This window comes from Brachionichthys hirsutus, chromosome 23, assembly GCF_040956055.1.
Source record: "Brachionichthys hirsutus isolate HB-005 chromosome 23, CSIRO-AGI_Bhir_v1, whole genome shotgun sequence".
Taxonomy (NCBI): domain Eukaryota; kingdom Metazoa; phylum Chordata; class Actinopteri; order Lophiiformes; family Brachionichthyidae; genus Brachionichthys; species Brachionichthys hirsutus.
The window spans coordinates 6,071,791-6,140,801 of record NC_090919.1 but is presented as its reverse complement, the minus strand read 5'-3'; the positions used below and the strand labels follow the sequence as shown (position 1 = coordinate 6,140,801).

The following is a 69,011-nucleotide window of genomic DNA, read 5'->3' as shown; positions in this document are numbered from 1 at the left end:
CAGACGGCGACGAACACGAGCTTGTGAAAGAGTGAAGATTAAAAAGGCTTCATCGCCTTCAGCTCTGGGATGAAATTCATGGAAACATCAGGATGACCAGTCAGTCAGTGCTGCACGCTTTGAGTCTCCAAGCAGGCCCCCTTAAAGTGCGTCACTGTGTGAAGGCTAGCCGTTTAGCTCACAGGAAACGGCAGGAAATGACAAGCAAGCCAGAGGAAGCGGTGCAAAGGTCAAGAAAAGGGGATCAGGTCAAAATGAAGGCAAGAATTCAGCAGCGACAGAGCAGAAGGACAAATCTGAGGAAGAGGAAACAAACAGCAAACAATAGAAAGTCCCTGCATGAAGCGTACGAAGCGGGCGAAGCGGGCGAAGCGTACGAAGCGGGCGAAGCGGGCGAAGCGTACGAAGCGGGCGAAGCGGGCGAAGCGGGCGAAGCGGGCGAAGCGGGCGAAGCGGGCGAAGCGGGCGAAGCGTGCGAAGCGGGCGAAGCGGGCGCTTCTCCATGCTAGCGTGTGCAGATCCAGCCCATCAATGCTCTTTCAAGGGTTCCTTGTCCAGTTCGCGTCTCTCGCTGCCGTACATGCAGTTGGCGTGCCAGGAGAAGCGAACGATGATGGAGATGATGGTTGTCTGGAGGAGGAGCATCACGCCGAAGGTGGACGCTGCGGTCGGCCCGGGCGGGGAAGGCGTGGCAGGGGGCAGCTGCAGAGCTGGGCTGAGCAGGATTGCCCTGATCTCCGACTTGATCATCTCCAGTTCGTCCAGGATGGACAGGAAGGTGCAGCAGTGGAACCACTGGTGGCTGTGGCCCATGATGTCGAACCGGCCCGGCGCCAGCCGCTCGGGAACCTTGCTGATGTTGAGGACGGCCGACAGCAGCAGCCAGAAGCAGTGGCGGTAGAAGAAGCCCTCGCCAGAGGCTGAAGCGGCCAAGGAGGCGGCGGCGGCGTTGGAATAAGGCGACCTGGTGAGGAGGCGGTAGAAGATGGGCGTGGTGGAGATGAAGAATGGGAGGAGGAAGACGAAGGTTCGGATGAGGTATCGATGCTTCCTCCAACCCTGGCGGGTGTTGCAGCAAGACAAGGCGCAAATAACGGCGACGAGGGCTGCGGATGGGAGGTAGAGCGTCTCGAAGAACACACGGGGGCCGCCGCGCTCCTCCGCTGCCTCGCCCAGCCCCGCCCGGGGGTGGATGTAGTAGTAGTAGGCCAGCGAGGAGCCGAAGGTGTAGGCGCTGATGCTGCCGTAGTCCACGAAGAAGCAGACTTCTCTCACCACCAGAGACATCGAGTTGAGCAGGTGCGCCGCGCAGCTCGCCATGAGCAGGGCAAACACGCCGGCGACGTAGGTCCACAGCGGGTAGAAGAACGGCGAGCCGCCGGGCGGCGCGCCCTCCCAGCCGAAGACCTCCGCGAAGCGGTAGGAGAAGACGAAAACCGGCAGGAAGTGCGTCCAGAAGTTGCCGGTTTCGTTGGTGGGCCTGAACGCCGACAGCAGGCAGTCCCTCAGGCTGTAGTTCGGGAAGCGATAGCCCGTCAGGATGAAGCTCTCCGTGACCCGGGGGGGGACATCCGTGTGCCTCAGGAGGGGCCGGCCGCACTTCAGAAGCATGGCTGCAGCCGGGGGGGGGGGGGGGGGGGGGCGTTTCAGTTATTATTGCTTGGCTGCCGTTTTATCTTTTTATCTTTACTGAGCATAAGAGAATCTCGTGCTTCGGTGGACTTTAATCCCACGAGCGGTGAGCCGTAATCCGAGGAGCCGTAATCCGAGGAGCCGTAATCCGAGGAGCCGTAATCCGAGGAGTCGTAATCCAAGGAGCCGTAATCCGAGGAGCCGTAATACAAGGAGTCGTAATCTAAGGAGCCGTAATCCAAGGAGCCGTAATCCAAGGAGCCGTAATCCAAGGAGCCGTAATACAAGGAGTCGTAATCTAAGGAGCCGTAATCCGAGGAGCCGTAATATAAGGAGCCGTAATATAAGGAGCCGTAATCCAAGGAGCCGAGCCGGCGATCTGCAGCAGGCGGGGAGGAAACGGAAAACCACCGTAGTTAATTACGGCATCTGTGATGCATGGATGACCTCGTGGGCTCCGTCGCCTGCCCTGTTCATAGCAGCAAAGGAAAAGTGAAGGTCACTTAGAGGTTGGACAGGACTGCGTGTTCTGTGTGACGTCACAGGAGACGTCCTGCGGAGCCCTGAGCAAAGTAGGTCATCAGCACGTCACTCCTCCTGCGGCTCATCAGCCTGCATCCCAGAATAACGCCTGGGTTCGGTCCGGTTCTGCACGGGGGTTCGGTCCGGTTCTGCACGGGGGTTCGGTCCGGTTCTGCACGGGGGTTCGGTCCGGTTCTGAACCGGCACTTCCGTTCCTCTTGTGTCGCGATGCCCGGCCGGCAGCTCAGCGACGTGCTGTCACCGGGAGAGTTTGACAGTCGGCGGCGTCAATGACCTGATGTGGAACTTCCGGTTGTACGTTTCAAGATAAAACTCGTTTTAATGATCAAACTTCTTTGACCGTATGTGTCGTTTTATTGCTCCGTTCACTTGTGAGCCACTTCTGTCATTTTCTTCCAGATATTATGACAAATTACAAATAAATAAAAAACGGTGCCAGTTTATTAAATTATTCAGAATGTGAGAAAATATGCTGCGGTGCATTTAATATGCTTTAAGGAAGAAGGGCGCAAACACAATGTAGGAAACTGGATATAGTTTAAAAGTGTAAAACATGTTATAAAACATGCTTATCGTCACCGAGAGGAAAGAGGGACAGAACGACTTTTATTTTGAAGGCAACCCAACAGGATCCTGCTGACTGCCTGGGTCTTTACATCCCTTCATAGTTCTGTCTCTCCTTTGTCAGGTTCTTACTTGTCTCACATTTTTTTGAAGGAAGACAAGACGAGAGGTGAAGCTGCGCTCTGCCATGCTGTGTGTGCAGGGCGCCCCCCCCCCCCCCAGGGTCCCCCGTCCGGAAGCCTCACATAAATGGAAACATTTAAATATTGAATGAAAATGCAACATAAAGACAGAAATATCTAATTAGTTTGCTAATAATCGTTGTCTTTTTTTCTGACTTTCGTACAGAATAATCACCGTACGGACAATTTAACGACGTTTTAGGAGACAAACAGAAAGCAAAAAATAAGATTAAAGCTTTGAGCATCAATCTGAACCGTCCAAGCAACTAATCTACTCACGGACGTACTATTTATAATTAAACTGTATAGATATTATTATTATATTATTATTGTGTGGCTACACTGGTGGAAACAAAGTGCTGTTCCCTCTCCTTGCCCCTCTGTCTCCCTAGGCCGAGGAGGGGGGGCAGCTACTTACCAAATTCCCTTGAGGAATAAGAAAAGGCGGTGCTGCAGCTGCAGCATGCAGAAAAGAGGCGGACATTTGGCTCGTCAGGTTGTGTCGACAGGAAAACACCAGCTTGGATCCCATTTCTTCGGTTTGACAACCTCCACAAAATAAAATAAAATAAAATAAAATAAAAATCAGAAACATTTTGAAAAACCTCCAAATTGGAAAACGAAACTCCTGCATCCAGATTTATTCCACCTTTATTTATGGTTCATTCTATCTTATGCTCCATAAAGAAAAGAATCCAGTCGACAAACAAAGAAATGAATAATCTATCAAATGTATTTAGTGGAATTACGTACCTGCCTTCTAACAAAAACAAACAAACCAACAAATGAAAAACGCGTGAATAAAGTGTAAATGAAATGTTGTTGTGTGTACTGTGTGCTCGATGACATTAATGAAGACGTATTTCTTCTTTGAATACACAACTGTGTGATATTATTATGTTTTAATTACTTTACTTTACATTTTTGTGTTAAACGATGAGAATAATAATAATAAACTGACTATAATCTAACGCCAGAGATGCTGATCTGACCACAGTCCACGTCGTCAGCCTTTATCTCACATCACTTTTCTAGCTTTTCATTCACATTTGACAATAAATATATTTCTCTCTTATGCCTCACGCTGAATGTCCCGCTGTGCAAACTTAGGTTTGGTCATCCTCGTCTCAACACCCCCCCAAACTGACCCAGCTCAGACCACACCCCGATTAAACTGAGCTTTCTAATGTACAATACTGTAATTACACAAATATATTACCGGTAGTGTAACTACACAGGCGTATGAATCGCTTGTCTAGCTTTGGACCCCTTTGACCTGCTGTGTGTCCCGTCAGCCAGGAAAACCGTCAACTGTGGGAAACGTCCATCTGAATATCCCGAAGACCAGCAGATGTCATCAAATGTATTTTGCCACTTTTGCAGGAAGTTCTTTGGCGTCTGGAATTTCTTCGGAGTCTGGAATTATCGCACCAAATTCTATAAATAGAAGGACGCTGAGGATGGAACTGCCAGGGAACAGGGCTAGAGGTCGACCCGGGAGAAGAGACATGGACGTAGTGAGGGAGGACATGAGTGGCTGGTGTCGGGGAGGACGATGCAAAGGACAGGACTAGAGGACGACCCGGGAGAAGAGACATGGACGAATCATTTCAAAGATGTGAAAAAGCAGCTTCTGTTTTTTCTGTCGGGCAGAACTTGGGAGGCGGAGTAGAAAATGAGTCACAGGAGAAGAACGTATATTTATAACTTTAATTATGTCCTGAAGCCACGTAAAACACGAACGTCAAACACTGTTTGCAGTTTAAATACGAGTTCATATAATAAAACACTTTATGCGTTTAAACGTTGCGTGAGGACAGAGGTGGACTTTCTCTGCGTCTGCGTGTCCTTCCTCTTCCTGCCCCCGTGGCCGCTCTGCTGCAGCTGGTATGTTTTTCTAGCTTGGACCCGCTCCCCCTCCAGGACCTCGGTGTCATCCAGAGTCTCCAGGCCTGGGATCTGACTCACGACATACTGCCTGCATACAAGCAGCAGGGAGGCGTGCCGTGAACAGACGGTGGGCACGTGCACTGCGCCTTCACTCTGTGCACGTGTTTGAAGGTGAATTAGATGGAAACGCCTTTCTTGATTGAACTCCCTTAGAAAGAAAGTCTCAAACTGGCAGTCGGTTCATCGTTATTTATAAAGCTTTATTACTGCCGTGGTCCACACACACACACACACACACACACACATACAGGTATGTATGAGGGCCCCGTTGTCAGGGCAGGTGATGGTGTGGACGACAACAAGAACCAATCAGCTTAGCTTATTTCAGGAACCAGATAATCAGTCTGACAGGCAACAGCAAGGAGCAGGCGAAGACACAAACTGGTAAAGGGAAATGTATCATCTTTACATTTCTGTTGGGTTAGTGTTAGCTTTAGCATTAGCATTATAGTTAGTAATAATGCATTTCTGGATACTCGAAGGCGCTTTACATTGTACGTGCATTATTCATTACTCCATACTTGGTAAGGTGACGGGGGCGAGGCTGCCAATTTGCAACATCGGTCCTCCTGACCACCACCGACATTCACTCACTACATTCACACAGGCAATGTGCCCAAGGACACAACGACCGAGCCGGGAATCAAACCGCCGGCCCCCCAGATCTTAGGACGACCCTCTCAACCACCCGAGTCGGGACTGGCTGCAGAAAGACGCCGGCGGCGGTCCGCGTTCTCACCTGTAGTCTGTGTACTGGGTCAGACTCCCTCCATTGAAGTAGCTCGGCGCCGCCTCGTTGTTCATCATACTGAGGATCCTGCATTTAGCAGGAAGACAGAAGCATGACGCAGGTAAACCGTGAATCCAGCTCCCTGCTCCCAGAAGCGTCCGGCTCACCTTAAGTTGGGGAGCTTGCGTCTGATCTCCTCCACGAACACAGGAAGGTTGCTGATCTTGTTCTTGTTGACGCACACGGTGGTGACACTGGGCATGTAGGGGAACTTGATGTGAGACGTGTAGTTGTTGCCATCCAGGATGAGGGTGCTGAGCTTCTGCAGCTGACCCAGTAGAGCCGGGTTCCAATAAGGACTGCGTGAAGGAAGAACACAAACTCAAAGGGCTTCGATTTGTTTTTTTCAGTCTGAGAAATTGATCCTGTAATGAAGGAAAGCGCCATTTTGCTTCTGGCTTAGCTGCGCAACGAACAGCATCAACTGATGACTGATGTTTGTCGGGAGCAATGATTCGACCTGCTTGCGTCGAGTGTTTGACGATGAGGAACCCTCTGATTGGCCTGAACAGTTCCTGCCTCAATCTCATAACGTGTGATTGGTTATATTCCCAGTGAGAGGTGGGGCCTTAGTGACTTGTTCATGTTTGGAGGATTTATAAAAGATTTAATCATTTAAACAGTCTATCGTGCAATTTGTTGGTTAAACTTCAAAGTCTTTAGGACTAACAGGTTAAAAAGGTCTGTCATAGAGTTAAACTCAGTCTGTCGAATTTTAGATTCACTAGAGATTACATGTCTAGAGGGGCGTTGCTGACGTATATGCATTCAATGATTCTTTCTCATATCACTTCCTGCTTAACAACCTGGTCGGAGGCCAGTCCCACTACTCGAATACCTCTACAGTCTCTGTACAAACACACACTTAAAATACTGGACAAAAAAACAGCACATTTTCATCACTGCCCGATATTACATAAATACAAATTGTTAAACTGGGAAAATTTGATTAAATATATAAATTCATGTCTGATGTATAAAATGATTAATGGTTTAACATCTCCTCCGCTCGGACAGTTTGTGGATGTAAGAACTGGCACACATCGAATCTCTAGAGGTGCTGCAAGAGGGGACTGTGTTATCCCACTAAGGAAAAGCACATTTTTGTCAGTCTGCCTTTTCCTTTAAAGCGGCACACGAGTGGAATTCCATCCCAGTGGCGGTCAGAAATCTAAAGACCTTTAATGTGTTTAAATCTCAACTTAAGGAATTGCTCATTAGCACACAGGTTTGTCACCACTGAAAGAAACTGCAGTTTATTTTGTTGTTGTTTACTGTCACCTGTTGTTTTATGGGTTTAGTTGCTTTATAGACATCATGTTTTACTGTTACTTGAAATTGTTTTATTTGATATAGTTTTTAATTATGTGGTTATTTTATATCTGTATTTTTATTAATTTTTATTTCATATGTGTATATATTTGGGGGCCTTGGAATCTATGTCCAGGGACAACAGATGAAAAATAGCCTTTTGGCTAATTCTGGCACATTTACAGAAATGTTTATTAATGTGCGCTGTCCCTGTTAAATAAACGAATAAATAAATAAATAAATAAATAAATAAATAAAACATAAATAATAGTGAAATGCATTTATGATGGGAAATAAATAAAGGATAAAAGGACGTAAAGGTCTCCTTCTTGCTGGCCGTTGCTCTTTGCTACGAGAAAAGGATACTCATCCAGCAGGTTGTAGCTGAGATCCAGCACCTCCAGGGTGTCCGCCTGTGCTAGGATGGTTTTATAGGGTATTTCTGTCAGACTCTGGTATGCAAAAGAGGCACAGCCGGCTGGACCCGTGGTATGATGATCCATGCTAGCAGGGCGTCATCGCTTTCAGTTCCACCGGCTGGGGGGTGGAGGAGAGAGCTCAGATGATCAGGATCTCGTTCAACCCTTGAATAAAGAGCCGAGTGATAAATGACTTAGAGACATGTGATGCAGAACGTCTGCGTCACAACGCCATTTATCCAACCAGCTGTTAGTCACACCTGTCATCAGCGGCTGGACCCGACTGAAGTTATCTCTCGTGCAAGCAAGGCTGATGCACAATTATTTCACCAATGTTCCTGCATTCTGAAAGCAATAGTTCACCAAAACATTAAAGATAGAAAGAAAAGTGCATTGTGCTTTTAAGCCCTGATTACATGACAAGTTTTGCTGAAAATGCAAAAGTTTCTTTGTTTAAAAAAAAATAAAGACCATTAATGTGGTAACAAAATGATCCCTGATAAAATACTGTGTAGTACACATGCCAGGTGCAGTAGATATCTTTACGATTTTAATTATATTATTTATCTATATAGATTGTTAAGGCTTAATCAATCACGTAACCAAGCGAGACTCGAGACCAGAGCAGGGGTGGGCAAACGTTTTGACTCGCGGGCCACAATGGGTTCTAAAATTTGACAGAGGGGCGGGGCCAGGAACAGATGGATGGAGTGTTTGTGTGAACGAATATAAATGACATGCAAAAGCCATTGCATGAATGTATTTAGCCTTTTAAATGCAGCATTACAGGGAAAAGGTCAAATGAATGAGGTTTAATTATAATAAAATGAAATGTAATGATATAATCTGGACAAATTCGGCGGGCCGGATTAAAAAGCCCAAAGGGCCGAATATGGCCCACCGGGCCGTAGTTTGCCCATGCCTGCCCTAGAGTAATAACTGATGGTTGCACAGATATGTGCTTGCTCAATCATGCAGTTATTTAATACACATTATATTTTAATGTGTATTAAATGTACCCTTCCTCCACAGTGGGTGAATCTTTAAAGCAGAGTTACAATCAGTATAACTCTAATTTAAAGGTACATTCACTGTTAAGCTAGTATAATGGCGTCAGAGTGCTCAACCTAATGATGTTTCAACACTGAAACATCATTAGGCTGCTGCACTAAAAGCGTACCGCTTTTAGTGCAGCAGGCTCTTGGTTCTTTGATGATTGGACTTCCTCTTGGTAAGATCTGATGTCGTTGAATAAATCCTCTCTCAGAGCTTATGACTCATTTCGTTCTGTCAGTTTAATAAACCTTGTGCCATTTCTGGAATAACTGAACGCGCTGCCCGGGTAGCCGAGGCGCTTTAATAAGTCTGCAGCACCAACCAAACCAGACCCTTTGGATTCCCCAGTTCCCCAAGTGGTCACATGATGGTATTGTGAAGATGAACTCCATGGAGTCTTGCATGTTTGAGTGAATGTCTGTAAATAAATAAATGTAAATCAATGGTGTAGTGGTTAGTGCTGTTGCCTCACAGCAAGAAGGTTCCGGATTCAATTTCTTTCTGTGTGGGGTTTGTATGTTCTCCCACCAAAAGGTTCTAAATTGTTGTTATTAAGGGCCACACATTGTGAATGACCTCAGTCACAGTGGAATGTACCTGTGAGGCTGTATCCTGTTGGTGCATGCAGTATACAGCCTCACAGGTAAAGTTGGCTTTGATGCTCCTCTTCAAAGCACCTGTAGTTTTGATCTTTCAAATCCTTTAAATAGGGTGGTCTTTGATCTTTTCATTACATGAAAGCCCAAAGATCAAAAGAATATAATCGACAGGTTATTTAAAGCCCAACTGGCCAAGCATCTTCTACTTTCGACATGACAGCGAGCACAGAGGATAGCCTCTTTGCTCTCCTCCAGGCGTTTTTGCAGGAACAAACCAAAGAAGAATGGGAAAATTTCCTATCTGGACAAGATGATGAAATAATGACATACTTGACAGATATGGGTTCAGAAGTTATTAGGACGATAACAGAACACGTTTATCAGGATGGAATCAAATATTTGAAGTCAGTAGGCCAATCAGGAAAAAACAATTTGTTAACTGTACAGCAAGTCAGTGAAACTATTGGTGACAATATTTCAATGGCTTTCAAGGGGAAATTTGGAGAAGAGGGAACTCATGAGACAAGCACAAATCTTTTATCACATCTTGTGGCTGAAGAAGTCACTAAGAATGTGAACAATGCTTTAGCCAGCAGTGGGGAAGGCAGCGGTCTGGCATTTGAGGTACCTCACCCCTGCAGGCTTAAGAAAATAGCAAGGTATCTGAAAAGGATTCTTACATGCAAAAAAACCACCCTGTCTGACGGCAGTACTACCAATGAAATATCAATTGAAGAGGGCTTCTTGTCCGCTCCAATTGATACTGGCGTGAGTCACATAAAGCCTCACAAAAAGATGTCAAACAACAAGATCGTCCCTAAGAGCAGCAGCAGCATCCAAAACGACATCGACTCCATTAAGAGTGTTTTGGACGAAATGTCAAAGGAAGTTATTGAGGCAGACAGAGATGGGTTTTCAGCAGATGATTGCAAACAACTCAATGACATGTCCTCCCAGAAATCACACCAGTTAGCAGCAGAGATTACCACAAGTATACAAGACACAAGTAAAGTGCAAACGGAGACGACGTCAGAACCAAAGGATAAAAATCACAGATGGGAAGAACTCAGGGAGAAAATCAAGATCTTTTTTGTCAAAAATTACGCAAAGGAGTCAATCCTTAACATCGTAAAGACAATCAAGAATAAGTTTAACTTACCCACAACAATGGAGGAAGAGAAGCCATTTGTGCGTCTGATTCATGGCGTGGAACAGGCGGTAAATAATGTGGTCCCAACAGAGGGCGACCAGGAGACTTACTTAAAGATTGCAGACAGCATCTCCGGCACGAAGCACAGGAGCTTTTCGAAGCAACTGTCTGATCTGATGTCCCGCTTTTTAAAATGTTCCGAAAAACACATCGCAGAGATTCGAAGCCAAATATCCATGTTCATAAAACGCATGTGCAAATGGCTCGCCAAGCAGTCTGAAAAACTTCAGTGCAAGAAGGACCTCTCCAGCGATGCTCTGACAAAGATCGGGGTATTGGTGCTCCCCCTGGTTGGGATAACACCAGCTGACACTGAACCCGAGTGTGCAGACGCAGCAGCACCGATCGCTGCATGCGATGAAGCAGATGAAATTGCAACTGTGGCAAATACAGCCAAAGCCTATTACAATGATTTGAAGACACAGTGCTATATGATGGCATCGGGAATCGTTGGAGAAATCTTTGCTAACGAGCTCAGCATTTTGTTGAGTGAAGATGTGAAAAAGACCATCACGTTGCTGGCAGGTATGGCCTTCACTGAGCTCAACCCCACAAGTCTTCAAGACAAGAACAAGACGTTTGTATGCAACGTTCACAAGATCGGCAAGAAGGTTCATAAAGAGTTGTGTGAAACATTTGGCAGCGCGGGGCTAGTACAGATTTACCTGATGTCAAATAATTTGTGGTTCTACGAGTCAGTTACAAACACACTCATTAAGAATCTGGAGAGGAAAAAATACATTGCGTGTTAGTTTTTCGCATACTAATCCATCTATCCATGGATGGATGGCTAGCTAGATGGATGGATGGATGGATGATTGGATGGCTGGGTGGATGGATGGATGGCTAGCTAGATGGATGGATGGATGGATGGCCATGCCCAGAACACCTCACCTGGGTGCACCCAGCCATCCCAGAGGAAACTCATTTTGACCGCTTGTATCCAGGATCTTGTCTTTTCAGTCATGACCAAGAGCTCATGACCATATTGACTCGGTCAATATGGTCAATCTATAGGCCAATCTATAGGTACCTCTATAGGTACCCATAGATTGGACTCGGTGAAGAGCTCATGACCATATTGACCGAGTTACTCTATAGGTACCTCTATAGGTATGTACCTGTGAGGCTGTATCCTGTAGGTACCTCTATAGGTACCTATAGATTGACTCGGTCAATATGGTCATGAGTGGGTGGGTGGGTCTATAGGTACCTCTATAGGTACCTATAGATTGACTCTGTCAATATGGTCAACCTATAGGTCAATCTATAGGTACCTCTCTATAGGTACCCATAGATTGACTCGGTCAATATGGTCAATCTATAGGTCAATCTATAGGCACCTCTATAGGTACCTATAGATTGACTCGGTCAAGAGCTCATGACCATATTGACTCTGTCAATCTATAGGTACACCTATATTGACAGAGTCAATATGGTCATGGGCTCTTGACCAAGTCAATCTATGGGTACCTATAGAGGTACCTATAGATTGACCTATAGATTGACCATATTGACCGAGTTACTCTATAGGTACCTCTATAGGTATGTACCTGTGAGGCTGTATCCTATAGATTGACTCGGTCAATATGGTCATGAGTGGGTGGGTGGGTCTATAGGTACCTATAGATTGACTCTGTCAATATGGTCAACCTATAGGTCAATCTATAGGTACCTCTCTATAGGTACCTATAGATTGTAATCTATAGGTACCTATAGATTGACTGGGGCAATCTATAGGTGTACGATTGACCGAGTAATTGAGCGCTTTGCCTTTTGGCTCAGCTCCTTCTTCCCACGACAGACCAATATGATGACTGCATCATTGCAGCTGCAGGACTTGTTCAAGTTAGATCGAAGACGTTTCACCATCATCCAAGAGGCATCTTCAGTTCTGAGAGACTGGTAGTTTAGATACTTATACGCTTGTTGGAGCAGAAAAAACAGAAACAAAGAAGGGACCGAAACCACCAAGGCAATCAGACTCCCCAGGAGTATTAGCATTTAATACTCCCTCGGCAGTCATGAAACCTGACTAACAAATCCCCTGGAGCCCCGTTGCCTTGGTGGTTTCGGTCGCTTCTTTGTTTCTGTGTTTTCTGCTCCAACAAGAGTATAAGTATCTAAACTACCAGTGTCTCAGAACTGAAGATGCCTCTTGGATGAAGGTGAAACGTCTTCGATCTAACTTGAACAAGTCCTGCAGCTGCAATGATGCAGTCATCATATTGGTGGATCGTGAGACAGACAACCATCTCTGTGTTCAAGACTTTCCTTTTTAACAAAGCTGATAGTTAATCGCTACAGTATCAATATGCTGTAATATACCAGCACTCCCCCTATCTGATTATTCATGTTATAAATTATAAGTATTTACTGAGATATATTTATGTCTGTAATCGCTCTCTTCCTGTAGTCTTGTGCTCTCTCTCTTTCTGTTTGTCCCTCTTTCTGTCTCTGTCTGCAGGTCCTTCTGTCCGTGGTGCTGCAGAACCTGGACCTGTGGCCCTCAACACTGATGTCCATATCGCTAGCATTAGCATTTATAGCTTTATACATTTTGTTTTTGTCTGCTCCTGCTCTGTCTCTCCTCCAACCCCTCTCTCTCTCTCTCTCTCTCTCTCTCTTTCTCTCTCTCTCTCTACCAAGCCGGTCAGACAGAGATGGCTGTAGGTCAGACATGGGCAAACTAAGCCATATACTATTTAATCCGGCCCGCCCAACTTGTCCAAATTATAGAATTAAATTAAATTGTATTCTAATTAAACCTCATTCATTCAAACTTTTCTCTGTCACTTGTACAATGAACCTTGCATATTCATGCTTTGCTACAGGCCAAATCCTTTCATGTAATTGTTTTTACATGTCATTTATATTAGTTCACACAAAAACTCCATCCATCTTTTCCTAACCCCTCTACCAAATTTTAGAACCCGTTGTGGCCCGCGAGTCAAAACGTTTTGACCACCGCTGGCCTAGGTTCTGTCCAAGGTTTCGCCTGTCTTTCCCTGCTAAACCCGTAAAGTTTCGTGAGATAACTTTATGTTGTGATCTGGCGATATGGAAATACAATTGAACTGAATTGATTACTGAACTACGCAAACTATGCAGGATGGACTGGATCAATGTTCCCTCTAATTTTTCGGGCATCTGAGCAAACACACAAACTCCCTGAGCGGTCCCCTTGGACAACTTTGAGCAACATCATAATAATACATTTTATTTTAAATGTACTTTACATTTGAAAGCAAATCTCAAAGTACACAGTAGTATAAAAAGAAATAACGTAAAAGCAAGCAATAAAAATCAACAAATATAACAGATAAAATCAACAAGCAAAGGATGTGTGTACTGTGGGCCCGCGAGAGTCCTGGAACTCCGATCACAATGGCGTCTATTAGATGCGTAAAAAATGTGAATCTCATCATTAGCCGGAGCAGCCAGTCACCGGCCACTCACTGACTCAGTGGAAAATAGCACAGAATAAATTTTTACGTGTTTATGCTATTTTCAATTTAGGTTGGAGTTTTTTTTTTGCGCAACTTAGATTTTCGATGCGCGAAGAGCGTATCAGCTGTGCGTAATTACGCAGAAGCGCACCTTAGAGGGAACGTTGGACTGGATGGTTTAATTTAGCAGTTTTGGGGTTGGTAATGACCCAAAATCACCAAAATATTTGTGCAGAAACATGGGAAACGTGAGTTTTTTTTCATAATATATCCCCTTTTAAAGCAGTGCACAAACGAATGAGCTAATAAGCTCCCAACATGCATCTATAAGAGCAAATGGTGAAGTTAGGACGACTTAAAATCATGTTTGCTCCACATGCCAAAGTGATGATTACTTTAATGATACTTAATTGATAATGCCAAAGTACTTTAAAGTATTCAAGGGAAAGCACTTTTAAGGTTACTAACCAGCAAACAAGGTGAAATCGGTTTCAAAGTGTGACGTCTCCGAACTTCTGAATGGCTGACGCTCCAAAAGCCGCTGCCATTATGTACAATAACCAAAGAACGTATTTGCGTTTTACACACATTGTACACAGTTCAGTATTAGCTGGACTTACCGAGCTGCAGAGCGCCTGTTGTGTCGCTTCGGCGGATGCAACGCTCTGAGAGCTTCTTACAGCTCGTATAAAAGGGCCTCTTTCATACCCCGGCTGGAGATCACATGATGGGGATAATCACATTAAACATGTGGCTCGTAAGATCCTCAGAGCCAAGATCTCAACTTCAATGGAGCTCTAAGGTCTCAAAAGTGGGTCAACAGCATCGGCAAATGTAAATCAGGTTTGCATCCAATGGCAAACTGCCAAAGTATTGGACTGAACAATGAAAGGATCTTCAAGACCCTGGTAAATACAGCCTGGGCAGTTTACGACCTTTCAGCATGTTTCTACTGGATTCTACACAATCTATAAATTGAACTAAATTAATTGTAAAACCATTTTTCTACTGAGACACAGGAGGACTTTGTTTTTTTGCTGCTTGGACAGTTCCTGCTGTTGAAAACAAATGCAGGGTGTCATTCGTGTCATTCCATGGACTGTGAAATGACTCTTTTCTAGCACCACACCCAAACATGTCCATGGCAGAGGACTTATTTGTCCACAGTTGTCTTTATTCTATGACAGCTTTTATGTGTTCAATGAGCACATTTATTTCTCCATTCAAGCACAACAGAAAGAAAGCATCGCACCTTGCGGGACGAATAAAGGGATTAACTTATCACATTTTTTTTATTTGCAGTATATTATGTCATCCAATACAGTAAGGTACTTCCTTTTACTTTTATATCATTCTCTAGGTTCTTTAGTCTCAGAAAACAAATCGCCACCTGTGAAATGTAGTGAATTTGCCTATTAGACACAGGAAACCAGAGAACCCAGAGAAAACCGGGGAGAACATAAAAGCTCAGCGCAGAAAGGAATCCAACACGGAACCTTCTTGCTGTGAGGCGACAGCGCTACCCACTGTGCCACCAGCCGACTCGGAATGATGCGGCATCACAGTTCCTGATTTAGGGTCAGGGAAGGACCTCAGACTGCAGCGTCTCCCGGCCGCGTGGACCTGATCCAACGTAAGACGGCCTGCTGTGAAAGGTCCCGTCTTCACACAAGTAGAGAGACGGTAAACGTCTTGTCAGAAACTATTTAAGTGATGAAAGTTAAGCAAGTTCAGATGGACGAGCTGGGTTGAATCCAGTGAGGTGCAAATGACCTCTGACCCCCTATCAGCCGAAGGCTTTTTTTGTAATCTGGCCTGAGTTCTGTCTGAAATAATCAAACATCTGGAGCTCTTCACATACACAGGAATACTTTCTGTGGTTACGTAGAATAAATGCAGTACTGACCTGTAGTACTGGAACAATTGACTTTTAGACGCAATAACTGTCACAACGTTTGCTATACAGAATATGACAATGCGGGGTTCCCGTCGATCCTCGGTGGCGAGCTGTGTGCTACTGCAGCCTGAGGATCGCTACTTCCCCCCGCAGCCCCTCTGGAGCGGCACAGCGGTTCTCAGCCGTGATGCTGCGTTGGAGTTTAGCTCAAGCTGTCACCGAACACACGAAGCCGTGACCTCGACTCCTCTTACAGTCCCTCATTTGCCACTTTGCTCTTCTCCACACCAGAACACATTTGTCACTTTCCTTCCCTCCGGAGCGAGGAGATGTCTTCTGCCAGTTGGTGTAGGAGACCGGCTCCCTGCCAGCCCACTCCCATCGGCCTCGGCCCTCCCTGTCATTCAGGCCTTTGACAGAGGAAGCAGGTAAGGAAATTATCCTCGAGCCAAGACAACACACGTTTAAGAGTTAATTTCAAACTTTAAAGGAGACATATTATGAAAAAACTCCCGCTTCCCATGCATCTGTTTGCTATTTTGACCAAAGACTGGCACAGATATTTCATATAAGTGTCTGGGACTGCGTTAACTTGTGGAAAAAGGGTAGAATATATCACCTTTAAAGGTCAGTTATGATACGCAGACTTTGACTGCAGTGAGATATAATTGTCTGTCATGGTGGAAGCTGGCATTGGGCCAGAGGTGAGGTAGATCCGGGACAGGTCATTAGTTCATCACAGGGCCATCACAACAAATATTCCGCCTACGGGCCAACGTTCCCGAGACGCTGACTGGTGAAGTTTGGTAAATAACTTTTCTCGTGCCGACCACTCGATGGAAAGAGTTGAAAACACGACCTGCTTGTCAGTGTGAAATGAAGATAAGACACCCACCAATCCAAAATGGTTTTCTCCCACTGAAATCCCACAGCCAGTCCATTTCATCTTTAGAGAGGATGCTGACAAGGGTCCCTTTGTATCTGAAAGCAAAAGAGACAAACGGAAAAGTTCAACATCCTCGGGACAATCCCACATAAAGTTAGCTTATCCTTTAAAGCCAATGCATCAGCAGCATGCTGAAGAGTACTTCTCCCTGCAGGCCCTGTTCGCCGCGCTCCAGGTGACCTTGTGCTCCGTGCTGAGGGCGTAACAGTGGCCGCCATGAAAAGTCCAGCCCCGAGGACACGCCTGATCTCTCACCATCTGCAGGAAATGAGCAGATATGGGGACAGTTCTGTCAAATAAAGGAATGAAAATCTGTCAAGATTTTTTTTTAAATATGCATGGCAATTTTTTTTTGCAACAAATGGTGCATATGGAGTTCCTCTAGGCTCATGTTTAGAGCCACTATTGTTTAATCTTGAGACTTTAATGCAAGCATCATTCCTAGTCTTTATCATGCTGTGTGTGCTTCAGGAGAAAATGCACTATTAAGATGAGTCACAGACGGCGTCACAACACTTCGTCAATAGTCACACTTAATCAATAGTCACTGTAATATAAGCTTGACGTTAGAATTTCAGTAACCAAGTACTGTACAACAATTCAGGGATTATCCAATCGATCCTCAACAACAGAGACGCATTGCTTCATTGCGTCAGTGACCCTGTTATAATGGACTACAAAGCACTTTTCTCTCGCCCAAAGATGCAAGCGCATACTTTTACTGCAAGCTGTGCCGCCAGAGTACCTGATCTGTCGGTGCCCAGGGTCTCCAGGAGACACCGTTGCAGTGAAAGAGCTGATTGGTGGTCGTGTTGAAATGCAGGAGTCCCACTAGCTCTGGGATGCAGGGCTTTGATACGGAGCGATGAGGTGTCGCCTGCGGGCCATGCACAAGACATCTAGTGTTCATGCAGAATAATGACCCATAAATCACTAAATAATGCAAAGACAATTTGGGAACTAGCAAGAATAGCCATATTGCGTAACAGAAGGTCCCGACAAAACAGAAGAACTCTCAGGTCGCCATGAAGCAAAGGCGCGCGTGATGACCGGAGACAGTTGCACTCACACGGCTTCTGTCGAGCTCAGCTCTCTGAGGTTTGGGGAATTTCCTGCGAGGATCGGAGTTGGACTTGGTCAATGCTGCTGATGCCTGTCGCTGCGCTCCCCTGCTAATGACGCGGACGTTTGCCTTTCTGCCCTTCCTGGACGGGAACGTGTCGTCTATTACCCGCATTTGCATGATCCCGTGATACTAGGATGGAAAAGACACCTTTAGTGACTTCTTCAAGAGTCATGGTTTGGTTGGCGCCTGCTTACCGTGTAAACAGTAGCTGTCCCATTGTGAAAAACAGATGACGGTGCAATCTGAAGGATGCCGGGGAGAAATTACTGGGATGACTTTAATCTGAAACCAATAGGAATATGGCAGCTGAATCCAGTGGAGAGATTGATACTCACAGACTTTGGATTGTCGAGAACTTTGAGTTTCCTTTTTGGGATGTCTCCCTCAGACCGGGGGTTGGTGTCACCCCGGGTCCAGATTACTGAATCCGTCCCAAGCGGGAGTTTCTCTAGTTGAATGGATCCATGTTGAGGGTAAGCATCCGACCGGATCTCCTTTCCTCCGAGAACAGGAGCTTCCTGATCATGTTTCAGCCGACATTCTCCTGCGGAGTGACGATGATGAATATATTTATTAGAGAGAATGTTAGAGTACAAGTACAGTCACACAGTAGCATGTATTACAGTACAAGTACAGTCAAACATCCTGTCTAAGAGGAGCATTTCTAAAAAGCCCTTGCGGTCTTGTTTCCGTTGAAAGTCCTTCGTACATAAATCATCGACATTTAACAGTACAAATAAAAATAATATTAAATTACTCAATTGATGCAAAATAACAATAAAATAAAAAGACACATAATATGTACAACGTAGGTGGACAAAAAAAAAGGGGGGGGGGGGGGGGTTGATCAGGAGAGAGTCGTGATGACTATCTCCGTTTCTGCCCTCCTGAAAGTTTAGGTTTTAAATTGTAAAAATGTTGACAACTGTTGCCACATTGTTCTAAAACTTACCGACATACTTTATTGCGGTTATACATTGCCTATAAAGACGTTTGTTAAATCTACTTTTACTGCATGCTTCTCTTTGGTAAAGTGATGATGTGATCTTAAGATGTCTTTAAAACACAAAGCTTCTAAATCGCAAGGGGCTCTGGCACGTGTCACCGTGGCTTCTTTTTGGTGAGTGAATTGAATGCAGATTTTACAGGATATTTAATTTCTCAGCCGCTTATCCGTCCATCCAGGTGACAGGTGTTGCTGGAGTCTGTCCCAGCTGTCTATGGGCGAGAGGTGGGGCACACCCTGGACAAGCCGCCAATTCATCACAGGGCCACACATAGACAGACAATCATTTACACACACACACACTCACACTCACGGACAATTTAGTGTAGCTAATTCAGCTAATTTGCAGAACCCACGCAGACACGAGGAGAACATGAAAAACTCCGCACAGACCAAGTCAGATTTGAACCGGCGACCTTCTTGCTGTGAGGCAACAGCGCCTCCCGCTGCGCCACCGTGCTGCCATAATTTTAAAGGAATTTATTTTAATGTAATTTTTTTAAGGATCCATTATAAGTAAATTGGCTTTTTGTTTGTTTGTTTGTTTTTGTAACCGGTTATCCGGATAACTCTCAAAATTTAATTTAATTTTTTTTTCATCAAGATCCATCCAGTAGTTTTTCCCGTAATCTCGCTACCCGCTAAAAAAACTAAAAACATAACGGAATAAAAAAAATCCAGCTATGACACATTATGGTTTAAAACAACACAAACCAACATAAAGGTTGTCGTTGTTGTTTACCTTCCATCCAGCTGCCTGACCCCCTGATGATGATTTGCGCTCTGCTCATGCTGCCGATCACCGCTCCTTCTGGGGAGGTCAGCATCACTTCAAACATCTCCTCGGCCTCCTCAAGGTGATCCTCAATTATCTCCGCTTGCCAGCTCCTCTTTGACACTCCTACCCAGAAACACGTCATGTTGGAAGCGCCTTCGAAGTGCTCGCTGGATACTTGTATGGCAAATACGTTCTCTCGGGTGTATTTCTAGAGTACAAAATGTGATCAGCATAAAAGTGACTAAGGAGAAATTGTCACCATTTAGCCACCGAGCTAGAATTCTTTTGCATGTAATCCGTCATGAAAGGATGTAGTTCTTGCACATTCGTGAACATTGCTGTAAATGTGCCAGATTTAGCAGAGAGGATAGTCAACATAAGCACAGGATGAAGATTTAAATAGCAAATGCATTCATGATTTATACACACAGAGCAAACAAACATCTGGGCTGAAAGGGGTCGTTTTACATGTATTTAACAAACAACCATCTCTTTCTGTTGTTTAAGAGAATTCTGCAAAGCTGCGCTTTCTCTGAATCTGCTTAGTCAGCGTTTTCTAGGGCAGGGCTGAACAGGCCGTTACTGAAATCGCATTTTTGGGTTATCTGCTCATTCAATGAGGACACACCTGGATCAAACTGGACGAGGGAAGAAGGCCTTACGAGGAAATCTTGTCCAGCTGTTGCAGTCAATCCATTCACCTTTGGAAAAGAGACACGGCACAGAAACATGCTCAAATAAAGTCAGCCATGAGGTGAGATGTGCTTCTAAAGGAACGGCTTTCAGACCTTGAGAGTGACGTACGAAGACTCAGCCAGGTTTCCCTTTCGGATGATGTCCAGCGAGAGCATTCCCTGCTCCTCGCACACAGAGTACTCAGGCTGGTAGAGCTCGACGCTGGACCAGCGGAACTCAAGGCTGGAAAGAGACAGACGTCTAGTTAATCGAGATCTCTTTAAAAAAAATACCAAATCAGTGCTGCTCATGCTTCTCTTACGTGTGAGAGGGCCCGGCGTTTCCTAAACGATCAGACACTCTGAACTCCAGGCTGTCTGAGAGAGACTCGCTGTCTGGGTCGATAACATACACAATAGTTCTCTTGTTCAGGTCCGTCTGGCAGAAGTGCTGCGGCACAAAGCCTCCTGCAATAGCAAAGAGGCAGAACCATTGTTTTCATTCTGCGCTCAGCTGGCGTCTCGATAGAGCTCAAACGTATTCCCCAACCTGTGGTAATGTTTTCTAGGTAGCCGAAGTAAGGCTGGCGTACGATGGAGAAGCTCAGCTCGTCTTCTCTGCCGTCGCCGTCTCGGGCCCTCAGCTCATGAGGTGACAGAAAGATCCCATGCCGTCCATCGCCCAAAGACACAGCTCTCCAAAGAGGAAGCAGCCTCACAAGTTCAGGAGACGATTGTTCCAGAGGCATTATCTGAGAGCAAATGTTGCGTGGGCGCGATGAGTTGTTGCGTTTCTTAGTCAAGATCTGATTGATTTAAATTGAGTCAAATGTAGAGCTGCTGATGGAGGCCACCATTTAAGTTGCACCTGTTTTTATATAAATAAAGTTCATAAGTGATAAATGCATTGCTTAAATGGGATTGTTTCTACGGCTAAGAACCGTTTTTGTCTAATGTTGGTCATCTGCACTTACATATTGAGGTAGATCAGCCTTGATCTCACGCTTCTCTGCACCACCTTTAAGTCATTGTGGTTTACTCTATAGTGCATCTAAAGACACAAAAAGACGTCTTACCTACCTGAATTGTGAAAAACACAGGTGCTGTTTGTGACCGCCCATCCAGCAGGAAGCCTCGATTGGTGCTGTCAGAGGCCGTAAAGGTAAATCGATCGATCTGTGAGGGTCCACCATCATGTTTATACGTCACCTCCAAATACTGCAGGTCCCTCTGGGTGAAGTTTGAGCCGACAGTGAGGCGGTCACCACGTAAAAGCAGCCGGCCATACTGGGGAGGCTGGTGGAGAGCAAAGAACAGGGCGTTGGGTGGGGAGTCGGGGTCAGACAAGGCCAGACGGTCGGGACCCAGGATCACGGAGGAGCCCTGTGGAACTGAGAGGCCTTTGACGGAGGTCAGAGAGGGAAGGATGCGATCCACCGTTTCCACAGCAATTTCAAAGCTTCCATTCCGGCTGGCTTTACCATTACTCACAACAAACCTGCCAAAGCACACAGGAGGCAAAGTGTTAGGCTCTTTTAACCAATGTTAGAAATCAATCCACAGGAAAGCTAACAATCAGGAGTCAGGCATTGTAACTCTGCAGTTAGGGCTGTGCTTTTGCTACATTATGGGTCATGCATCAGGTTTTTCCCAGAATCCCAATTTAGAAGAAGTAAAAGGGCAGCATGACTTTTTCTCTACATCAAACAGTAAAACATCAAATGTATGATTTTTCTGTCCTTCCCCATTTAACAACATTATTCTGACATACCGTCTGATAGCGAATGCTGTAATCTAGCCTCAGATTCAGAATACTTCATTAATCCCAAAGGGAAATTCAGGTGCATGCGCACTAATAGACTGCTATGTGTCTTTAGGAAATAAAAGAAAGCAGTAAGCAGTTACAAAATCATTGAGTACACATTAAACACAATGACAATGCTGCACTGGGAACGTGCAGATATTTTTTTCATGATGCACAAGGATCCAGGCCAGTCCTGGGAAGCTGGGACCATGGGGGGTGGGGGGGAAGGGGAGCAGTCTCAGGACAGAATGACAGAGCAGAGGACAGACGAGCCATTTAGGGAGGGGGTAGTGCATGAATTCAGTTCTTATGTGTAGATCCACAGAAGACTGTGATTTGGGAACTTGGGAAATATGTTATGGTTATAGAGACAGATAAGGCCAGATTCGTGGCGCACTCTCTGATCCACGCCGTTCTTCCACGGATCGGGCGTTTAATACAATTTAATGTAGGAAAGTCGAGTTTGCTTTTTTTATTTGTAAAGTACTCGGAAGATGATCATATTCCAAAACAAATGCAGAATTTCCAAGATTCAATTTACAAGGAAAATAAACAAATTCGTAAAACAGAAACCAAATGATTACTAAATGATCATCTCCAAAAGCCAATCAGAAATGAAGAAGCCTCGACCTGGATGACTGACAAGCTCCACAGACGTTGTCATAGCTGATTGATATTGTGGCTGCTTGTCCTCGCCTCTCTCTCTCTCTCTCTCTAATTCTCTCACCCGCCCGGTCAAAGCAGAGGGTTAAATCCACCTTGAGTCTTGGATCTGCTCAGTTTTTCCTCACTTCTGTCATCATTTTGTATCCACTGTAAATTGGATGCAAATTATTTTCACCCATTATTATTAGTTGAGTCCATAATCACAGAAGGTGACGCTATTTCTTCAGTAAGAGACTATAAGACAATTGCAAAGGAGGAAAAAAACAACAGCCTGATAGTTTACAGGTAACAAGCTGGTTGATTAATTACTGCAGGCATTTTAGAAGCGAGAATAGAGAACACTTAATGTCATCAATTTTTGGAATACTGTAAATATTTGACATTTACATAATTTCTGACCCAATACACAAGAGTACATAAGAGTTTCAGGGCTCAGAGAAGAGTTGGATTATGCAGTCTGTGCTGTATGAGGTAATTTTCTGTCTGTTTTCAGTTACATGTGTTCATCTTCTCGAGAAAGCTGCAAACCTCTTTTATTGTGATGCTCCAGAAATGTTTTGTGGACTAAGAACCTTCAGATGACGTTCTCTCGTTATTACAAGTGAGCACATGCCTTCATTTTTATTTTAGCACTATCGTAATATTCTTCAGCATATCGTCTCATGCATTCTGAACTCACTGGAAGGTCTCTGTGGGTGTGCTTCCATGGTTGTCGTGCATGTATGCCACAAGGTTGGCTGCTATGTCCATCTGGCTGAAGGTGGAGATGGCCAGTCCAGGATGCTTGATGTACTCCATGTGTCCATGTGCAGGAGGGCTGGTGATGACATACAGAAGCTCCTCGGGCTTATCTGTGCCGTCTGTGGCTAAAAGCACGTCTGTTGTGAGAACCACGCGATCCCCACGGCTGACGTTCACCGGCTTCACAAATAGAGCGATGTTTCCTGAAATTCAAAGGCGAGAAGACATTTAAACAATGAGTCTGGAACCAGATCAATAGTGATTGCAGGCACAAGTTTATCACAAGTAGACAATTTCATCCATAATTAATTTGAAATGATGATTTAAGAGAGAATTCCCATACCCTTTTCCAGATGCCTGAGAGAGATGTGGAAACGCTGTGGCGGCGACTGATTCTTTCCATCCAACACGTAGAAGACAAAGAAGTCCTGCGTTTGGGCATCTTGCAGCCCTGTGTGCTTGTAGCGCAAGAGGTTCATGTCCACCCACTCCTGGGTGCAGTTTGTCCCCGGGGTCAGTGTCACCCATTCCTGGCCCTCCTGAGACAGGATCAGTCATAAGATCTCCCAGTATTACTGTTTACAGCTCGGGAACTGGGACCTATTTTGTTCACGCTATATATCCTTCCCCTAGGTAACTAAATTAGGAAATGCTATGCAGATGACACATGATTATACCTCTCAGTTCAGCCAGACAAAACAAAACAGTTAGCTAGACTTCAAACATGCCGCCAGGACATTAACTCCTGGATGACCAAAATCTGATTAAATCTAAGTAAAACTGAGGTTCTGGTTCTTGGTCCAAAACATCTCAGAAATGTTTGTTCTAGTGTTGTAGTTGAACTAGATGGCATCTCATTGTCCACCAGCACCACTGCCAGGAATCTGGGGGTAATCTTTGATCAGGACCTGTCCTTTCAGTCCCAGATAAAGCACATTTCAAGGACTGCGTTCTTTCACCTTCACAATATTTTAAAAATCAATCACCTATTCTTCCAAGAAGATACGGAAAAGGTAGTCCATGTTTTTGTAACTTCCAGACTGGACTACTGCAACTCCTTACTGTCCAGCTGCCTCAAAAGCTCTATTAAACATATTCAGCTGATCCAGAATGCAGCAGCTCGTGTTTTGACAGAAACCAGACTGAGAGAACACATTTCCCCTGTTCTGGCATCTCTGCATTGGCTTCCTGTTAGAGCATGAAGTGAATATAAAATCCTTCTACTCACTTTTAAAGCCCTCAACAGCCAACTCCTTACCTTACAGAGCTGATTGTGCCATATTGCCCCACTAGAACCCTGCGGTGCCAAAATGCTGGCCTACTGTTGGTTCCAATAATTTCCAAAAGCAGACTGGGGGGCGGAGCTTCCAGTTATCAAGCTCCTTTATTGTGGAATCAGCTCCCTGATTCGGTTCGTGAGACAGACACCATCTCTATGTTCAAGAGTAGATTAAAGACTTTGCTTTTTAACAAAGCTTATAGTTTATCAATACAATAATCAATATGCTGTCATAGGCCAGCACTGGTGGCTTAACATCATGACACACTGAGCTCCTCCCTCTCTATCTGATTATTCATGTTATAAATATATGTCAGTAATCTCTCTCTCTACCCCGTAGTCTTGTGCTCTCTCTCCCTCTGTCCCTCTTTCTGTCTCTGTCTGCAGGTCTATCCCTGCTAATCCTGTAAAGTGCCTTGAGATCTGTTATGATCGGACCGTGGGAGCCTTAAGTGTCTCCATCAGTTATAGTCGTATACGTATAGCAAAAGAAGGAGGTGGCTGGACAGGGTTTGGACGAGGAACATAAGATCACAATATAAGGAGCATCGCCGAGATTCTATGGTGCTGCACCAACCTTGATCTGAAGTAGTCCGTGGGTAGGAACCCTTTCAAATATGTACATGATATCTGAAGATGGAGTATCCATGTCCTTTGCAAAGAGTGTGACACTAGATATGAGCCTGGTTTCGCCCGGTTCCACTTCCAGTCCATTGTTCCTGATGAACAGAAGATGACGAGTCTCACTATTTTTATTTTTTGCAATCGTGTATTTCTAAACTTTAAACAGGATGGTGGGATTAGAATGGTCGCCTAACCTGATGACACGAGGCGCTTCGTCGTTAACTGGCAGTACTTGGACCATCACTTGTCGGTGGACTTTGTGGTTCCCATCGCTCAACTGGATGGTAAAACTGTCTTTCAGATTCTCAGAGTCGTCGTGCATGTACATTAGATCCATTCCTGAAAGTCAACCGTCCTGCAGATTTATTTTACATACTCTGAACTTAAACCAGAAGAGTTACAAAGACCCGAACTTTCTTTATTGGCCGAAGACTTAGTGAAAAATGGCTTAAGGCGCACTACCATGTAGGAAGTACCATTTATGAGATCTGTCACTGTGAAGTCCATCACTGGGGACAGAGGACTGGCCTTTTGTCTTTTGCTGTTGTGGTTGATGATGCTGCCATGCTTTGGCGACTTGACCACACTGAAGAGCAGAACGTTCTCAGGGACGTCCAGATCCATCGCATGTAAAACCGAGGAATCCAGCTGCTTCATTTCTCCTTCTCGCACCTCATCACAGAAGGGACATCAACGAGTTTCCTTTGAAATCTGATGCCATCATCGGATTTCTTGGTAAATAACATAACATTTAAAGCTTACTGTGATGTTGCGAGCCATGAACTCTGGAATCTCATCGTTAGTCGGGTTAATGATGATGTAGAAGGGGACGTGGGCAGAGCTGTGCTTGCCATCGTATACGCTGAGCATGAACTGGTCAGCTGTGGGCTCCATCCTCTGGTGTCTGGACTGTACGTAGTTCACATGACCATCGATGATGTCTTTATATAAAAAGGAGGCTGTAGAAAAGGAGTTCAAACAGAGAGGAATATGCTTTTGGTTTCATCTGTCTGATGACATCATTTTTCCTGATGCTCACCTATGCTTATGCCGGTGTTGCTCTTCTCAAAGCCAGGACTAGGCAGGACATTTTCAATGTACCCAAACTGGGGCGGAGAAATCAGACTGACCACCAGCTGGTCCAAGACGGTGTCCACATCAGAGGCCTTGAGATGAGACACAGTAATGGGGCCCGTCCCGCCTTCATCTACTATAAGCATGCCACCTACGAAACAAGACAGGACAAGTCACGCTAAAGCGATCGAGTTCTAAAACGAGCTCGCCTCACTTTTATTCACCAGCATTACTGAGCCGCTTTCAGTCGTACTGAAACAGAAACACAATTTCAGGGATTGGAAGCATGACGAACCTTTACCTGGTGAAGTAACTCCGGCAGTCCTGCGATCATCACTTGATCCATTCATTCATTAAGCTGATAATCAATCAATGGATCTCTACCCATCTCTGTTCAAGAGTAGACTAAAGACTTTCCTTTTTAACAAAGCTTATGGGTAATCAATACAATAATCAATATGCTGTCCCCTGGTGGAGTGTTATTTCCTCTCAAGCGGGCAGCATGTTACTTTCTGTACGCAATGTGTGTCTTTCTGAACGTGTGTGTGTGTGTGCGTGCTGCTGAATGATGAATATATGTATTCGATAGAATGTTAGAGTACAAGTACAGTCACACAGTAGTATATATTACAGTACAAGTACAGTCACACATCCTGTCTAAGAGGAGCATTTCAATAAAGCCCTTGCGGTCTTGTTTCCGTCGAAAGTCCTTTGTACATAAATCATCCACAATTAACAATACAAATAAAATAAAAATGAATTACTCCACAGATGCAAAATAACAATAAATTAAAAAGACACGTAATATGTACAACCTGTTGTTAGTGAAGGTGGCTGGCTGTCGACAGGAAACACCGTGACGTGGAGGTCATACACCGGCAGACTCTCCCGTAGCGCCGCCGTGCCGCCGCTCTTGGAAGAGTTTTCTGTTTCTCCATCAGAAATGACAACGGTGATGGCGTCATGGCGAGGAGCGAGTCCGATCTCCAGCCCTGAAACCACAGTCTCTTATCAAGGCTCAGCTGGACATGCACGGTGCACAGCGTGAGCAGAACGTTACCAAGCAGGTTCGGTTTGTCTCTCTGTACAACTATAATACAAATACAAATGCAAATACAAATACTGCAACTCAATATCCAGCAAGAACAAGTCAGAGATCTGCCACGAAGTTTAGACGATTTGAACGCATTTCCAGAGTTTCCTTTGCTACCTCCTCCAAGGAGATTCTGTTTTTGACACCGTTTGTTTGTTTAGCAGGATTATGAAAAAAACCTGGATCTCAATAATCTAAAAATAAAAAAATTAAATCTGGATTTTTCATTTACTGATAATGGAGGCTTTAAAAAAAAACCATATCTTGCAAAAAAATAAATAAAAAAAGGTATTCAAGTCACTCATGAAAATTCCCGATATGAACCATCATGAAACGTGTCTTCTGGTTCTGATCCAGAATGAGGTCAGGAACAAATATTACATTTTAATATTAAAATTTAAAAATTCACATCAACTCTGATTCACTTTGACTTTTCATGGTTGGTGTATAAAGATACCAGGAACAATCTAGAACCTTTTGGTACTGATCCAGATAACTATGTGGACGGTGTCGATCCAGTTAGGAGGGGAACGAGCTGCTTGGTGGAGGTCTGTCCTCTCCTCGGTATTATCTCTACTTATTGATTAGATTTCATCAGTGCATGAAGCCAGCCTTTATTTCTTTTTGGTTATCATTAGGGTCGTCGTTTTTTATGGGCTGTCCTTCATACTGGGAGGCGGAAGATTGGCTGAACCGCTCTGAATCAGCATCTTCTGTTGCAACAAATGCCGAAAGGCATGCCCACTGTACGGAACCTGGATCTGGATCCGGATCCACACCATATTTAAATCGCTTCACGCACCTGATCCGGCCCTCCTAAGCGCCGCCCACCTGTGTGTTTGTAGCGGATGACGCCTGCAGAGACGTCAGCCTGGATGAAGCCATCGACGATGACACCGTGACGAAGCACCACGCCGTGGTGGGGTTGTCGGGCAATGAGGAAGGACAGGCTGTTGTCGTCGCTGTCTGCATCGGTAGCGCAGAGGAACTCTGCTGTGATGACGACTTCCTGTCCCTCTGCGCAGCTGAGAACTGGTTTCAGACCAGCAACAAGCACTGGGACCTCATCGTTGACGGGATTCACCTGGAGGGAATATGCACCTTTTTACTTAACCAGATAAATACAGAGAGAAGGTCGAGTATTTCCTCCCTCCTCACCATGGCTGCACCAAATCTTTTGTTTTTTTTTATTCTGTCTTTCTGTTTCTCTTTTTATTCTGTTTTGTTGACTCTCAGTTCATGTTTTGCATTTCTGCACCAGGAGGAGGCTTTTTTTTTTATTGCATATCCTCCTATAATAAATTCGAGGATATGCAATAAACACTTTGCAGCGCATTTGTTGCTAAATCATTTTGCTTTTCTAGTGTTTTGTATAATTACCTTCACTCGGAGGACGAAAGTCGCTGAATTTGTGCCATCTGTTGCGTTAAACTCGATGTCGTCCGCTGCAGTTTCTGATCCGTCGTGACTGTACCTGATTGGATGATAGAAACCAACCCTGTTCTAAACATTTGGACCTCCCAATATCGATCATGATCGTAAATCGTTCTCATCTTTATGGGCTGAACTTGATCCACACGAAGTGAAGAAACAAACGAGGCGGGATATCCGACCTAACTTTAAGGCTTTTCAGGTCTTGCACGGTGAACAGCTGGCCTGGTTTGAGCTGAAGGCTGCCGAGCTTCAGGGCTCCGTGCTGGGGCTTCCTCTGAAGCTGAACCTGCAGGGCTTCCTCCAGGGAGTCCACGTCTGACAGCAGCAGGTTCTCCGGGCCGACCGGGGCCTCCCCTCCCTCGTCCACAGTCAGAGGGCTGGTAACGGCCTGGAGCAGGAAACAGCCACGCCCTTTTTATGCATCCAGCCGTGAGCATGGGAGAATCGCGAGGAGGATATCTTCATTTGCACCTGCGGGGGCTGGTTATCCACCGGCGCCACCGTGACGTTGAAGCAGATCCCAGAAACGGTTCTGCCCAGGCGGCTGGTGACCGACAGCACAAAGCGCATGTGCTGGGGGTGAGGGCCGATATCCTCTACCGGAGGCATGTAGGCTACTTTCAGGAAGTTCACCGCATCCTGCAGAGAGAAAGGGAAGACAGATGCTGTGGTGAACGCAGAAGCTGCGTTTTAAGCAAATAAGTAAACCATAGAGACCTGAGTGAAGAGCCTCAGGATTGGTGCGTTGGGGTCTTTGGTGAATTTGGGTATGCTGTCGACTAAGAACAACCTCCCTGCATCCGGACCGCTGCTCACGAGGACAACACAACACAATAAGCCAGTGGGGGGGGGTTCTTCCCGTGCTGAGCGTCTTCTGAACGTGAGTTTTTACCAACCTGTGATCCCCAGTGTGGAAAAGAGGAGTCGTAACTGCATACGTGAGCTCGCTGTCCGGCGACTCCGGGTCCACAAAGTGAAGCTGCTGTCGCGTTATGTGGACCACTTCCGTTTCCTTGACAACGAGACGGCGGCCGGTACCAGGAGCCTCCTTTGGCGGTTGGTCCGGAACAGGCTCTATGTGCACCAGCACCACCTGCGTCATGACAACCGTTAGTGATGCAAGGACCACCCCCGAAGCGACAGCGTCTGAGAGCTGGTCTGCCGTTACCCACTTGAGACTCTGACAGGTTTGGCGGGTCATGAAAATCTGACAGCACCACCTCAAAGGAGTCGTGGAAGACGTCGTGTCCCAGGTGCCGATAGTAGACCGTGGCCTGGGACAGGTCTCGCTGCAGAAAGTGTCTGACAGGATAACCTGGAATGGAACCGACAACAGAACACGATTGGGAATAATAATAATAATAAAAAAGAAGAAGCGTTCTTCCTTATGAAAGTCAAAAACCAGCATCCAGTCCTCGGACCTGTGAGGCCCGGCCCCGGGAGTTTCATGAGCTGCCCTGCCTGCGGGGGGCGGGTGATGTTAAAGAGGATGTAGTCGTCGCTGGAGTCCGTGTCTGAAGCCCGGAGGGTGGAGCCGCTCAGTAGCGCCGTCTGGCCCTCGGAAAGCTCCAGCAGCGTGTTGGTGATGAGCAGCGGGGCGCCGTCGTCCTTGGGCAGAATCCTGATGGGGAACTTGTGTCGGGAGTGATGGCGGCCATCGGTAATGCGGAAGGTAATGAAGTCTTGGGCGGAGTCGCTGTCGTCGTGGTGATAGCGAACCACGCCCGCCTTGATGTCGTTCGGCGTGAAGGTGAAACCCTTTCCTCCTGAGTTCCACATGAAACGGTCAGGAATGCGTGTTATTACATGTTAATAGCAACACCACTGACTGATGCTAAAGGTGGCGTGCGCCGCTAGCGCGGCTAGCGGCATCAGGGGCTAACGCTGGCAGACTTAAAACCACCGTGTTTCTTCTTCTATGAAACTTGAATTGTTCTAGAGCGCAGCAATCAAAGGTTGGATGAGGAGGAAATGTCTCAGCTCTGATTCTTTACCGCCGCCGAGGACGACGTGTTTTCACCCGCGCTGGTTTGTCTGTCTGTTAGCAAGATAAATGAAAAAGTTCTGGACGGATCTTGATGACATTTTCAGGAAATGTTGGGAATGTTTCCAGGAACAGATAAATTTCATTTTTTGTGACGATCCAGAAGAGATCCTGGATTCTGGATCACTTCGACATTTACAGAAACATTGCAGTTAATGGAGCTTCAAAATTTGTTTCTCAATATGTCGGTTGACTATTGACCGATGTTTGACGCAGTCATGTGGGGGGGGGGGGGTGTCTCCATCTCACCATTTCATCCGGATTGTCCGGATGAAATGATTGGCTGAAAATAACGTCAACTTATAACGGAGGCTTTTTATTTCACAGTCATAAAGGGAGAATGAGGGCAGGAAAAAAATATTAAAACCATTTTTAGGTGCCTCGCTGTTTATTATTATCTTTTGTTATAAATTATTCTCATTGTTTGATTTTTATAAAAATAAAAACAAGATTCGTGGGAAAAATTCTCATCAACTCTGATTCACTTTGACTTTTGGTGTTTAAAGATACCAAGAACAATCTAGAACCTTTTGATGATGATCCAGATCACCATGTGGACGGTGTAGATCCAGTTAAGAGGGGAACGAGCTGCTTGGCGGAGGTCTGTGCTCTCTGAGTGCTTTTATAGTTTCATGAGGATTCCACAGATTATTTTCTAGATATTTATGAAAAGGTAAAAATGGAATAACTTCAGGAGGTTGATCCTGAGATACTGAATCCCTTAATGGGTTTCTCCTCTATTGGGCAGCTCCCTGAACGCTGGCTCGGCAGAGGGCTTTAAACGACACGTTGGGTTGCGGCTGCATCGGGACCTTTGACAGTGAGTCGTCCGTGCTGTAGGCCGTCCACGGCGATGAGACGAACGCCATTCAGGTTGTCGTTGTCCACAATCTGGAGCTGCTCCCACGTTATTGGTCGGGACTGCCCCTCTAGAAGACTGAGTCCTGTGGGACAGAAGCAGAGCTTATTCTCAGCCCACTGTGTGTGGGACGGACGTCTCCCAGAGTCTCTGGCAGCCCATTTGGTGGATTTGGGATATTTGCCTGCATCTTTTTTTTTGCTTCACACTAAAACTTTTCTAAAACCACTTCTTTGACTGCTATAAACCATCTAGTGCTCCTAACGGCCTTTAAAGAATCCTGAATTCTGAAAACTCAGAATCTTCTTGCTGCGAGGCAACAGTGCTACCCACTGCGCCACCGTGTCACCTTTTTTTTTTCATACATTCCTAACTTCATCGACAGCTCGGCGTCAGAAAGGCAGCAACGGCGGACAGATGCACAGACGCTGGTACGACTGTAAAAGCTCAGGATTCCAGAAAACTGTCCTGGTTTCATCCCGACGCTGGAATTAAATATCTTGAACATTCATTTGGTGTAAGCCAGGGGTGTCAAACATACGGCCCGCGGGCTGGAACCGGCCCGCAAGGAGGTTCTATCAGGCCCGCAGGATGAATTTTGAAAAAAGAAAAAAAAAAAAAAAAGTTTTTTTTTAATTAAATGCTGTTCAAGAATTATCGGCTAGGGGGCGCACTGTTTTGGTCAGAGTAGAAGAAACGCATCACCGAGACAGACGAAACAAAGAGTTTGAGAGACCTTTTCAGGTATTTGGTGAACTTGAGACAGAACTTTCTGTTTTTTGCTCACCTTTCACAGTTAAAGCTTCTGATGCGTCGACATCCAGCTAGAAATAATTGATTTGCAATGTGACGCAGATTTGAAGGGCAAATTTGCCTCCATAGGTCTGGACACATTTGATCAGTATCTATTGCCAGAGTACTCCAAAGTAACAGCCCTGCTGCAAAGAACTGTGCACGTTTGGGACAACCTACCTTTGTGAACACATTTTGTCAGTAATGAACATCAATAAAACTAAAATGCGTTCACGGCTCACACACAAGCACTTAAATGACATTGTGAGAGTGACAGCTAGTCGGGACATGATACCTGATGTTGATGCACTTGTTTCAGGAACAAAAACAAAGCAGTCTAGACGAGACTAACGCCTTTAAAATGCTGCCTTAGACACTGTTTGCACTGAAAGAATACAGCTCTGTGAAGATGAATCCTTCCTGTGGTTTCTCTAAAGAAATCTGAGGTGTTTCATGAAATGTTTTGTAAAAGAATAGTTCATTAAATATCAAGTTTTTCCTATTGTACTTCTTCATACTAAAACAAAGGAAAGACATGACATTTTTGCTATTTATAGCTGAATATGCTACAACATCGTCCTAGGCCGTATGCGGCCCGCGATGTGAAATGAGTTTGACACCCCTGGTGTAAGCCATGCTTCCCGTGTGACTGGGTTACCCATGTTCCAGGACACTCGGGGGGCGTTGGTGTCTGCACGCCTGACAGATATATGGACTGTCATCGATGGGCTCCTCTCGAAGAAAAAATCATGAGCCTCAAATTGGGCCTGCGTGAGACAAGGACGCAGAGCTTCTAAACAACGTGGAGGTTCACGGTTCACATTACGGAGTAGGAACGGTGCTACCTCATAATCCCGCCGCTGACTTTGGGAAGAATTGGGAGGCTGATAGCCGATGAGCATGTCGTTGAGATCCAGCCAGGTGAAGGAGGAGATGGGCCGGGCGTGATCCGACAGGTGTGTGATGAAGCCGTGCGCCGGGGGCTTGGTGATGTTGAACACCAGAAGCTGCTGAGGCGTTTCCTCGTCTTCAGCATCCAGCGTGGCGGTGGAGAGCGGCGTGAGGATGAACTGGTCCACTTCCAGGAGAAACACGGACATGAAGGAAGGCCTGGGGGGCTGGTTGTGCATCGCACCGGCGATCCTCACTGGGACCCAGGCCCGTTCAGTCTGCGCAATCCACAAGAGATCACTTCCACGTTGGCGTTTTAATTAACATGGGAGTTAGTGGAGCTGAGGGGGGGGGGGGGGGTGTACTTCACCAACGAATGCATTTAAATACTACATTTCAACATTGGAAACCCATTAACGGACTCAAAAATCAGTTAAAAATGCACACCCGTCACTTTACATGGACGGTGTAAGCCCAATCAGGAGGGGAATGAGCTGCTTGGTGGAGGTTTGTGCTCTCAGAGTGCTTCTATACCCCCCCCCCAAACGTAAACTTCAGATTACAGAAGGAATAATCTGGGAAATCAAGCTTATGCTGTTTATTACACCTAAGAGACAGCGACAGTACCTGATAGGTGCTCCCGCTCCTGGTGTCCTTCAGGTCCAGTCTGATGGCGATGTAGTCCACATCAGGCCCTGGGGGGTCTGTGTGTTGATACCTGAGCCCCATCAGCAGGAAGTCGTCACAGGGCACTTCAGTGAACGTCGCCAGCTTCAGACCTTTCAGGCAGGCCTCCGATCTGCACTTGGCTCTGGCTTTATTATCTAGAATCACACGGCCGTGGTGAGCGTTTCACTCCCGGGCGGGATCGGCCGTGGGACCTGACGTTTCATGGATACCTAGCTGCTGGCGCAGGCGGATGAAGCTCTCCGGTTCGTCCCCTCGCTTCGCCGCTTTCTCTGGATCCCCGGTAACCAGCTGGCCGTGAGCAGGCAGGTGGGCGTCGCCGCTGCTCAGATGGATGCTGCACTCCAGGCCAGGTCTCCTCTCGTAGTGGAAGGACAAGACGTTAGCATCCACAACATCAGAGAAGCCGTAGAAGTCAGAAACCAGCAGGGGTTTGGGCCCCAGCCTGATGGCGCTGCATTCCGGCTGGATGATGTCCACGTGGAGGGAAAACGTCTCCACGTGCGTCTGCGTCTCCGTGAACCTGGAAAGAACTCGACACAGTCAAGCAGGCAAAGGTTGAAGGAGTGAAGGAGTCGTTCCTGTGTCCCACCGCGGTACCTGTACAGTCGAAGCTTGACAATGTCCTCCTCCAACAGCGGGCAGCCATCGTGGACGTACTTTACCTCCTCGGTCCGATAGTGGCAGTCAAATACCTGAGAAAGCAACGGGCTGGTCAGACGCCATGAGCGAGTTCGGGCTGCACGCCGCACGGGGCGGCGGCCGCTCAGATCAAAGGAGATGAGCTCGTTTTTTGGCTGAAAATAACGTCAAGAAAATATTTGGAGTGTTGAAGTCCGAAGTGGCAACTTCAAAAATCAGCACTCAGCGGTCTCCAGGTGATTCCTGCTATTCGTGCTATTCCTGGTATTCCTGGTATTCCAGGTATTACTGCTATTACTGCTATTACTGGCAATTCTGCTATTCCAGGTATTCCTGCTATTACTGCTATTCCTGGTATTCCTGCTATTCCAGGTATTTCAGGTATTCCTGCTATTCCAGGTATTCCTGCTATTACTGCTATTCCTGGTATTCCTGCTATTCCAGGTATTCCTGGTATTTCAGGTATTCCTGGTATTCCTGCTATTCCAGGTATTCCAGGTGACCGTGGTCCAAGACACGTCACAGTACAAGAATCGTCTTTGTAATTACAGAAGGTAACACAACGGTTTCCGATCACAACACTTTTTAAACCTTAGTCTTAAACACGTTCAGTATTGAGATATAAGATAATTCGCTATATATATTCGCATTATATTAATACTTTTAATTAAGTGAGATGAGATGCATTAGATTATATCTGAAGGAGCTGGTTGGGGGGCCGCATAGAGATTATCTGAGGGACAATCCCAATCCAGCATGGCCCGTCTCTAGATCGGCTAGGACAGCGTTTCCCATCACCTGAGGCCAGAGTTTTCCCACTCGCTGCGTTATGGGCTCATTCAAAACCACTTCCAGCTTGCATCCATCCGCCTGATGGGGAATATGGAACTGCAGGTCCCCCTCACGCAGGTAGGCCGCCTGCCCCCGCTTCACCTTCAAACCATTATTGACTTTCACGAGCGACCCAGAGGAGAAGCAGGTCAGTCCCAGCAGCAGCGCTGGAACTAAGCTCCAGGCCCGGGTCCCACCGCATGAGTCCATTACTGTGAGTCGAACAGTTCCGTCACGTCTTCAAGGGGCGCCCTGCAAGGTCATTGGCTTCAGGGCACGCCGAAGACTTTAGTCAACCGACGTTTGGCTCCAGAGAGGAAGATGCTCTTTCCTGCTTCCTTTTCGTGGTGTGCATTCATGAGCTTCCAGCGGGTCACATGGTCTGTCAGGACCTGCAAGAGGAAGACAGACCTTTGAGATATTCCTTCAACACAGAGTCGAGCGTTGTCTCAGAAGTGCAAAGCAAAAGACGTAACTCGGGTTTGATCTCTGCGTATAAAACTTAGATAATACTAGGGGTGTAACGGTTCACGGGATGTACTGAACCGTTTCGGTTCGGTCCACTTGCGTACCGTTTCGGTTTTATGCATTTTTTTTTCTCATTTAGTTTACTACTAGCGTGATCTAAGCGCTCCGTGCAGAACTAAAGTCCTGGGTGAGCAAACTAGCTAGCAAAACTAGCAAAGCATTAGCTCTGTGTTCCAGCTAACCGAACTGAAATGACATTTGAGCGCACCCTCACACCCCGACTAAATAGTGTAGACTAGCCACATGCTAACTTTACAGGTAACCGTGCAGAAATGTAGAGCTTTCCTTTCCTGAAACATATTAACGTTTTAAATTTGGAGGCAAATCCAGGAATACGATCCAACCTACTGTAGTGGCCATAATTAAGAGTGATAGGCGACATTTTCCCTAAAAGGGCAAAAACTACTGAATGACATGTCAATAAATTGTGCAGAGTTAAACAAGCTAGTAAACATTTAGCCGCTAAAGTGTTCTTTTTTGTCCATTGCCATGTTCCCCACGTGCACAAAGCGAGGAGCAGCGTCCCATTTGCATGCGACTCATGAAGCCAATGAAACGGCGCCGTAAAGGAAGCGTCTGTTGTTCTGCAAGCTGAAGCACGAACGAGCACCAACATAAATACGACCGCACAGCAAAATAGCGACCCCGGCGTCCACGGCAACGGCTGGAACGTGCACTTCGCTGTGTGTGTAATTATATTCATCCAGCCTCAGGCAGGCAGCTCGGGACTGAAGCTTCCTTCCTTACAAGCCGATGCCGGACTCTCCCTGAGGCACAACGTCCTCACGGACCTTCATTTAATACCAGCGTTGGGTTATTTCGATTCTTCTTCACATTCTCAGCAGTAGATCAGGAGGACGCCGCGATGCTGTTTTACTCTGAAAGCTCCAGAAGGTTTTGCAGACTAATAAATGTCTCTGGGTAGAGCAGATAACAACAGTTTCCTTTTTTAGGTGAACCGTTCCTTTAAATTGGTCCTCTTCTTTTGCACTTATAGCGTATAACTGTTCCATGCTTCATCTTTCCTTTCCTTTGAGGACGTGTGTCGGGGGGGCTTTATAGGTGCCGTGCTGCATTCCTTAAACTCCTCTCCAGGATGCCGACCGAAGGCGTCACACAGAAATCACCTCGGAGAGAGCAGCGCCTTGTAATCAGTGTGTGCACGAGGGAGCGTGTTGCAGCCCGTCTCCATGAACAATGGATCTGACGTGATGACATCACCGTAAGATCGAGCACACGGTCTGATCTGGATCAGAGTTAGATTGTGGCTCTAGAATGTTTACGTTTGTTGGACTCAACTGTCTATTAGCATGGAAAATTAGAACGAGGAGTTCTGTAAATGCGTTTCCAGGAAGGGATTTAGAACAACGTAACTGTCTGCTGACGTAATCCTGGAGATGTTCTTGTTTTTAAACGTCTTTGTGAGACAAGTGGTCGGTTTTAAATAAGCCTTTGCGTCTCTCACTTTGTCCTTTGTTCTTGTTTAGTTGCAAATTGAACCGAAATAAAAACATTCTTTTGTTCAACTTGACGGATCTTCAAGAGTTCCTGATGTCACATCCATTCAGCGGCGCATCAGTTCCGTGCGCCTGAATGAACGTCCTGCAGAACGCACTGCTGTGTGACCCCCCCCCCCCCCCCCCCCCACACCTGATGCCCAACACGCCTGAAACCACCATTGCTGAAATAGGTTTTCATGGACACTTGATATTTTCTTCTTGGGCTTTCTAACCATGTTGAACTATCACGTGTTACAGTTTTACAGGTCGCCGTGGGGAGCCTGCAGATCGGGGGGGGGGGGGGGGCTCTGGGACAGGTCCTCACTCTGGCTCTCTTCCTCTGTTGAGTTCATCCTTTTCCTGTTTTGGCAGAGATTCGTGTTACAGTCAACGCCAGCGGAAGCGGTTCTGCTTCCTGCCACGCCAGATCACCCCCCCGTCAGACAAAGAGCACCATTCTGGTGAAAACACCAGTGGATGCAGAAAGAGGGCCGCTGGGGCGACGGGAGGGGGGGGGGGGGCATTCTGGTAAAAACACCAGTGGATGCAGAAAGAGGGCCGCTGGGGCGACGGGAGGGGGGGGGGGGGCATTCTCTGGTGAAAACACCAGTGGATGCATTTGGCTGCCGTCCAGCAGCAGAGTCTGCAACAGGAAGCTGGAGAACATGAACGGCTAAACACGAGAGCCGAGTGATGGATGGGTGGGTTAGGGTCAGGGTTAGGGTTAGGGTTAGGGTTAGGGTCGGTGCCGTTCACCCTCAAAGCACCAGCTCGTCATCACCAGAGTCCATTCAAGGTTAACGTTTCTAATTAAAAGACATTTGTTTGGACTTACCAAAAAGAAACACCAAAAAGATTCATATTCAAATTGAGAAAATACAGACAGAAAAGCAAACATGGTGTTCCTGAACGCACACCTTTCAGACGTGTCCGTACCTGATCCGCTGACATCGGGGGCTTCTTCTTCTTCCCCCCGACCCGCCCGCTCTCCTCTGCTTTAAACAGCGACTACCTCGTTGGCCCAATCTCGCCTGCTCCTCCGGGACAAACTCCCCCTACAGAAGGGTAGGGAGGGAGGGAGGGAGGGAGGGAGGGGGGGCAGGCAGGCTGGGGGCAGGGAGGCCTGCCTTCCTGCTTGCTGTTGTGGCATCAGTGATTGGGCTCTGAGATCAAAGCGGTCCAAAGAACAGCTGTGTGATTACTGAACCAAAATGAGCAAAATGAACGTCAAAATGCAGTCTTCAGCTTCCACAAAGAATGTAATTACTCCGTTGATTATGTCAGACCTTTAACAGCTACGCCAATCAGAACTTTTCTGTAAAAAAAAAACAGTCCAAAAATTCAAATTCATAATTAATTCAAAGTTTTTCGTTTTTCTTTTGAATTCCTGATGTTTCTTCACATTTACTCACCTTTGTCCTCCAGTCCTGATTGCAACGGGGGGGGGGGGGGGGAGTCTGATTGCCTTGGTGGTTTCGGTCGCTTCTTTGTTTCCTGCGCCAACGATGAAGGTGAAACGTCTTCAATCAAACTTGAACAAGTCCAGTTGACTCTTCTGTTTTTTTTGCTCTTCATGTTTACAAGATGCTTCAAAACGCTCCTCTGAAATCCGTCAGTCAGATTTATTTCAGTTGGATAGCAGATCCTTAAAGGAGCAGTCAGGAGAAAAAGGGAAAGGGAGGGATTAAATGTACAAAAGAAGTATAATTTCATTTGATCAAACACGGCTGATTAAAGGAAACGAGGGCGTTTTGTAACGATCCCCCAAACAGCTGCGTTGCTCTGAGAGGATTTATTTTTGATCATTTTAAAACGGTCCATCATTCCTGATCATTCCTGCACCTTCCATTCCATTAAGAATTTGGTTTTACTCTAATAGTTGAGAGCATGCATGCTGATCTTTTTAAGTATCAGGACTTTCCACTGTGCAGAGTTTTAAATGTTTCTCCTACCATCTTCTAGATTTTCAACTTGAACGTTTTGAGTTTTTTGTGGTTGCAGTAATCCTCCCCAGTCAGTTTTTTGTTGAGCCCGGTGCAGACTGCGCTACAGTCCATGCTGGAGTCTTAGACAAAGGGAATAACATTCCTCGGCTTCAGAGTGGAACCGCTTCGCCGCGTCCTGACAGCCCCTGTGGTTCCCGCATTCCTATTGGTCCGCAGACGGCGGCACTGGCCTGCCAGGTGGAAGCTTCAGCGGCACTTCCACAGAACAAAAGACAGGAATAGACAGACTGAGAATGGTCCGGGTTGTCTTTTCGGGAGTTCTCGACATCACACTGGTCTCCTTCCTGCTTTGCTCCATCACAGGTTTGCTGCTGGGAGGCCGGAGACTTCCAGAGGACGCCCAGGAGCTCAGCGAAGCCATCCTGGAGATGCTGCACATCGACAAAGTGTCTGCGAGGCATCGCGCTAAGCCACATCCGTACATGAAGAAGCTCTACCAGCGTTTGGACTCGCCGGAGGCCCCAGAACTCGGGAGGTCGGACGGAACACTTGTGCAGAGCTACCGGACTGTTGTTGGTGAGGATTTGTCTTTTAGATTTAAGCCTCCGCGTCGGGCATCGTGGAGGGATTTCCCTCAGCAAAGTCAGTTAGCATTCGGGCAAATGCTCCTTAAAAATGTGACCCGGTTGAGAGAAAAATAGCAATCAGATGAAATCAGAATATTAGTTCATAGACCGGACTGATGATTTGAATGATTTTAACATTTAGCCTGTCGTTCTGCACAAGGGGAATGAAATGTTGTCAAGGTAACACAAAGTAATGGATTACTCTGCCTCAGCCAGTCGGACGATTCAGTCTGTCGTTATTTGGAATGTGTGAAAATGATGATTGGGGGGGGGGGTCACCCAGGTCCACGTCACGCCCCTCCGGGGTGGATCTGGTTCAACGTCAGCAGCCTGAAGCCGTTCATGCTGGCTGCAGAGCTGGTGCTGTTCAGGAAGACCCTGCACCCCCACCCCGTCAGCGTGGCCGTCAGCCTGCACAGCATCACAGCTTCCCAGGGAGCTCTGGCGGAAGGCGTGACCCTGGATGAGAGGCCGCTGGCGCTGGACCGGCGACCCTCCTCTGGATACGACGTGTTCGACGTGTCGGGCGTCTTGCCTCTGCGACCTGCAGCGGCCGTGGGCTTTCAGCTGCGATACACAGACGACAGCGGGAGTCTGGTTCTCCACGACGCTCTGACGCAGAGTCTGTACTCGCTGAGCAGAGGCTCTCTGAGCGAACCCCTGATGGTGCTTTACCAGTCGCATCCCCTCCACGTCTAACCCCCCCCCCCCCCGGCCCCCACTAACACTAGTGTGTCGTATTAAAATGTATTTAATTCAGTTCTGCAGTCATCCTGGGTATTATGAAAAGTTCTTCAAGGGGTGTAGATATAATGTATTAATAGTGTTTAATTTGACATTATGCAATAGGACATGTTTAGACACTTTTATTATTATTATTATTTAGGGGCCAGAGAGGATGTCTACAGATCCTTTGATGTTATGTTGCTATGAGGAAGCTGCTAATAAAGTTTCATACACAGTAGATTCACGTTTATTATTATAAAAAGGTTGGGGACAGCGTTTGTTGTCATGCGGACGTCACCCGAGCAGACAGGAAGTGACTCATCCTTCCTCTTCTGTGATTGGTTGGCCTCTCCGTCCTTCGAGGCCTTTCCTAACCAATCACTGACGGCCACTCGCAGCAGCGGCCCCGCCTCCCGTCGAGCCACCGAACACAAGCCGATGCTCTTTCTCCGCTGCCGGATCTCCGCGCGTGACCGGAGCTCGTTAGCATGAATGCGCCGCGGCCGCGCGACCGTCTGAGGCGGGCGGAGTGAAACGCATCCCCGCGGCGCTCGAGCTGCTCCCTCCCGCAGCACAAAGCCCCGTGAGCCGGGCCGCGCTTTCCCTGCGCGTCCCCGCGCCGATGACGCGCAAACATGTCGGGGAAGCACTACGAAGGCCACGAAGTCAGCTGCTGCATCAAATACTTCATTTTCGGCTTCAACATCCTGTTTTGGGTAAGAATGTTCGCGCGTCTTAAATGTTGCAGTTCGTGATGCGCGAGGAAGGCCACGCTCATCATCATCCTCCTCCTCCTCCTCCTCGTCGGACCGTTATTTAGATCCAGGTGCCTGCGGACTCACCGGTCCAGAAATGTCCCAGCAGACATTACTGGACCGGTCATTGAGCTAATCGGCTTTCCGCCGCGCGTTAATGCCGCTTTGGACGCATCACGCACGGACACCTGAATGCACGTCGTGCGCTGATAATGCACGTCATGCTGCACAAAGAGACGGCAGCGAGCTTCTAGACAGGTGAGTGTCTGGAAAAGAAAGAGGTGACATTCAGACTGGAACCGACACAAAGCCGTCCAGCGAAGGGCCCAACATCCCATAATGATCGCGCGCACACTGATGACGTATTACCGCGTGGAAGTGGAACTCGCCTTGCATCAACGTTCACTGTGATGTGTTGCAGCTGCTGGGCATGGCCTTAGTGGGAATCGGACTGTGGGCCTGGAGTGAGAAGGTGAGGAAGTCTGTTATAGTTATTACACTATTATAACACTGATATTATAGCCTGGAATGAGAAGATGAGGAGGTTGTTATAGTTATTACATTATTATAACACTGATATTATAGCCTGGAGTGAGAAGGTGAGGAAGTCTGTTATAGTTATTACATTATTATAACACTGATATTATAGCCTGGAGTGAGAAGGTGAGGAAGTCTGTTATAGTTATTACATTATTATAACACTGATATTATAGCCTGGAGTGAGAAGATGAGGAGGTTGTTATAGTTATTACATTATTATAACACTGATATTATAGCCTGGAGTGAGAAGGTGAGGAAGTCTGTTATAGTTATTACATTATTATAACACTGATATTATAGCCTGGAGCGAGAAGGTGAGGAAGTCTGTCATAGTTATTACATTATTATAACATTGATATTATAGCCTGGAATGAGAAGGTGAGAGTCTGTTATAGTTATTACATTATTATAACACTGATATTATAGCCTGGAGTGAGAAGGTGAGGAAGTCTGTTATAGTTATTACATTATTATAACACTGATATTATAGCCTGGAGTGAGAAGATGAGGAGGTTGTTATAGTTATTACATTATTATAACACTGATATTATAGCCTGGAGTGAGAAGGTGAGGAAGTCTGTCATAGTTATTACATTATTATAACATTGATATTATAGCCTGGAATGAGAAGGTGAGAGTCTGTTATAGTTATTACATTATTATAACAGATATTATAGCCTGGAGTGAGAAGGTGAGGGGGTCTGTTATAGTTATTACACTATTATAACACTGATATTATGGTCTGGAGTTCTAATGTCCGGGACTGGATGAGGATTTTTATAATTGACCTTCCCATTTTTTTCCAGATTTAATACGACATCATGAGGAGGACATATCTCAGTCCTCCAGGGTGTGGACAGTCCTCAGACAGTGTCCACACCCTGGAGGACTGAGATACGTCCTCCCGGGTGTGGACAGTCCTCAGAGATCGTATTTAGTGTCAGTGTGAAACGTGAATTTCATCCTGAAACGGACGTCTCAGATTGTTGTCCTCCGTCTCCCCCCTTCAGGGCGTCCTGTCCAACATCTCTTCCATCACAGACCTGGGGGGTCTGGACCCAGTCTGGCTCTTCATGGTGGTCGGGGGGGTCATGTTCATTCTCGGTTTTGCGGGATGCATCGGAGCACTCCGGGAAAACACCTTCCTGCTCAAGTTTGTACGTCCCGCGATCAGAGCTCCAGTGGTCACGTTCAGTAATGATAATGCTGCTGATCCAAGAACGTTTGGGTTCTGCCGTAGTTCTCCGTGTTCCTGGGAATCATCTTCTTCCTGGAGTTGACTACGGGAGTCCTGGCGTTTGTCTTCAAGGACTGGATTAAGGACCAGCTCAACCTGTTCATCAACAACAACATCCGGGCGTACCGAGACGACATCGATCTGCAGAACCTCATCGATTTCACCCAGGAATATGTAAGTGGGAGGGGCTCTTTGTCTCCTCTCGGGCCGGCGCGGGTGACCCGACGTGTTAAAGTACACACACAGAGGTACACACACAGAGGTACACACACAGGTACACACTCAGAGGTACACAAAGAGGTACACACATATGTATACACTCAGAGGTACACACACAGGTACACACTCAGAGGTACACACACAGGTACACACACAGGTACACACTCAGAGGTAGACAAAGAGGTACACACAGATGTACACACTCAGAGGTACTCAGAGGTACACACAGAGGTACACACAGAGGTACACACTCAGAGGTAGACAAAGAGGTACACACAGAGGTACACACAGATGTACACACTCAGAGGTACACAGAGGTACACACAGAGGTACACACAGATGTACACACTCAGAGGTACACAGAGGTACACAGAGGTACACACAGAGGTACACACAGAGGTACACACGGGTTTGTGATACGGACGAAAGCATCATTTATGTTGCCAAATTGGTTTTGGAGCAGACGATTTGTTGTTGAGTAAACAGGAAGTTATGTTCCTGTCGACGGGTACGATTCGAGTTACGACCACCGGTCCGTGAGGCATTTGTTACCGGTCCGTGAGACGGTACCGGTCCGTGAGACATTTGTTACCGGTCCGTGAGACGGTACCGGTCCGTGAGACATTTGTTCCGGTCCGTGCAGAAAGAATCAATCATTTGTATGACCCTCCATTAGGGGGCCAATCAGGTCCACCTGTGATGCGTCTAGCTGTACTAACGTCTGAATTGACCGCCTCAGGAGCCTGAAACCATCCTTTCCTCCCCCCCCCCCCCCCCTTACAGTGGGACTGCTGCGGGGCCTTTGGAGCAGACGACTGGAACCTCAACATGTACTTTAACTGCACCGATGGGAATCCCAGTCGAGAAAAGTGCGGCGTTCCCTTCTCCTGTTGCACGAAGGACCCGGCGGTACGAGTCCCCCAATGTCCACGTGTGTCCTCCCCCAATGTCCACGCGTGTCCCCTTCGCATAATGAACCGATTTATTATTCACGCTCATCCAGTGCATTTGACTTTATTTATTGTTTTTTATTGTAATGCTAGGGATCAGATGCTAACATTAGCTGCTAACATGGTTAAGCCACATTCTGCTACTAAAATAGAGTTTTCAGACCGATCGATTACAGGAAAACGTCTGTCTCTGTCTCAGGAACGTGTCTTCTTGTGATCTACAGTGAGCCTGACGTGTTTGCAGACAACAAAGAGCGCTATAGCTAATGCGCGGTTTGAAACGTCGCTAACAGCGCGTTCGCCGCCGCCGTTTCTAACGGGTCAAAGTTTGTTCTTTCTGTCCGCAGGAAGACGTAATCAACACCCAGTGCGGCTACGACGTTCGGGCTAAACCGGTGAGTAAACTCCGGCTCCGGTTTTAGCCGCCGAGTTCTGTGCCGTGAATCGGTTTCGTGTTTGAATGTCACGTCTGAACGCGGTACGAGTTCTCGCCGTCAGACTAAAGACGCCCCCCCCCCCCCCCCCGGCAGGACGCCGAGCAGAAGGACTTCATCAACGTGAAAGGCTGCGTGCCGCAGTTTGAGAAGTGGCTGCAGGACAACCTCACCTTGGTGGCCGGGATCTTCATCGGCGTGGCGCTGCTGCAGGTCGCTTTTGCAGACGCTCGAAAACGCTCCGCTACTTCCCGGTTCCAACGGTTTTCCTCTCCACAGATTTTCGGGATCTGTTTGGCACAGAACCTGGTGAGCGACATCGAGGCGGTGCAGGCGAGCTGGTGAGCAAACGAGCGTTGTGGGCGTGGCCGAGCGACTTTCTGTTTTGAGTGTCGTCTCTTCGTCACAAACGTGGATTCACATTTCCTCCGGAGACCCAGCCCGTTAGCATGTCCTCTGTCGTGGACATTTGTCCATTACAGAGGACGCATGTCAACGGGCTGGGTCTCCGGAGGATATTTAAGGAATACAAATGTGCAGTACTCTGAGGTACACGGGTACACTGGTGAACCGCGAGTGCTCACTAGTAGAGACACAGTTTGCACAGAGGACAACGTCCCGTTTGTTCTCGTCCCCGATGATGATGATGATGATGAATGTTGCAGGTTAATAGTTTACTTTAAATACAAGCGGCAGTGAGTGTGTTAACGTGCCGTGCTCTTAATCTCATTAAATTTAGAGAGCGATGCAAAGAAAATAAAACATCTGGATGTTCCCCATTCCCACAAATCACCGTCATGAAGGGGTCCGATATGAACCATCATGAAAAATGTCTTAATGTCTGATCTGGAATGTGGTCAGGAAAAGAAAATAACGTTTTAACATTGAAAAATCCCCTTAATTTATTCAAAACGCAGTAAAAAAAACAAACCAACACGCGCTGATTCATTTTGACTTTTCATGGTTGGTGTATAAAGACACCAGGAACAATCTAGAACCTTCTGGTGCTGATCCAGATCCCCATGTGGACGGTGTAGATCCAGTTAGGAGGGGATCGAGCAGCTTGGGGGAGGTCTGTGCTCATTGAGTTCCTCTGTCAGTCAGACCAGTTTAAAGTTGGGTAAGTTAGCCTGCCTGAAGGCGCCATGGTGCCTCAGTGTGTGTGTGTGTGTGTGTGGGGGGGGGGGGGTTATTATTTTCTGATGCATCATGGCGCCTCAGCGCGTGTCACCCGGTACGTCCATGACGCGTGTCCCGTGTGCCAGCAGTCACGCGTTCTGCTACTCGCAGACGACTTTTGAAATGAAACCGTTTCAAAAGTCGTTTTTCCTTATCTTGTAGCGTGGCGATGACCGTGGGTGTCCACGATTTGAAAGTAGCATTTCCATCTCTCGTAGGAAAACTTCTCTGTAGCCTCGATGCTAAAGGAACGCACTGAAGAAAGGAGGAGGGACATTCCAGATTTAGAAAGGGTGTAAATGACATTTTGAAACCAGTTTGGGATCTGAAAACGTCTGAAAACTTGTGTAATCCGATCCCACGTGAGACGGGAGGACGTCCTTTTTTTTAAACGTCCGGATAAGTGAAACGGCTTCGCTGGTGAAGCTGCAGAAATGTGAGAATCACCACTGGGGGGGTCTGTAGGCGATGACACAGGCTGATTTACACTCTTCTCTTTTACAGTTTCTTTACGTAATCCGGACGCAGCGGTCCAGGTAACGAACCCAAACCGAATTCACTCACGACTTGGATCACTTGGTAAGTTTCAACGTTCTCACTCTTTGTTCTGTCGTTTTTTTTTTTTTTGCAGCTCCAGGTCTTTGAAGCATCCGGACGCATTCGTGTGACGTCACCGCTCCACCTGCACAATCGTGTTCCCTGAACCAGCACCTTTTTTTTCAAGGCACTAATATGTGAAATGCTCTGTGTGTAACGCTGTGTGTGCATCTACTGTAAAACGGATGGTTAGACACTTCATGCATGGTGCTGCGGTCCGGATCGGAGCGTTTTGATACGTCGTTTTGATATTAGATCAGTATTTTTCACAACGGAAACGCTCTTTTATTCACCTCGTCTCCACTTGTCCTGCTCAGAGGTCGTATGAAGTCACTGGAGTTCCCGGAGCTGAGACGAAACGCGGTTTCCTTGATCTTAAACCAACACTCGGGGTTCTGAACCTGAAACTCGACCTGTAAATCCGCAAGACGACCAAGAGGAAGCGTCGATTCACGTCAACATTTAAAAGGAATTACATTTTGTTTAGTCCTGTTCCCTGGCAGTTCCATCCTCAGCATCCTTCTACCGATATAGTCCCCGTCTCTCCTCTGGACATGTCCAAACCAACCGTCTCTGTCCTCTCTGACCTTGTCTTCAAAACGTCTCACCTTCACTGTCCCTCTTATTGTCTCATTTCTAATCCTGTCCAACCTGGTCACTCCCAAGGAGAACCTCAGCATCTTCATCTCCTCCTCTTCTAGCTCCGCCTCCTGTCTTTTCCTCAGAGCCACTGTCTCTAAGCTGTCCATCATGGCTGTCCTCACCACTGTCTTGTAGACCTGTCCCTTCGTCCTATCACAGAGCACACCTGATACTTTCCTCCCCCCGTTCCAGCCTGCCTGCACACGGTTCTTCACCTCCTTTCCACATTCTCTCCATCACTCTGCTCTATTGACCCGAGGTACCTGAAGTCCTCTCCCTTCTTTACGTCTATTCCTTGTAACCTCACTGTCCCCCCTGGGACCTTCTCATGTACACACATGTACTCTGTTTTACTCCTGCTCACCTTCATTCCTCTCTTTTCTAGAGCATACCTCCACTTCTCTAGATTCTGCTCTACCTGCTTCCTGCTCTCACTGCAGATCACAATGTCATCTGCAAACATCATATTCAAAGGAGCTTCCTGTCTCACCTCACCTGTTGGTCTATCCATCACCATGGCAAACAAAAAGGGGCTCAGGTCTGATCCCTGGTGCATCCCACCTCTACACTAAACTCCCCTGTTACCCCTACTGCACACTTCGCTGCTGTCGTACATGTCCTGAACTACTCTGACATACTTCTTTGGCACTCCAGACCTCCTCATGCAGTACCACAGTTCCTCTCTGGACACCCTGTCCTAGGCTTTCTCTAGATCTACAAAGAGAATTCTGCTCCTCCTGACCTTCCCTGTACTTCATTGATTTCCATTTTAATTGAAAGGTTTCGGAATTCGGAGATAAGCCACGAAACGTGTGAACCGATTGTCTCAGACTTCAATGCAGGTCTGATGAATACAAACTGGATGAATTGAAGCCAGTGCAGATGTTACACCCGTAACTTCAAATTGACCCGTTGGTTTTTAATACGTCTTCTTTTGATGGTTTACGGTGGTCATGAGCTGAAAGCATGCGTCACTTGTTGTAGCAAAGTATTTTATTAATGAAGTGTGTTTACTCAGTATGTTCAGACTCATTGTTGGGTACATTTGAAAATGTTTTAAGCTACTTAAAATGGATCAACGCTGCTTTTATACTAAATATTTATTGTACATTTTAATTTGTAACTTCTCTGATTTACTGGTCTGCAGAAAGTCCACTCTTACTAAAGTCTGTTAATCTCTCTAGTGTAGGAGGTAGAGAATCGTTCTCCAGCCCCGATGTACACACTCATCCAGTACTTGCACGGTTCACCAGTAAATCCACAAACGTCAGTGTGTAACTACCTCCTAATGTCTTTGTGTGTTAAAATTCGGCTGATTTTAATATTGAATAAAATTAATACAAGGAGGAGATTTCATTTATACTTGTCTTCATGATCTACTTCTGATTTATTCCGAGCTGTGAGAACACAAAACTGTGACAATTATTTTGTTTTACGCATAGATTATACTCATTAAAAGTTTCTGGATTTTTTTTTTTTTTTAGAAAACAATGGAAGAGCTTCGCTATTTCTAACAGTCACGCTTTCAACTTTTCAATTGCGATAAATTTGTTGCTTTTCATTTTACAACCTAAAATGCAAAGGAGTCGTCAGCGGCGCGTTCGGTTTGAGTAAACGTTAATAAAGACGTCAGCCGTGACCAGCTATAACCGTTTTATTATCTGCCGAGTTACAATCCTCCAAAATGTACAACTCATGACATTAACAACAAACATTTAGGTTTATAGTATTTTTATGCAGTAACTATGGATACATGTCCACCGGTATGCGTCGGTCGACGAGCATGAATCTGAGAAATAGCCATTCGTACGTAAAACAAACCCGAACAGGAAACGCATCGCGGCATGTTGACGAGGAGCGACAGCCGGCACGTCGTCCGGTTCTTTGGGTGGCGGTTGGAGGTTTAAACAAGTCGGAATGTGCTCTGCTTCACGCCACCGAGCATTCACACTGCTTGGTTTCCTTGCGGACTCGAACCAGGACTCGGGGAGAGAGATCTCGTACCGAGTCGTAACAGGATCACGGCGCGTGAACCTTTATTTTGTTCCTGCCGTTTCTTTACCGTTTCATTTCTTACCAATTAAAAATAATAATAAAAATAGCAAACTAAAAATTGCCAGGTGGCTACAAAGTAACAAGACATTACTAAAAGCATATTTTAAACGGAATCAATGGCAAAGACGTGGAAAACAAGCATCCTTATAATCGACGTGGTTTCGTTACTTTGCACCCGCCCGGGCTCAGACGACAGGATGCTAACCGGCCGAGAGACAATCTCCACAGATCATCAAAAAAACGTGCACACGCTACTAGATCAGAAAATAACAAGTCTTCACACACGACAGGATTTCAAGATTCATGTACCACAGTGAACGCGCCATCTCGTGATCGTCCGTGAAGCAGCGACGTAACGTAAACGTTGCTATAGTGATCAGCCCACATCAAGAAAACAGGGGACACGGGTGTCGATGAGGACCCAGCCAGCGGTAGCACGCCAGCTAGCGCTAGCCTCGACGGCTAAAGGGACGGCCCTCGTTTGGCAGATTTACACTCCTGAAAATCAAACATCTGAAGTTGGCGTAACGTTTCCTTCACCTACTTCTTGCACATTTCCCTTTCAGCAATGGGACGAAGAGGAATGTGTCTGATACACGAGACGGGCGGAGCCGCGGGTGAAATGGACACGGTCGCTCCTTCGGCAGGACTAAAACATGCACAGTTTATACTGAAGCTACACGGGACGCCTCCGGGCACATGATGGGTGGCTGCTTTTCTTAAAAGTATAAGGACATTCACAACAGGAAGTGGTTTTTGTTTGTTCTTTTAAGCACACTTTTTACTGGTGGGCTGTTGGTGGATGCAGTCACAGCTACGGTCGTAAAAGAGCGCGGTCTCTTATCAGTTTGTGGCGCCTTAGCGCCCCCTACTTGTAGCAGAAGGTGCATGCACAGGTGGAGGTTGGGACCAGGGCTCGACTGATGAATTTAGAAAAGATGGTAGATAGATGAGCACATCGACGCCGTTTCCACCGGGAGGCAAATCATGCCGACGAGCATTTAGTCAAACCTGGAATCAAACTTGATTCCCGTTCATTTAAGGAAAAAAAAAGTAAAAAACGAAAACTAATTCTGAAGCTTCCCAGCAAAACACATTTGCAGATTTCTCTTGAACAAGTGAAGGTGTTCTTGAACGCCTCCTGAATCCGTGGGAGCCACTGACACACACACAGTAGAGAGAACATACGATACGATGGCTCTCTACTCCAGTAACACGTCAACGTCCAGCTAACACGCTACGGCTAAAACACTCAGCGCTGAGTTGGATGCGTCGGATCCTTGAAATGGCCTCAGACCGTCCGTAACACCGTGAACCGTCTGTAGCAGCACGAGCGTGTCACGTTTACGACGTTCCTTCAACGCGCTTTATTCAGATAACATGCTAGTTAGACGAGAGCTTTTGGTTCGTTATTAAGACGCCGCAGCAATAAGCTCATCACAGGAAACCAGTGCGGTAACCCGGACGTCTCAGCAGACCGAGCGGCCCGTGAGCGGCGGAGGAGGAGAGGACTACATGTTCAGTTCTGGACCCGTTCATGAGTATGGCTTTCAGGAGCGCGCGGCGGCGTTCCGCGCGGTGGCGTTCCGCGCGGTGGCGTTCCACGGCACCCCAAGTGTTTGAATCCAGCCAATTTCTTAACCTTCGAAACAAACATTACGAAACGCTCAGATCTCGTGATTGGTGTGGAATCAGTCGAACCCTGGTGGAGGCGAGCGGGGGCGTGTCTGCTGGCAGTTAACGAGGTGGGGTACCTTGGCACGTGACGATGGGGGCGCTGGAGAGCAGGCGTGAGGTGTCATCAGGCGGTTAGGTGGGTCAGGCAGGCATGGAGGGGGGGAGGCATGGATGTGGGCGGGGTCGGACACAGTCATTTAGCTCTGGGCCGTTAGCCGCTGCTCCGTGAGAGAAGCCTGGTGCGATACCGTTTTGTTTTCGTGCGCCCTTAGCCGAGACACGACGTCGATGAACGCGAGGCTCTGGACCTCTTTGTGGAGGGGCTCTAGAGAAACAGGGGAGGAACGCCACGTTAGTCAAAGAGCAGCTGGGAGCAGGCGGTAACAACAGCCCCGTTATTTAAGCCTGACCTGAGCCCATGACTGCACAGATGAGAATCATGGAGTTGTACTTGATCTCCGGTGCGCTCCTCTCGTCGGACAGGAGCTTGTGAAGCACCGATACCAAGTTGGCTCCAACAAAATCCTTCTCAGCTGCCACTGGAATCCAGAAACGCAACGCGAGCGAGTAAATATTACAGCAATGACAGTAACATCGACAGTAAATAGAGAGCAGGACGGCGGCTTTCTTTCTGTTCAGGATCGACCGTTTGCCTGGTCTGGTCAAGGTTTCTGCCTGTTAAAGGGAATTTTTTCCTCCGTCGCCAAAGTGGGTCGGTCTTATGGGACAAGTTGGGTTCTGTCTTTCCTGCTAATCCTGTAAAGTGCCTTGAGATAACTTCCTGTTGTGACCTGACACTAGAAATAAAAATATATTGAACTTAACTTTGTTCAAAACTCTTTTGTCACAGTTGAGAGTGACTGAACTGAAGTACAACCAACAATTATAAGCTGCTAAGAACGTGTGTGACAGATGCAGCCTTTTACAAAAACAAATGTCTGCACACAGCTCTCGCGGGCCACAAACAATGACTTGGAGGGCCACATCTGGCCCCCGGGCCAAATACAGTGATACACTGTATATCTAGACTTAGATTGATGTTAACTGTCATGAAAGCAACACAATCTGTATATGTGTGTACAAAAAGTTTTCTTTCATGGCATTTTCTTTTCTGGTAATTGAAAATGGTTCCACTCGGGGAGGGTATTAACAATTACTTTGATCGTGAATTCGAACACGGCGAGGAGCTTCTCGAGCGTGATCCGGTAGGCCTGGTTACTGCCACCAAATGGCATGACCGTAACAGATCCACAGAAAACACAACAGGACGCCCCCAAAGGGCTGGGAATGTCCCACAAACGTAGCCACACAAGTTTGCACAACAACCAACTAAGCTGAAATTTGGGTCCGCTGAGAAGCAGATATAAAATGTCATGGTCTGACCTTTGTAGCTTTGAGGTGGATTTAGAGTATTCGGGGATGGTTTGGGCTTTCTGAAGCTACTAATTACACTTTTCTGCAGTAATTTAAGAGCACACAAAAAGCTTTGACACAAAATGGCACAATTAGAAACATTCAATGCCCAAATCCGAATATTATTTCATCTCTTACCCAAATCCAGTCCTGCTATGAGACCCAAAGCAACCAGCGCCTCATTCTGCATAATCATGTGCTCGCTCGTTGCCATGGTAACCAAGTGTTTCATGCCTCCTCCCTGGATGACAGTTCGGACGACTTCCTGAAATCACAAAAGAAAATGAGCCCATCAGATCAGCAGCAGCAGCGAATGTCCGCGCTCGAGCCGCGCGGCAGCGGGAAGCCGTTTCCATCGGTGGCGGCGCCGCACCTTCGACTTGCTGTGTCGAATGAGCGCCGACAGCAGCCGGTTGGACTCGCCCATCACTCCTGCATGGTCTTTGGCTTCGCACCACTCCACGAGCCGCTCCACCAGCTTCCCATTGGTTCCCAGCTGGTCGGCGGCTTCAGCTGAAGCAACACACACACACACACACACACACACACACACACGCGCTTCCTTTAGTTCAGTGCAAAGCCACGCTGGAAGTCGTTTTTGGCCAGGATCAGAGACCTTGTGTATCGATGAGCATCCGTAACGTCCCCAGGAGTTTGAATTGGACTGGAGGCATCTCCGACTGCAAAAACTTCAAAACCACGTCGGCTACTCCGGCTGCCAGCATCTTGGATTTGTTCACCACTGGAAGAAGCGGAAACAAAACAGATTCAAGTACTTTTCGGTCAGAAAGTTTGATATCTTTTTGTCGCCCTCAGACTCTCTGGTAGAGAGCGAGACCGAGAGTTCCTGTCGGCTCACCGGGTATGGCCAGGTTACGCAGGGCGCTCAGCGCTGCATGTTGAACGGTGACGTTTCCCTCGTCAACGTGCCGATCCAGCAGCTCCAGGAGTTTCTCAACTATTCCGGTGTCCACCATGTGGATGCAATTCCCATCTGCACAGAGGAAATTCAAAAGGCGGTCAGTGCTGGCTCATGTGGAACCTCTGGTCTCGAACGAGTCGGTTTAAAATGCCTCGGAAGTGGAACAGGTTTTCGGAGCTCGAACACACGACTGGAACCGAGGCGACCCGAAGACCTGCCAGAGGAGACGGAGAAGTGCGTGTGCTAAAGTTTTCGCTTCGCTCTCTTTAGCTCTTAGTCATGGATCCAAAGAAAGGCAGCAGTAAAACTACTGGAAAAGAAAAGAGGAAAGCAGAGAGAACAACTGTTGAACTAAATAATCTTCAGATATGGAAACGGCGTCCGTGTCTGGGATCTCGCTGCAGTGAGGAATCAATGATTTAGACTTTACTATAGAAAACTGAGCTAAAGAGGACTAAAACCCAGGAGGACAGTTACCCAGTCATTTCATGGAGGACTCCCTTTAAAGGAATAACCCCTCCCCCTTCCTTCTGTCCCTCCCCCCTCCCGACACCGCAGCCAAAACGGTAATTAACTGTTATTCTGCTTTTGTTTTTCATACCATTTACATTTTTATGCGTTTTCTGTTGTTTAGATACACATAGGTACACATTCATGTACCTGTAGGCGTGTAAATAGACATTCATCTGGTGCGCAGGAACGGGTTAATCTAGATTATATATTATAAACGATATTTTCAGTTCTCGATCAGTATTCCGGAACGGATTAGGTTCGACAGCCGAGGTTCCACGGTTTCTTTTACTGCAGCCACTAACATTTGCTAAAGCATTACGCACTCATGTCGTTTTGGTGCTGTAAAACCCACGTTAAAGGGACAGGCCACCATTTACCATTGCGAGCAAAGTTGGCGATGGCCAGAGCTCCGGCGAGCTGCAGCTGATGGTTGTGAGACGGGATCCAGGAAAGGACTCGCTGGAAGACGCTGCCCTTTCCTCCCTCGAACAGCTTCTGCATGGATTCATCTGTGCAGATAATGATTTAGCAATAATCACGATGCTAAAAAACAACAAAGACACACGATGTCCGAAATCTAAGACAATGTCTGGCATAGATCAATTCAATCCCATAACCGATCTTGGTCATTTCATCTCAACAATACATTTCACAATACAGTAGTACCTTGACATACGAGTATAATTCGTTCGTTCGTTGCTAAATAGATACACAATGATATAATAAATGATATATAGTATTACTGTAATATAAAACGTGGCTTTGAGTTTTAGCTTTGAGACAGACGATAGCGCTAACAGCGGTGAGCAGCGCGCGGGGGGGGGGGGGGGGGGGGGTGCGTAGACACTTTATGCAGTAATTGTACTTTACAGGTACTTGTACATAAACTCAGACATTATAGTTCTGCCTCTGGAAGGCTTCGTGTACTTGACAGCATCCTTCTGGTTAAGGATTGTACACGTTGATGTACTCCGCTCGTACTGGCGTGTCCCATCACTTACGGACACCACGCTCACGTTGATGGATCATTTCATCGCCCTCGTCATCATCGTCTTTACTAGTTACTCGCTTCCTCTGGGCCCATCACTGATCAGATCAATACTGGAAACGCACCACGGAGACGTGCAGGAGACGAGGACGGACGGTGGGGAACACCTGAGCTGGACCAGTGAAGCTAGCTAACAGCGCTCGAACATCTAGCGCCACCGTCTGGACGTTGATCGTGTCTCTGGACGCTCACTGATCATTGCATGAATGCAAAACGAGCCCGTTTCTTTATTTCCTCCTCAGAAAAGGTTATTACTAATGTTTGGTGATTCTTCTACATCTATTCATTTTAATTGCTACTTTTCAATTCATCCTATAGAATAATACAAAAGATAAACGAGGTTCTCAGCGCTTCATGGATGCAACAGGCGACTAACAGTTTGAAATCTTCATATTTTCCTTTCCTATTTTGAATGCTAATCGGTTACAACGATCAGGTTATGTCCATATCAGGGATGAACTTTTCTCCCCACGTATGACCCCGAGCCCCGAGGAGTTCACCTCCGAGCAGCAGGAGCACCATGAGGTCAGAGGCCGTCTTCAGCTGGGCGACGTCCTCCTCCCGCTCGCCATCAACAGTTTGAGCCACCACCTCCAGGAGACACTCCACCAGGCCGGCGTCCACCAGCTGCAGCTTGATCACATCTGGCAGGAGGAGGAGACGTTCAGAGACGACAGAAACACACACACACACACACACTCACACACACACGCACACGCACTGCTGCTGCAGTGGAGAATGAATCGTTTATTCCACACACCTCGTGTGGATCCGGTACAGCTACGCTAGTAACTGGAGTAAAATCGATTGATGGAGTACTTGATAGTTGTACTTTAACATTAAACCGCGGCAGGAAAACGAATGATCAGTTCAGCTTCAATTTCTATTCACTATTTGTCCCGATGCCGTTTTCTAAGCCTCAGCGGTTGCAGCGTTTTCGTTCCTCCTTTAATTTCACCGCGAGAAAACTTCACTTCATTCACACGGAAAAAGTGAACAGGCGCCGTTTCAGTTCCTATTTCCCCCTCAGGCGCTTCTGAATTCACAAGTTCTATGTTTTTAAAAATGAAATGTTCTGGCACAGATTTGCATCTAGTTACAAAAGAGCATCAGTAATAGAGTTCAGTGTCATTTTTAAGAGCGCGTCAAAATGACGGTCGACCAGAAAGGCTAAAACCTACTGGGCTCACATTCACTGAAATGACCTGGATGGGCTTGTCTAACAGTCTAAGCAGCTAAATCGGGGACGAACCCACAACAACCCCCCCCCCCCCCCCCCCCCCCCCCGAGTTGTTCCTGAGATATTGAGCTGATAGATGAACAGGAACAGAACACGAAGAGGCCCAATGGGCCGGGACTGCAGGAACCACAGCAGCGTCGAGAACGTACTCTGCTGGTAAGTGTACAACCAGACAATACGCAACATCAAAGATACTAGTACTTGATTTCACAACGTCCTCATATACTATACATGAATATTATACATATTACTGCTTTTTCTTTGTCTCTACAAATGAGGAAGCGCCGTGGCAACGTTTCTCTGGAACAAAGCAGGACGTTGTCGTGGATACTGACAGTGAGACTGCAATGATGATTACAACCCACAGTAAGACGTTCTCTCTGCTGCTGAACGCACACGCACACGCACACACACACGCGCACACGCACACACGACAAAGTGCCGTTCCTAATGTTCCCTTTTAGAGAACAGAAGCTCGAAGCTCCATGAAGACTTACAAACCGACGAGAGGAATTACAGAACGCACCGTTCTCTGCAAGTGGAGCCAGAACCTCAAAGATCATCTCTTTCTTCTCGTGCTCCGTCTGCTGCTGGAAGAGGCGCACCAGCTCCTCGGCGATGTTGGTGGAGGCAAACTGCTCCTTGCTGGACTCTGGAAGCACCAGAGGCATCACACCAAAGAGACTGCGCGGCGTTCTCGCATACTTTTCATGCACACGACCGGGACTGAACCGGTTTCACTGGCAAACTTGTGTTTATTTTAAAGTGTTGTCAAATGTCTGACTATTTAAAATTCTTTTTTTTTTTACTGTCCTTTACAAGCCTAGACTTTAAACATAATTACCCTCACCAAAGCGGAGGCGAGGGTATTGCAATTGGGTGCGGTTGTTTGTTTGTTTGTTTGTCTGTCCGAGCGCATAACTCAAAAACTAGTGACCCAATCAACTTGAAATTTTTACACAAGCAAGGTCCTGTCCGTGGCTCGGTCCTCCCCGAGAATGGCGTTGATCCGGATCTGGATCCAGATTCTAGAATTATTTTTACATCTGGAATTGTGCCTGTGCTGTAAACTGCCACTTTAAGAGGGAGGGACAGGAATGGCATGATGGGAAAAAGAGTCCAGAAGGAGTCTTGTAGTACATTCCGGAGCAGCAAGCTAGAGCAGGTTTGGCCCCTCTGATCCGGAAGCCCTGTTTACTGTCTCACAAGATCCAATAGTCTATTGGAGGCGGGGTCTGCAATCTCTGATTGTCGTTTTCTAGTTTGATTTGGTTTCCGGTGTTCCACATCGTTCAAAATGTGAAACTGCTACCAGCTCCGTGTGTAAGCCATCAAAAGATTACAATTCTGAATGATTTGAAAAGTGTTTTTGTTTGTTTCATAATTAAAATTCTGCGCCATTACCCCATTGCTGCGTGTTGCGTGCTGCTGCGGCCTTCGGTGGGGTTACGGTAATGAGTGGCGTGCACAGTGCATGAGCCCCGAGTGACATTGTTCCCGTTCATGGTCGTTATACTCACCAAGCTCAGCCAGATTCCCAAAGGCAATGAGACACATTTCCGTCAGGGCCGTGTTGTGGGAATGGATCCCCAACAGCTTCACCAGAGTGGGGATCACGCCCAAGCTGATCAGCTGGGCTTGTAAGGAATCTGGAACAGGCACACAGCGAAGCAGGCAGTAAATGAATCACATCGATCAGAACGTTAGAGACCAGAGGCAGAGACCGCTAACCTCATTTTAAGTATGATTGAATCTACTGCTGTACTTTCAGCTTGTCCCCTGAGGGGTCGCTACAACAACCCAACGTTCTCCACTTCACCCTGTCCTTTGCATCGTCCTCCCCAACACCAGCCACTCTCATGTCCTCCCTCACTACGTCCATGTCTCTTCTCCTGGGTCGTCCTCTAGTCCTGTTTCCTGGCAGTTCCATCCTCAGCATCCTTCTACCGATATAGTCCCTGTCTCTCCTCTGGACATGTCCAAACCATCAAAGTCTGGTCTCTCTGACCTTGTCTCCAAAATGTCTAACCTTCACTGTCCCTCTTATTGTCTCATGTCTAATCCTGTCCAACCTGGTCACTCCCAAGGAGAACCTCAGCATCTTCATCTCCTCCACTTCTAGCTCCGCCTCCTGTCTTTTCCTCAGAGCTACCGTCTCTAAGCCGTCCATCATGGCTGTCCTCACCACTGTCTCTAAGCCGTCCATCATGGCTGTCCTCACCACTGTCTCTAAGCCGTCCATCATGGCTGTCCTCACCACTGTCTCTAAGCCGTCCATCATGGCTGTCCTCACCACTGTCTCTAAGCCGTCCATCATGGCTGTCCTCACCACTGTCTTGTAGACCTGTCCCTTCGTCCTATCACAGAGCACACCTGATACTTTCCTCCCCCCGTTCCAGCCTGCCTGCAGACGGTTCTTCACCTCCTTTCCACATTCTCTCCATCACTCTGCTCTGTTGACCCGAGGTACCTGAAGTCCTCTACCTTCTTTACGTCTATTCCTTGTAGCTTCACTGTCGCCCCTGGGACCTTCTCATGTACACACATGTACTCTGTTTTACTCCTGCTCACCTTCATTCCTCTCTTTTCTAGAGCAGACCTCCACTTCTCTAGATTCTCCTCTACCTGCTCCCTGCTCTCACTGCAGATCACAATGTCATCTGCAAACATCATATTCAAAGGAGCTTCCTGTCTCACCTTATCTGTTAGTCTGTCCATCACCATGGCAACCAAAAAGGGGCTCAGAGCTGATCCCTGGTGCATCCCACCTCTACACTAAACTCCCCTGTTACTCCTACTTCACTGCTGTCGTAACAACATAATAATGATAATCAAGATATGTCACTTTTGAAAGAAGAAATACATTTTTCTCCTTAAGAATACTACTAATACTACTGAAAGATCATAGTTGGATATAAAGACATAATTAGCAAAAAAACAAATCAAAAAATTATCAAAATGTAATATTACATAAATTCAACAGGATGAATTTAATGAAACAATCAAAATGTTCTCATTTCTCTACAGTTACAAAACACTAAGTAAATTTGACTTGATAACAAAGCAAGTCCTTTTCAAAAGGTTCCATACAGAGTATTCACAGGACGGTTAATCTGAGCCTCGAGTCCAGATTTTAGTCCTTAAAGCTTTAAACAAAAATTTTCAAAACAGCATCTGGAGGTCTAATTGAGTCCGTCATTATATAATACCGGTACCTTTGTCACAAACAAACCAGCATTAATTAGTAAACCACAAAACAAGGTGCGACAGAAGCAGATAATTCCACATTTCATTTTCAAGAAGTGGGAAAGTGACTGAAAGCACCTGTGAAAGAAAAATGATCTTAGGAACGAAATTATTCAGAATGAAAATCAATGAATTTGGGCAGATGTGCAAAAGAGAAAACAGGAAGGGAAAAGCTGGTTACGTTTCAAACAAGTTATTTTCTGTCAGACGTTGAAGGAAAAGACAATGAAACAGACGCTGCGTGTGATTTCAGCACCAACAGACGGCATTTTTACAAAGGAGCCCTTGAAATAGCAGATGAGAACATTTTATCAATGGGTCGATGAGAAAAAGAAGAAACTACAACGGAGCTGAAGTTCAGGTTTCATCAGAGACGATAACCGATAACCGATAATCCTCCGTCAACGGGAATTCAGACAAAAAGTCAACATAAGGGAAGGAAGTAAAACTCGATTTTCATGGTTTATGGCGATTTAAAGATATGTATTGTGTTCGGTCTGATGGCGATGCTTCTCTGTTCTAGCAGCAAGCACAAAGGCATTTACTTATCTAACTCAATATGCCAGAATGGAATCTCTTGCTCCTTTGTATGACATCATTCGTTTTATTCCTACAACAGGTGACATCGGACCCATCGGCCAGCGGGCAACAGCCACTTCACGAGGAAGAATACGAGGTGTGATGAAATCAAACCACCGCCAAACCCAAGCGGGAGAGACTCTGATCTAATAACACTGAACAAAGTCCCACAACGCTGAAAGGAAAATGAAAACACGAAGCAAATCATCCATCAAATGAATAAGAAAAGGAGGACTTCACCGCTAGACGAGACGCTGCCGTGCCAGGAGGGAGGATTGCAGTACTAAGTACTCGGCTTTGGAGAATACTTCAGCTCCTACTTCAGAACAAGTTGCACAAGAGGAAGCTTGAATAAGTTGTGCGCGCGTCAGTCGAACGAGCCAACGCGAGACGTTAGCCTCCGGCTGTAAAATCAAGCTAAAAGGTTTGGCGAGTAAGAAGCGGCTTGTGGAGCTGTTGCTACGCCAACCAATGATTAGTTAGGCCCCACCCCAACCGATTGGTACAGAACGGCCAGAGAAAGCAGACGCTCCCAAACTGCAGAGCTGAAACTGGAGAAGCAACAGGAAGCAAGAGAGGAAGAGGAGGTGAAAGGTCAGCCCAGGAGAGCAAAGCTTACGCTTCAGGCACAGAATAACGACACCGCCTGCGCCTGCACACAAGAAGGAGCACAACCACCGATTCATGTGTTCATTACCATTATCATTGCTATAGTTCATCAGCATGCCACAAAAGACAGTCAAGAGCTTCTGATTGTCCGGCTCAGTATTTTGGGACAGGGATTTAATGTGTTCTGCTACTATCTGAGCCCCTCCTGCCAGGTCAACGGCACTCCTGCCCTCATCTGCAACACAAAGAGGCCAGGACACAAATCAAGAAACACAAAATGGACAGGACACCAACCACAGCCTGAAAAACGCACGTCAAAGCAGGTTAATAAGCAGCTGCTGGGAAGGGGGGCGTGGTGTTGGGTGCTGGTGGGGCGCCGGGCCGGCCCGCTGTGCCCCGTGCCGCTGCGCTGGCCTAGGTTTCGTCGGCTGTGTTGGTGTAAGTCGCCCCCGGGCCCTGGACTGGTTCTTCTGCGTGTGGCTCTGGTGGGGCCACGGTGGTCGTTCTTGGGTTGCTGTAGCTGCTTGGGGTGATCTGGGGGCTTATGTTGCCATTGTTGGGTCCGGGATGGCTGCCCCGTTCTTAGGTGGAGGTTTCACGCATGCCAGATCCACCACTCCAGCACCTATTAAAACTCGTTTAGAGAGTCAACCCCGCACACAGATCTCTGAGTCAGTGGAGGTTGCTGGGTCAGTGTTTGTGGCTCTCACTCTGCTCTCCCTCTTTTTCCTCAGATCTGAGAACTTGGTGATCCATACTTTCCTCTAGAGACGAATGTGAACCTGGTCTATTGGGACAACTCTTGGTGATGATTGGATGGAAGGGGTAGAATTAAGGAGCACAAATAAATCCATTGCACTTTCTTCTCAGAACACTGTGTATTTGTCACTTTTTGTTTGTTCATGTTGTATGTTCACTGCGGTGTGCACAGCCCTCTACGGCGGTAAGCAGGTAATAAAACAAATAAAATAGGAATAGGCTAGAAAAAAAAAAAAAAAAGCAGCACAAAGTAAAACCAAAGGGAGCAAAATAATCGGGTTTGGGTCCCGTGCTGCAGCGAAACGGGATTCAAATAATCATCCTAATCTGCGTGATCAAAAGGTTTATCCATCAAATTCAACATTTTGCTCTGCATGTTAACAGAAAACATTTATAGTTCTCCTCCGCATCCTTAAAATATTCATTATGTTGCAGCAAAGAATCAAGGATGCAAAATCAAAAGCAGTGAAACATCAAATGAAAGGACAGACTCTTAAACAGACCACTGGGGTGAACATGTTCAGCAGCGCGCCGACGGAAATGAACACAAGAGTTCTGGTTCCTGTTCCATCCGCACGCAGCTGCCGTTAATGCCGACTCAGGGAGGCTTTCACGCAAGCAGAGACGGGCCTTGTTCACGTCGCCAGTGGTAACTTGAGAAGAGAGGCTGGCGGCGTGCCAGGTTAGATTTAACCGTGGTTAATCCTCGTCTACTGCAAAGATACGACCGAAGGTACAGGAAGCGGTGGACGCGGCACGTTAGGCCAGGAGAGTGATCCGCAGAAGTAAAGGGAGTAAATTATTTCACAAAATGAAAAACCCAGACATTTAGCATCCGAGTTTGTGGTTTTATACGATAGAGTTAGATTATTTCTATGATGAGAAACATCTCAATTAGATCATTGACAGATGCGATTAAAACTAGCAAATATAATGTCACAATCCAGATCAGTAATAAGAAAACAAATGTATGAAATGCACAATGTAATTCTAAATAGTGTGAATGCGCAGTAACTATCTCCTGAATAAAGCTTTACATGCATTAGATACGAGACCATGTCACAGTGAAGCATTAACAACGCAGCGTTTTAAAACATTTGACTAATGTCGACATTTACGGTCTAAAATGTAAAGCTAAGTTTGGCTGTACTCTCGTGTAGCGTGCGCTGCTTTCGTGGTGCACGCAGCAGCGCCTTCTATGTTTCTATACGGTGAACAGCTGCTCCTTCACCGGCTCACCGTGACCCTCGCCCCTTCAACAAATGCCACGCCACATCAGATTTCCATCACCGGCAGAATGACGATAGCAACGGTAAAAACGATCACGACAAAGAACACACGATGTAAAGAAAGTCGTAAAAACAAGAAATAAGGCCATTAAAACCGTTAAAGAGAACGTTGTGTGTGTGTTTCCCCAACATCATGAAGCTCCACCACGCTAAAGCCTAACCCTAACCCCCCCCCCCCCCCCCCACCAGGAGAAGGAATCCGGCGTGTCTCAGTCTGGCCTTCGAGTTCATCACACTCAATCACAGTCGGGTCATGCATGTAACCGGTGAGACGTGTGCACGTGTGCACGTGTGCTGCTCCGCAGCAGAAATAGCAACAGTTGAGCTGGTGTGTGTTCCGCGTGTGTTCTACGGTGCTGCGTTCGTATTCTCACCGTGTTCTACGGTACTGCGTTCGTATTCTCACTGTTCTACGGAGCTGCGTTCGTGTTCTCACCGTGTTCTACGGTGCTGCGTTCGTGTTCTCACCGTGTTCTACGGTACTGCGTTCGTGTTCTCACCGTGTTCTACGGTGCTGCGTTCGTGTTCTCACCGTGTTCTACGGTACTGCGTTCGTGTTCTCACCGTGTTCTACGGTACTGCGTTCGTATTCTCACTGTTCTACGGTGCTGCGTTCGTGTTCTCACCGTGTTCTACGGTGCTGCGTTACGTATTCTCACTGTTCTACGGTGCTGCGTTCGTATTCTCACTGTTCTACGGTACTGCGTTCGTGTTCTCACCGTGTTCTACGGTACTGCGTTCGTATTCTCACTGTTCTACGGTACTGCGTTCGTATTCTCACTGTTCTACGGTACTGCGTTACGTATTCTCACTGTTCTACGGTGCTGCGTTCGTGTTCTCACCGTGTTCTACGGTACTGCGTTCGTATTCTCACTGTTCTACGGTACTGCGTTCGTATTCTCACTGTTCTACGGTACTGCGTTCGTATTCTCACCGTGTTCTACGGTACTGCGTTCGTGTTCTCACTGTGTTCTACGGTGCTGCGTTCGTATTCTCACTGTTCTACGGTACTGCGTTCATATTCTCACTGTTCTACGGTACTGCGTTCGTGTTCTCACCGTGTTCTACGGTGCTGCGTTCGTGTTCTCACCGTGTTCTACGGTGCTGCGTTCGTATTCTCACCGTGTTCTACGGTGCTGCGTTCGTATTCTCACTGTTCTACGGTGCTGCGTTCGTATTCTCACCGTGTTCTACGGTGCTGCGTTCGTATTGTCACTGTTCTACGGTACTGCGTTCGTATTCTCACTGTTCTACGGTACTGCGTTTGTATTCTCACCGTGTTCTACGGTGCTGCGTTCGTATTCTCACTGTTCTACGGTACTGCGTTCGTATTCTCACCGTGTTCTACGGTACTGCGTTCGTATTCTCACTGTTCTACGGTACTGCGTTCGTGTTCTCACCGTGTTCTACGGTACTGCGTTACGTATTTTCACTGTTTCGTTATCGGTGCCATGCAAACAGTTTCGTAGTTTTCCCTTATGAGAAACACACGTTGTACATTTTCACTCTAAATAAACGACTACAGCGGTTGATAAAGCGCATTAAAGTTCCGCCGAAGTGAGCAGCAGCCGTTTGCTACAGGGGCCACCTGGCTAACGGCGTTCATGGTTAAACATCAAAGCTTGGTCTGTTGCCACGGTGACGGCGAGGCTCAACAAACCTCCTACTTACGGCTGTCATAACAGATGTTGCCCAGCGCTCGGCCCGTCTGCAGCAGGAGCTCCTGGTCGCTGGAGTTCAGCAGCTGAATTAGAGGAGCGATGAGGCCGGCTTCAACGCAGGGACTCCGCATGAACTCTGGAAGGGGTAGAGGGGTTGGGTCAAAGGTCGCTATACAGTCTGAAGTCCCCCCCACACACACACACACAACTTTACTGGCAAAAGCACTACAGAATCATTTCCATCCTTTAGACCAGGGATCTCAAACTCGCAACCCGCAGGATGATATGAACGTTTAGGTTAATGGGCGTGTTCTACGATTTGCTTTTTTTACATTTTATTCAATGAATGAATCTCAAAGTCTTTTGAGTTTCAGATTGTTAAAAATGCTGAAAAGAGGCTAACGTTTGACATTTCTCTCAGGCACTTTAAGATCTGCTCGTTCTGGGCGAGGCGTTCAGCTCTCTTCTTTTGTGGAAGACCTGCCCCCCCCCCCCCCCCCCCCAGGTAATTTGAGTTTGAGACCCCTCCTTTAGAACGAATGTTGTCATTTATAGGGGTCCCTATAAATTACTGCCGTGATGAGTGTCACCACAACACGATGCATCAGGATATAAGCTCAACAATGTGAGCAAACACATTCAACTATTGTCCGTTTTCTTGGTTTCGGGTTTCTTTTACACGGATTCTGCAGTTCCTTGTTCTGAAGACTCAATTGGACTCCGTGGGTCTTTAATAAAGTGAGCAGAAGGGGCGTGGCTTCAGGACTGTGCAGACTGCGTCCGGTATAGCCGCGCCTTCGTCCGTGGGTGAACCTCGCTTGCTGTTGGTCTTTAGCCCTGCAGGTTTGTTTTCCTGCTGGATGCTACGTTGTTAGCGTTAGAAGAAAAAAGCAGCAAGGCCCCAACCCTGTATAATGAAGTGAAGCTGCTGAGTGTGTGTGTGTGTGTGTGCAGGACGGTCGCCCTTGGTAACGACATGAATGCTTTACGGCATCCCATCCTCTCACTAGCTATGCTAGCATCGCTTCAAAATAATAAAGAGCTGCATGATATTTATACAGGCCTAGTGATAAGACGAAGAGAAGATAAACCGTTATTAGTTCCACAAGATAAGATCGTTAACAAGGATTAGTAGAATTAATAAAGTTTACGTTTATCGTGTTTATGTAAAGGTCATTTCAAGCCACGGCGATCCCTGCTGGTCGTTCTCACGCACACGCCCTCTACTGGCGGACATTATAAACTTGATGATTGCATTTCATCGGTTTACATCTCATCAACGGCGAGAATTAGCACTGCCTATGAATGCTCCAATGAATGCACCTCTCAACGTGTTAAAAGGGACTCAATGGACCCGTCACTAGTAACGACACCAGAACCAGTACTTCATCGGTGATTCTCCGGTGCAGCTTTAAACCATCAAGCTCACGCCGTCGAGCGGCGAGGAGGTTCCTGCAGCCCCTCGGCCGGTGCAGAGCGTTCCGGAAGCCGTGACGGATAAACGTTCCCACGCGCTGACGAGTGATCATTAGCTGGAGGCTCGCAAGCTGCTCGAAAAAGCCATTCATTATCTCGACCTCCTCTTACCACCGAGCTCGAGCCAAGTCGGCCTTCTCCCCTTCAAAAGCGCAGAAACGGTAGAAAATGGAAGCTCTCGGTCGCTGCGATGATGAAATGCTGAGTCAGCACCTCTAAACATGGCGATCTTTGAGCTCCGGAGGAAGACTGCTTTGAGCTCCAGAGGAAGACTGCTTTGACCACCCCCCCCCCCCCCCCCCCGAGGAGGACTGCTGCTGCAGAAACGACTCTTTAATGCTTGAAGTGTTTTTACTCCACAGAAAACATCAAAGTCGCTCCGCTGATTTAAGAGTCATTTAAAGCCTCACCGTTTTTGGCCAGCTCGGCGATGATGTTGGCGACTTTAGGGGTGCAGGAAGACTCGGGGTTTAGGAGACCGGGGAGCAGGGGGAGGACACCCGTCTCTTTGATCTTCACACTGGCCTCAGTGTCTGCGAGATAGAAAGAACATTTCTTTTAATGAATTACACGCTGCGGCACTGGGGGGGTCGCGACCTTACGACCACGACTGGTTCCGAGGGTTTTGTCCTGCGCAGGTTTGTTCCCCAAGTTAAAAATCACCAAAAGTACATTTTGCTGCGTCACGATTCTGTAAATGAGGACAATAAATGCAGCTTGGCACCGAACCGGGGCTCAAATAATCAATTATACACACAGGTACTCGGACAGAGTAACTGGGCAAAGATAATGTACAGAACATTTAGAAGGCTGAAGAGTACACGCTAATCTACCGGGATTAAATACACGAGTACACATTCGGCAAAACAACATGATTTGGCGTTTGCCCAGGTTGCCTTTATCTTATTTTGAAAGATTTAACACAGTTTATTCCGAGATACACACAAAGACGGGAGCAATGGGGGGGGGGTCCGACCCTTTTGGACCGGGGGGGCGACTCACTGTTGTTGGCAAGCGCTCGCAGCAGACAGTCCAAGCAGCGCTCGGCGCCGCCGCCGGGGGCGCCACCGGGGGGGGAACCCAGCTTCAGCTTCTCCAGGGCTTCACTCAGGCCGTCTGAAAACAGAAGCGACCGGTAATAACAAGCGTTATTACAGGCAGCAGAGCAGCATCCACCGGACTGGGGGCTGCTATTGCGTAACAGCTGGGGGGTGGGGGCGGTGGTGGATGGAGAGGCAGGCAGGCTACCCCACCCGAGGACTGAAACTGACAGCGCAAGCACGCGCACGTACACGCGCACGTACACGCGATCCGGCGTTTCGTTTGTCCGACATTAACGAAGCAGAAAAAAAAAAATGTGGCGCTGAACGAAGCGCGACGAAAAGGACACGAACACCGCCCGGCATCACGCACAGCGCGCGCACCGCGCACGCGCCTTCATTAAACGCAGTCTGCGTTTTTAGCTCAACTAGTCAGTAAAAGTGAGCCAGCTAGCGGAGCCGTCTACTCACCCATCTCAGCGGGAAGCGGCGGGTCGCTCGTAAACCGAATCGTGGGTACCGGAGGCCCTGCCTTCCCGTCACCGTCCGAGGCTGCTGGTGGAGGGAGCGGGGCGGGTTGAGGGGCGATAGCTAGCTTAGCTAGCTGGCTAACGTTAGCTCGTTCGGGAGGGACAGCAGCCGCCGTGCCGCTCGGGTGGCGACCAGGTTAGCGCATCCGACTTCCTCTCTTATCGTCGCCAACAATCAGGACCTGCGCGCCGGTTCTCCCTGAGACGACTGCTCCAGTGCGACGTGCGACGTCAAGTCAACGCGCAGCGATTAGGAGTGCGACTTCCGTTATGCCCTTCAAAATAAAACTCTTTAACCATTGAACGTCTGTTTTATTTTTCAACCTTTTTTTAATCGGTATTTCTTTGGCGACAATAATCCAATCTTTTTTTGTGTGTGTGTTGATTTTACAGAGCCAATTGTTTTCTTTTCAAACAGGCCTTTTGGGTAAGGCTGCTTCAAGGTTAAAGTAATAATACAGTATACGTAAATGCAGATACCTGTACCACAAAAGTAGAAAAATATGAATAACATAAGCACATTTAGAAGAAATAAACAGCATAACTGTTTCTGTCTTAAATTTTGGCATAGCATCTGCTGCCAAGTTGTGACGGTGATATGCCGATGGTTATGGCACTCCTCACCAGATCCATGTCAGATTTACACATATTGACCATAAAACACATTTTCACCAAAAAAAAGACCAAAAAAAACTCCATCTTGTCCATCTTTAACCACTTATCCAGGGCTGTGTCATGGAAGCAGCGGACACCTCTAGCTCTTCTGGGGGGGGGGGCATCCCTAATTTACAAAATAATATCACCACAATTTCGACTGAGCTGCTCCTCTGGGGCTTTTCAATCATATCACACGTCTTTCAGCGACTGCAGGCTCCAGAGCATCTGAATGTACCCCGAAGTAAGAATATTTCATCAGTTGAAGTAGCCAAAGACAAGGACACCCCTGCTGTCTCAAAGTTAGACCCCTGCAGCCTCGAAGTTAGACCCCCACAGTCTCAAAGTTAGACCCCTACAGCCTCAAAGTTAGACCCCTACAGCCTCAAAGTTAGACCCCTACAGTCTCAAGGTTAGACCCCCACAGCCTCAAAGTTAGACCCCTACAGCCTCAAAGTTAGACCCCTACAGCCTCAAAGTTAGACCCCCACAGTCTCAAAGTTAGACCCCTACAGCCTCAAAGTTAGACCCCTACAGCCTCAAAGTTAGACCCCTACAGCCTCAAAGTTAGACCCCTACAGTCTCAAGGTTAGACCCCCACAGTCTCAAGGTTAGACCCCTACAGTCTCAAAGTTAAACCCCTACAACTGCATGTGGTTCTGATCCGTGTGAGACTGACATCCATTGGCGACATTCTGCTTTTTTGTCCACAGAGGGGCGCTGTGACACCAAATTACAATTACAATGACTAAAACAGGATCATTTCCCATCCTTTTTGTCTTATTTACACACTTAAGTGTGTAAATAAGACACTATTTCCCATCCTTTT

General features: G+C 47.0%; 6 protein-coding genes across 7 annotated transcripts; 2 read left to right on the top strand and 4 right to left on the bottom strand.

Moving 5' to 3' along the window:
• Positions 1-528: 528 nt before the first annotated feature.
• Positions 529-1,611, bottom strand: paqr9 (progestin and adipoQ receptor family member 9). The gene has a single exon (XM_068755979.1). It carries the CDS (start codon positions 1,609-1,611, stop codon positions 529-531), a length of 1,083 nt encoding a protein of 360 aa, XP_068612080.1.
• Positions 1,612-1,646: 35 nt separating this feature from the next.
• On the bottom strand, positions 1,647-7,475 carry LOC137911777 (leucine-rich melanocyte differentiation-associated protein). The gene is made up of 5 exons (XM_068756161.1): positions 7,339-7,475; positions 5,769-5,960; positions 5,611-5,688; positions 4,727-4,899; positions 1,647-2,011 (listed from the first exon to the last, which is right to left on the bottom strand). Exons 1-5 carry the CDS (start codon positions 7,473-7,475, stop codon positions 1,647-1,649), a joined length of 945 nt encoding a protein of 314 aa, XP_068612262.1.
• Positions 7,476-15,008: 7,533 nt separating this feature from the next.
• frem1a (Fras1 related extracellular matrix 1a) lies at positions 15,009-35,803 on the bottom strand. The gene is made up of 36 exons (XM_068755704.1): positions 35,561-35,803; positions 34,721-34,815; positions 34,333-34,643; positions 34,061-34,257; positions 33,388-33,711; positions 33,201-33,309; positions 31,704-31,835; positions 30,269-30,613; positions 30,020-30,162; positions 29,744-29,940; positions 29,565-29,655; positions 29,319-29,486; positions 29,027-29,235; positions 28,794-28,887; positions 28,245-28,497; positions 27,136-27,312; positions 26,286-26,471; positions 26,009-26,205; positions 25,723-25,918; positions 25,441-25,585; positions 25,200-25,341; positions 23,687-23,882; positions 23,282-23,546; positions 21,213-21,630; positions 20,683-20,884; positions 20,456-20,600; positions 20,247-20,376; positions 20,087-20,159; positions 19,423-19,581; positions 18,010-18,218; positions 17,869-17,916; positions 17,618-17,803; positions 17,294-17,425; positions 16,691-16,806; positions 16,498-16,583; positions 15,009-16,012 (listed from the first exon to the last, which is right to left on the bottom strand). The coding sequence occupies exons 1-36, from the start codon at positions 35,801-35,803 to the stop codon at positions 15,810-15,812; spliced, it is 6,522 nt and encodes a 2,173-aa protein (XP_068611805.1). The 3' UTR covers positions 15,009-15,809.
• A 4,056-nt stretch (positions 35,804-39,859) lies between these two features.
• On the top strand, positions 39,860-40,891 carry LOC137911776 (uncharacterized). Its single transcript, XM_068756160.1, has 2 exons — positions 39,860-40,142; positions 40,476-40,891. The coding sequence occupies exons 1-2, from the start codon at positions 39,860-39,862 to the stop codon at positions 40,889-40,891; spliced, it is 699 nt and encodes a 232-aa protein (XP_068612261.1).
• On the top strand, positions 40,847-45,398 carry tspan5a (tetraspanin 5a). Of its 2 annotated transcripts, XM_068755712.1 has the most exons (9): positions 40,847-40,855; positions 41,554-41,634; positions 42,095-42,145; positions 43,224-43,370; positions 43,454-43,624; positions 44,453-44,578; positions 44,967-45,014; positions 45,150-45,266; positions 45,333-45,398. In XM_068755712.1, exons 2-9 carry the CDS (start codon positions 41,554-41,556, stop codon positions 45,396-45,398), a joined length of 807 nt encoding a protein of 268 aa, XP_068611813.1. In that variant the 5' UTR covers positions 40,847-40,855. The 2 variants fall into 2 exon arrangements, with proteins under 2 accessions (XP_068611813.1, XP_068611812.1); XM_068755711.1 differs by lacking the exon at positions 40,847-40,855.
• Positions 45,399-51,026: 5,628 nt separating this feature from the next.
• Positions 51,027-67,473, bottom strand: rap1gds1 (RAP1, GTP-GDP dissociation stimulator 1). Its single transcript, XM_068756159.1, has 16 exons — positions 67,470-67,473; positions 67,135-67,224; positions 66,961-67,074; positions 66,369-66,491; positions 64,493-64,618; positions 60,862-61,008; positions 57,860-57,988; positions 56,866-56,991; positions 55,600-55,743; positions 54,429-54,560; positions 53,476-53,610; positions 53,233-53,358; positions 52,990-53,129; positions 52,755-52,881; positions 51,614-51,742; positions 51,027-51,528 (listed from the first exon to the last, which is right to left on the bottom strand). Exons 1-16 carry the CDS (start codon positions 67,471-67,473, stop codon positions 51,401-51,403), a joined length of 1,920 nt encoding a protein of 639 aa, XP_068612260.1. The 3' UTR covers positions 51,027-51,400.
• Between the last annotated feature and the right edge of the window lie 1,538 nt (positions 67,474-69,011).

What these genes read in the sequence shown, in the direction of transcription:
- paqr9 (XM_068755979.1), bottom strand. Translation starts at nt 1,611, where the DNA reads ATGCTTCTGAAGTGCGGCCGGCCCCTCCTGAGGCACACGGATGTCCCC.
- LOC137911777 (XM_068756161.1), bottom strand. Translation starts at nt 7,475, where the DNA reads ATGGATCATCATACCACGGGTCCAGCCGGCTGTGCCTCTTTTGCATAC. An exon ending in ACCCAGTACACAGACTACAG is followed by an intron (nt 4,900 to 5,610) that starts GTGAGAACGCGG and finishes GCTTGTATGCAG; the next exon opens with GCAGTATGTCGTGAGTCAGA. An exon ending in CACCTCTGTCCTCACGCAAC is followed by an intron (nt 2,012 to 4,726) that starts GTTTAAACGCAT and finishes CGCCTGCTGCAG; the next exon opens with ATCGCCGGCTCGGCTCCTTG.
- frem1a (XM_068755704.1), bottom strand. Translation starts at nt 35,803, where the DNA reads ATGGACTCATGCGGTGGGACCCGGGCCTGGAGCTTAGTTCCAGCGCTG. An exon ending in CTTTCGTCCTCCGAGTGAAG is followed by an intron (nt 28,498 to 28,793) that starts GTAATTATACAA and finishes TATTCCCTCCAG; the next exon opens with GTGAATCCCGTCAACGATGA. An exon ending in TCATGGCTCGCAACATCACA is followed by an intron (nt 25,919 to 26,008) that starts GTAAGCTTTAAA and finishes TTCTGTGATGAG; the next exon opens with GTGCGAGAAGGAGAAATGAA.
- LOC137911776 (XM_068756160.1), top strand. Translation starts at nt 39,860, where the DNA reads ATGGTCCGGGTTGTCTTTTCGGGAGTTCTCGACATCACACTGGTCTCC. An exon ending in GAGCTACCGGACTGTTGTTG is followed by an intron (nt 40,143 to 40,475) that starts GTGAGGATTTGT and finishes GGGGTCACCCAG; the next exon opens with GTCCACGTCACGCCCCTCCG.
- tspan5a (XM_068755712.1), top strand. Translation starts at nt 41,554, where the DNA reads ATGTCGGGGAAGCACTACGAAGGCCACGAAGTCAGCTGCTGCATCAAA. An exon ending in TGTGGGCCTGGAGTGAGAAG is followed by an intron (nt 42,146 to 43,223) that starts GTGAGGAAGTCT and finishes TCCCCCCTTCAG; the next exon opens with GGCGTCCTGTCCAACATCTC. An exon ending in TCGATTTCACCCAGGAATAT is followed by an intron (nt 43,625 to 44,452) that starts GTAAGTGGGAGG and finishes CCCCCCTTACAG; the next exon opens with TGGGACTGCTGCGGGGCCTT.
- rap1gds1 (XM_068756159.1), bottom strand. An exon ending in GAACTATAGCAATGATAATG is followed by an intron (nt 57,989 to 60,861) that starts GTAATGAACACA and finishes TGCCTGTTCCAG; the next exon opens with ATTCCTTACAAGCCCAGCTG. An exon ending in GGCTCCACTTGCAGAGAACG is followed by an intron (nt 55,744 to 56,865) that starts GTGCGTTCTGTA and finishes TCCTCCTGCCAG; the next exon opens with ATGTGATCAAGCTGCAGCTG.